The 67,076-nt window shown below is 52.3% G+C and overlaps 2 protein-coding genes across 4 annotated transcripts in view; one reads left to right on the top strand and one right to left on the bottom strand.

The window, feature by feature from the left end:
- EIF2D (eukaryotic translation initiation factor 2D) overlaps nucleotides 1–14,938 on the top strand; it is a 15,825-nt gene extending 887 nt beyond the window's left edge. Inside the window, exons 2-12 of one of the 3 annotated variants that reach the window (XM_034667163.1) lie at nucleotides 2,715–2,822; nucleotides 4,445–4,704; nucleotides 5,223–5,340; nucleotides 7,006–7,051; nucleotides 7,486–7,589; nucleotides 7,710–7,859; nucleotides 8,236–8,325; nucleotides 9,035–9,130; nucleotides 10,151–10,271; nucleotides 13,057–13,231; nucleotides 14,736–14,938. In XM_034667163.1, the coding sequence (XP_034523054.1) occupies nucleotides 2,715–2,822; nucleotides 4,445–4,704; nucleotides 5,223–5,340; nucleotides 7,006–7,051; nucleotides 7,486–7,589; nucleotides 7,710–7,859; nucleotides 8,236–8,325; nucleotides 9,035–9,130; nucleotides 10,151–10,271; nucleotides 13,057–13,231; nucleotides 14,736–14,806 (1,339 nt within the window). In that variant the 3' untranslated portion in view covers nucleotides 14,807–14,938. The other 2 variants (XM_034667162.1, XM_034667164.1) reach the window with 2 other exon arrangements.
- A 2,396-nt stretch (nucleotides 14,939–17,334) lies between these two features.
- RASSF5 (Ras association domain family member 5) lies at nucleotides 17,335–45,973 on the bottom strand. Its single transcript, XM_034667165.1, has 5 exons — nucleotides 45,641–45,973; nucleotides 23,529–23,639; nucleotides 22,070–22,367; nucleotides 21,471–21,586; nucleotides 17,335–19,807 (listed from the first exon to the last, which is right to left on the bottom strand). Exons 1-5 carry the CDS (start codon nucleotides 45,758–45,760, stop codon nucleotides 19,655–19,657), a joined length of 798 nt encoding a protein of 265 aa, XP_034523056.1. The 5' UTR covers nucleotides 45,761–45,973; the 3' UTR covers nucleotides 17,335–19,654.
- Between the last annotated feature and the right edge of the window lie 21,103 nt (nucleotides 45,974–67,076).

Raw genomic sequence — 67,076 nt, 5'->3', positions numbered from 1 at the left:
TAAAAGAAAAAAACAGATTCTTCTTCCAGAAGCAGAGAGTGGGCCATGGGGGAATGGCAGTGAGCCTGTAGGGGTGGCTGCGTATCTCAGCCAAGCATATTTGCTGCTGCTGCTGCTGCTGCTGCTCTTTTTTCTTTTCTTTTCTTTTCTTTTCTTTTCTTTTCTTTTCTTTTCTTTCTTTCTTTCTTTCTCTTTCTTTTTTAATAATTTTACATTTACAGAAGAGTTGAAAAGTTAGTATAGAGTTTTTACCAGCTTCCTGTAATGATAATATTTTATATAACCATAGTACAGTTATCAAAACTAGGGAATCAACATTGGTACAATCCTATTAATACAATTATAGACTTTATTCATATTCCCCCAGTTTTTCCACGAAATGTGGACAGTTTTTTTCCACTCAAGGATCCAGTCTAGGATAGCACATTGTATTTAGTGGTTGTGTTTCTTAGTCTCTTGTGTGTGACATTTTCTTTGTCTTTCCTTGTTTTTCATGGTGTTAACACTTTTTTCTCCATCATCCACGTCATCATCCTTTTTTTTTTTTAAGGATTTTATTTATTTGAGAGAGACAGAGAGAGAGCACAAGTGGGACGAAGGGCAGAGGGAGAAGCAGACTTCCTGCTGAGCAGAGAGCATGATGCGGGGCTCGATCCCAGGAATCCGGGATCATGACCTGAGCTGAAGGCAGATGCTTAACTGACTGAGCCACCCAGGCGCCCTTCATCATCCTTTTTTTTAAATTATTTTAATAGCTTTATTCAAATGTGGTTTACATCCTGCAAAAGTCACCTATTTCAAATTAGCTCATTGAGTTGTAGTGTATTTACAGAGCTGTTCAACCGTCACTGCACGGCTTCTTTTTTAAAATAAATTAGGAAGTAATCATATAAACGGTTCTGAAAAATCAAAGCCCCCTCACCCTACAGCCCTTTCCTCCTAGAAGTAACCGTTATCATCTGATACATTTTTCCTTGCCAGCCTCCTTGAATCCTTGTGTATGTGTGTGTATGAAAATGTACGATTTGGGTATGTATGTTTAAAAATACAAATAAACAGAATTATACTTTATCTATATTGGTTTTTCACTTAAGATCAAGGGGACATTTTCCATGTCAGCAAGTTCAATTATGCTGAGTCTTCTTACCTGCTACGTGGTGATGGAAGAGGTCCTCTCCTAATGGACCTTGTGGTTGCCCATACTTTGTCTTCAGCACGAACAGTCTCTTACTGATGCCTCTAGGGACACCTGTGCCAGTATCTCTCCAGAGTGGATACTAAGAAGCAGAATTCTTAGGCTAAAGATAGGTGTATATTTCTGCTGCCCTACAAGAAAGCGGTATCCATTTTCACTCCCACCTACGGGGGATATGGAGCCTGTTTTCCTGCACACCACCAACACTGGATACGATGGGTTGTTTTCATTTGTGTCATCCTTTTTTTTTTTTAAGCTATTCTTTTCTTTTTTTTTTAAAGATTTTATTTGACAGGGAGATACACAGCGAGAGAGGAAACACAAGCAGGGGGAATGGGAGAGGAAGAAGCAGGCTTCCCACTGAGCAGGGAGCCTGATGCGGGGCTCGATCCCAGGAGCCTGGGATCATGACCTAAGCCAAAGGCAGATGCTTAACGGCTGAGCCACCCAGGCGCCCCTCATTTATGTCATCCTGACCAAGAAATGATGTCTCATTATTTTGCTTGTTGCTGCTTAGAGAGAGAGAGAGACTGTAGGCACAGGAGAGGTCAGTGTTCAAAGATCTTACTGTTGCTACTCATGTTCTCCTGTTTTCCTTGAACCTTTTGGAACCAAGCATCTAGAAATGTTTCCTTCCTTGTCGAACTGTGGCACAACTTGCCATTGAAAAGGTTGGTGGTATCACTGTGTTCCCAGTATTCTATCCAGAACAGGAGAAAACTACAGAAATGTATATTTCCCCTGCTCAGTTTGGCTTTTAGACTGTATTGGGGATGAAGCTTGAGAGTGGTTTGTGGCCGAGAATAAGGGTACAAGGAGGTGACCCTGCCAGACTTATATGTCCCCCCACTGTTATCCAGTGGGTCATCCGTCCTTACGGGCAGTGTGTGGGCAATGCTTGAGTAACACTGGACTGGAGGAAGTTTCTCATTTGGGCTTTGGAAGTTTTCGTAGTTACTGTAAACGTGATTGTTTCCAATCTTCTGGATGCACCCAGTTCTTAGATTGATCGTTACACAGAGCAAGGCCTGTTAATAAAGAGCCGAGTCAGAAGGAACCTCTCGAGTTAGTGCCACTGTTTATCTCTTCTCTGTGGCATTCCTCAGCCTCATTTATGGCCTACGAATGGCCTTCCTTTTGAACCTCTGTATAGGATGGCTAGGCCTTTAAGGTAGGGGAGGTAATTTTATATTTTTGAAATTAAACAAAGGGAACTTCAAATATCCTTGCTAGTCTTGCCTGGGTTTGATTCATAATAGGAATAAAACCAAACAGTGGTAACATCAGCAGAGTTGTTACTTATACAGAAGGGGAATGTTTGGTCAAGGGATTTTTGAAAGTCCTATTTATAGGTAATCTGAGGAAAACTGAGGTTGGACTGAGTTTCGTTTTGTGGTACAGGCGGTTGCTTCAAATTTGCAAACGTGGTGCTTTTAACACGTGAGTGGAAAGGTGCCCCTGACGTGTGCCCTCCCGGAAGGCTTTCTGTGACCCACGTCTCCGGCTTCCTCCTCCTCAGAGCCCCTGTCGCCATCGGAGTTGCCGCCATGTCCACAGCTGAGATGCTGACTTCGGGCCTGAAGGGAAGGGGCTTCTCCGTGCTGCACACCTACCGGGACCACTTGTGGTGGGTCCTCTGTCTCTTCTGTTTTACACAGAGCTGGGTGGGCAGAGAGGGCACGGGGCCTGGATTCCCAAATGAGAGTTTGGGTCCCTGCCATGTCCGTAGGCAAGTTGCCAATTCCAGACATTCATTTCTTCACTAGATGTGGAGGGAGAAATGGATGGATGGATTGGTTGGTTGGTTGAAATTTTTTTTTGTTTGGGGAAGAAATTACAGAGAACTTTGATTATTTTCTAGGTGAACTGTAGCATCCTAGGCCTAGAGAGGACCTGAGGGTCTGTCCACTCTGCCTCTCTGCACTGTGATATTCTTTATTTTTATAGCTCCGGTCGATGCGGCCTTATCTGCCACCCACATTTAGGCATCTTCTGCCCCGTGGCGAGTGCTTGGAAATTCTGACTTCTGAATCCAAATCCAAGCAGAGTAGGTCCTCCAGCACCACGGTCATAACCTGATCACTTTTCTGTTGTTCAGGTTTCACATTTCAGATCTCCTCTCCATTAAGCAAGTCACGTTTTGTCACTGTAACAACCGCTTTCTAAAACCGTATACTAGTTTATTCTCTGGCTATTTTCCTGTCATTTTACCAAAACAGTAAATAGGGCTTTTCTTGAAAGCAGTATAGCTGGTCTTTTGGCCAAGTGTTGTGGCCTCTTGGCATAGATTCATCCTAACATTTCTAGCCCAGCCTCGGAGTCCCTCACGTTATCAGGACTGGCCAGACTCCACTGTGCTGGAGGCGCAGCCGCAGTCAGTGTCGCAGCAGACATTGGACGACTACTTACCGAAGTTCTCCAGACACCTTGCTTTCTGTCCGTCTGCACAGTGGCTGTCAAGGTCATGTTGCCTAAATTGTGCTACCAGTGGTTGCTTCCGTTCCCCCTGCCCCCACCTTTTAAAAATATTTCTGCACTTATCTCATCAGAATCACCTAAACACATAGTGTAGCCTCACTGTTCACGATACTGCTAAGACTTGCTGCAGCTCTTAGTGAAAACTCGGTTTGATTTCCATCATCTCGCGCCGTGTGCCCCGTATGCGGCTGTGCTTTTTTTTCCCCTGGCTTCCTAAGGCTTAGTGGCATGAAAGCACGTCGTCACTGCTCTGCAGCTTAGACTGCCCCCTGATAGAACACAGAAGCGACTGACTTGCGTCCCCAAGCAGCCCAGATGTTTGTACTTTGTCACGTACTCTGAGCCTCGGGCTTGGCCTTCCCCAAACTGGTCCTACAGATGTGTTTGCCATCTTACTTTTGTTATTTAATTCAAAATGGTTTTATTTTTAATTCATGTGAAGGGGATCCTTTTGGGGGCTTCTCTTTAGCTGCTTTTTCTTTCATCTTTCTTTGTCCCCAGATGTGGCTGAGTGATACTATTATTCTTTTAGGATGGGGTAGGGAGGAGGCAAGAATTACTCTCCCCATTTCGGAGATGAGGAAGCCGAGGCATAGAATTTTTCTGGGCCCAGAATTGGAAATGGGGTTTAGATAAGAGCCCGGGCTCTCTGCCCTCTCCTGGACACCCCTGCCTGTGGCTCTCACTCTTGCCGGACTCCCAGCTGACCCTGACCAGGATTGGAGGATGTTGTGGCAGCTGCCTGGTGTTTCTGACATGCGATTTTTCCAGGCAATCTGGAGACAAGTCTTCTCCACCTTCCATGGCTCCACTGGCCCTGGATCCCCTCGATCTCAGTGAAGAGAAGGGGTCTGTCGAGGCGGCCCCTGCCCTGCAGGGAGACTTGAGGCACCTGACCCTGGCAGGAGAGAACCAGGAGAATGGGGAGGTCCAGCAGCAGATGTGTGGAGAAAAGTCCCTGCCGGAAGCCTCCGAAGACCCCAGTGTCAGGGGCCTGAACCCAGACCCCACAGACAGCAGGACCCTTCAAGGTATAGCTCTGGGAGTAGAAGGACCCATCTCCTCTCGATTTAGGAAACATGCTCTACTCTGCTTCTGACTAGAGTGGTGCCGAAGCTCGAGGACAATGGGAAAGTCCTTATTTTTGGTGAGGGTGGCACAACAGCCCTTTGACATCTCACCAGGGAGTTTTTGCCACACACGTCCTATGTCCCTGGATGCCAGTCTGTCCTGGCATTTGGACTGCTTCCAGCGACAGAGGCCTCTGTGGTTTCTTCTGGCTCTGACTGCTCTGTCGGAGAAGAATTTGCTCCTGGCCGGGTTGGCCTTGGTGGCTGGGTGGGCCTAGGTGGCTGGACCTCTTCTCTGGGGTCAGCCCCCTCTAAAGGCTCAGTGCTCAAGAGAGTCTGGGAGCTTTGGGACCCAGGAATGGGTTCCTTCCAGGGCGAAGGGGGTGAGGCAGGGGTGGAGCTGGGCGGGGAGCTTACTTGTGCTGCACCTGGCATTCTGTATCCTTCAGAAAAATATGCTTCTTGTCTTTTCCTTGCAGAACAAATGGATGAACTTTTACAGCAATGCTTCTTGCACGCTTTAAAGTGCCAAGTCAAAAAAGCTGACCTCCCTTTACTCACCAGCACGTTCCTTGGCAGCCACATGTTCTCCTGCTGGTACGGAAGACAGGGTGTGGGCCACGGGCTTTCTCTGGTACCTTGGTGGTGTGTCAGGACAGGTGTGTGATGGAGGAATTGGTTGAGGGACATGCTGCGGAAAGAGTGGAGTGGAGGGTTGATCTGGCAAATGAATCAGGTCCTGAGTTTTAAAAACGTAAATTTTAGCCAGCAAAAGGTTGTTGAAGAAATGAAGGTTAAAATTCCCAAGATTCTCTGAGCACTGCCTCTGCTGTGGTGATTCTGGGCTGGCTCATGAATCGGGCAGCACAGCCTGTCCAGGGAGCGTCCGTGGCAGCCTCTTTGTCAGAGCCTTCTTCTGGAACGTTCAACCCCCTCACACTTTCGCTGCAAAGTAGGTGGGCCACATTATATTGTATCAGGAGGAAGAGGCAGTGTGAACCCCCTACGCCAAGCACAGGCCACCAGGAGAGACAGTATTACATGCAGATAGAACCTGGGCTTTGGAAACAGCCATCTGGACGCAAATGCCAGTTCCCCAGGGTTTTGGAGCAAGGTGAATTTGAACTTGTTACTGGGCTTCTCTGAACCCGAACTTCCAGCACTTGTAGGATTATTGTCAAGATTCACTAGCCTCACGTTTAATAAGCACCCAGGAAAAATTCTGTCAGAAGATTTGCTCCTTGATTTGTACGCCGCAACTCAACTTTTCTCTTTTTGAGAATTTTGTTCTGTTTTTTCAAAAGTGGTTTTGATGTAATTCTCTTCCTGTTTATCTGTGGGCGCCTTTAAGGCATCTTGTACAGTCTGGGGTCTGGAGCATGTGGCAGGATGCTTGGTAATTTGTCCCGACCTTGGTGGGTTATAAGTAACTGGGAAAGAGATCCTAGAATCTTCTCTAGGATAGAGGTTCTTAGCCTTGGGCAGATTCTTGAAGGACTGTCTATGAATCCCACTGCTATTGCTTGTCACAATTTGAGAGAAGACAAAAGTTCTGAGAAGAGGGACGATTCCGGCTTTCACAGGAACCTAACCCCAAAACCTAACAGCTGTAGGGCAGGCGTTCACGAACTCTCCCTCTGCAGAGCAGACAGTACATCTCATAGGCTTTGCAGACCATGCAGTCTCTATCGCAGCTCCTCAGCCCTACCATGTCAGCAGACGGTGGATGAACGGCTGTGACCAGATATGGCCTAGGGGATGTAGTTTGCCAGTCCTGCCCTCGGCCCAGCTGCCTCAGTGAGCGTGGTGTTGGAAAGGTTCACCTTGAGGTGAAACTTTGGAGGCCACAGAAGGTGGTCCAGTTTGAGAGGACTCTAAAGCTATATCCGGTACAGTAGCCACTAGCCACATGTGGCTATTTAAATTTAATTAAAATTAAATAAAATTTAGAATTTAGTTCCTCAGTCACAAGAGCTGTGTGTCAAGTACTTAATAGCCACATGTGGCTAATGGCTACCATATTGGATGACAGATAGAGAACATTCCATATTTACAGAAAGGGCTGTTGGACAGCGATGCTCGAGAGTGTCCCAAAGTCAGTATCCCTCTCTGATGCCAGCACTGGGTAGAGGGTTCTGGAATAGCAGCTTCTCTCTGAACATGGAGGAGGAAGGCTGAGGAAAAATGCCCTCCTCTCAGAGGCAGGCAGGTCCCACCACTACTGCTTTGTTAGCTGAACTTGCTTTTTCCATCTGCCACCAGCCCTGCAGGACAACACCTGGACATAAAGAAATCAAGCTACAAAAAGGTAAGCAGGTACTTTCTCTGCGTATGCACACAGAGAGAGTTGTGTAGGGGCACACGTGCCATGAGCTGGATGGACGCTGGGGAAGCCCCATCTGTAGGGCTAGAATTAAGCTTTTTGATTCCAAGTATGAGGGGTAGGGGGAGGGGGACGAAAACGCTCCCGGGACGAGGCAGTTGGGCAAGCACCCACTCTCTTCTCTCCCTTCCACTCCTTTATATCTGACCAGAGTTCTGAAAGATTTCCCCAGTTAGCCTGTCGCAGCTTCTCACTCCCTGAGCCGCAGGGTGGGGGGTCTCTCAGGTCCTGGTTTGATGAGGGCAGGGACTGTCACGCGTCCGTCCCCAGGACCGGCCCTGCTCGGTGTGTGGCACATCAGGTGCTCAGGATGGGCGTGGAATCGGTGGAGTCCCTACCCCTGGCCCTCTCTCCCTTAGCTCTCTAAGTTCCTGCAGCAAATGCAGCAGGAGCAGATTATACAGGTGGAGGAGCTGAGCAGAGGGGTGGAGAGCATTGTGGCTGTGGACTGGAAGCACCCGAGGTGAGTCAAGGGGCCTGCCTACCACAGCCCAGCCAGTCCCGGGGCGCCTGGGCCCCAGACCGGGAACTGCCCAGATGCTAGTATCAAATGTGTTTTTTCTTTCCTTCTGCTGGGTTTTAGGATCACATCTTTCGTCATACCCGAGCCCTCCCCGACCTCCCAGACTATCCAGGAGGGTAGCAGGGAACAGCCCTATCACCCTCCAGATATAAAACCCCTCTACTGTGTCCCAGCCAGCATGACTCTGCTCTTCCAGGAGTCTGGCCACAAGTGAGTTTTTGGAGAGCAGCCCTCCTCTGCCTGCTTGGTGTTCCGGCCTGTAGTTCCTCTCAAGCTGGGTAGCGCTCCTCTGTGACTGGCAGAGCCTGCTGCGCCCCTGTGCTCCCTTTCTCCTACACCCATCTTCAAGCTTCTTTCCCCTGGAAAGTGTCTCTGACTAAATGAACGAGCGTAGGTGTCTCCCTTTTCTCCCTGTAATTATTCTTCATGAGGTCCCGCTCACCTCAGTCAGGAAAGGGAAGAACATAGAACTCAAAAAGCCAAGGAAAGCAGCGTACCAAGCAGAGAGTGAGTCTTGGTATCTGCAGTTTGTCTCCTGGCACAGCATGAACTAACCCCCTCCCCCGCCCCGTCACTTCCCACCTAGGAAGGGGAGCGCTCTTGAGGGCGGTGAGGTCCGGACAATCATCGTCAGCTATGCCAAGAAGAATGACTTGGTCAATGTGGACAACAGAAAGTGAGTATCTGGGGAGCCCTGCTGAAAATCAGTGCCCGACAGCACAGACTTGGACACACCCGTGGAGGACATGTGGGACAGAGAGGCACATAGATCACAGCCTTTTAGAAAGAATCAAGACCAGTGGTTTCTAAACCACGGGCTGTGGACACCCAGACTTGTCCAGGGTGCTCAGATCCATATGTGGCATCAACACTGGCTGTAGCCTGAGTGCGTGGTAGCTCATAGACGTCCACGAGTGGTTTTCAAGTGCAGATGCCCTTGTGAAGAATAAAGCAGAGCTCAGAAAAATTTTACTGACGTCATTGTGGCTTTTTGGTATCCTCTATTTTCTCAGGACATTGGTTCAAAAGGTAAACTCTTAAATGAAGAGCATTCTGTTTTTCTTTTTTACTTTCAAAAGACATCCCCAGGATCAAAAAGTTGGGAACTGCAGTCTAATCATGGTTCGTTAGCAGAACTGGGCCAAGAATCCTGGTCTGTGGATTTATCCCACTCTCCCCTCCACCACCGGCTGCTCTCTTGTCCTTAGGAAAACATACTGTTCCTCGCATCCACAGGGTACATCACTTCATGCACTCCGGTCCCTGAATTGGTTCTCATGGTCCTAAATGACTACAAAGGACATAGAAGAGATGACTCCTGAGCTGGCCCTTGGGTCAAAAGGGGTGGGGCTGGAATTCCTTCATTGCCTCTTCTTTCCCTTTAGTCTCGTGAAATTGGATCCCATCCTGTGTGACTGCATCTTAGAGAAAAATGAACAGCATACAGTCACGACGCTTCCATGGGACAGTCTCCTGAGCAGGTAACGGGGATGGGCAGTCCCTCTCCAACGTTTCTGTCCCCTCCCCATAATGTCTGTCTTTCGAACTTTAGAATCATCACCGTCTCAGTCTTTGACTTTCTCTCCATAATTGAACTGATATTAGTCCACATAAACACAGTCTTGGTAATTTTGTTGTGGACAATCCTTGGAATGATTTGAGCCAACACGATATAGGAGAACTTGAAAGGGTGAAGGTAAAAGAACAATTAATTAAAAGTAAGAACTTCAAAAAGATGAGAAGCAAAAGGAGGCTGGGAGGAATTGTCTTAAAGTCATCAAAGGAAAGACCCTATGCTCTTTCTTTTCCACAGAACAAAACTGAAAATAATTTACATGAGGAGTTTGCAACTACAACCCACGGGCCAGATCTGGCCTGCTGCCTGTTGTCAATACGCCACGCGCATTTGCTCATTGTCTGTGGTCCGCTTTCATGCGGCAGTGGCAGAGTTGGGTGGTTGCATAGCGCTGTGGCCCTCAAAGCCTGGAGTATTACTGTCTGGCCTTTGTAGAAAGTGTGTACAATCCCAGTATATGTGATACCAAGAGAAAACCTGGTTAGATGAAAGGTAGACATTCTTTGTGGTAAAGGCTTTCTCTAGAAGATGAATCGGAACATGTCACCCATGTGGAGCAGCACTTTCCCAGGCTGGGTGCATGTGCATCAGAGTCTTGAGACAGGAGGTAAGTTCCACAAGGCAGCCTGGACCAGGCCACTGGACGGTTTCCAGGGGCTCGAGTCACTGATGATTCCCTTCCCTGTATCCATGGGCCTTGACTTTGGCCATACTTCGGGGATGGATAAAAATCATACTTGCCTAATTGGAGCTTCTGATTTAATCGGTGTTGGGTGCAGCCCCCTAGGTGATGTCAGCGATTCTAAGTGCAGCCTGGGGCGCTGGCTACGGACTGGCTCACACCCAGCTGCCTGCCAGCAGTGGGGAATGAGGAGACGATTTCTGTGGGCTTTATCAGTCTGTAGCTCACAAACTCCTGTTTCAGATGTTTGGAAAGAATGCAGCCTGCCTATCAAGTGACCTTTCCAGGACAAGAGCCCATTGTGAAGAAAGGCAAAATCTGCCCAATTGACATCACCCTAGCACAGAGAGCATCTAATAAAAAGGTAATTTTAAAAAGACACAATGTTGGGGGGCACCTGGGTGCCTCAGTTAGTTAAGTGTCTGCCTTTGGCTCCGGTCATGGTCCTGGGGTCCTGGGATGGAGCCCCGCACTGGGTTCCATGCTTAGCAGGGACTCTGCCTCTTCCTCTCCCTAAGCCCCTCCCCCTACTCTGCTCGTGCTCGCTCTCTCTCAAATAAATAAATAAAATCTTAAAAAAAAAAAAAAAGCCACAATGTTGGAAGTGTGGTTTAATATCCCCACTAAGTTCTAGTCTCTCTAGTGTAATTGAAAGTATGTATTTATGTATTTATTTTTAAAGATTTTATGTATTAATTAGAGAGAGAGCAAGAGAGAGAGCAGAAGCAGAGGGAGCTGCAGAGGGAGAAGAAGCAGACTCCCAGCTGAGCGTGAAGACCGACACAGGGCTCCATCCCAGGAGCCTGGGATCATGACCTGAGCCAAAGGCAGACGCTTAGCCAACTGAGCCACCCAGGTGTCCCGTGATTGGAGGTTTTTAGATTTTGGCCTCAAACACCACAAAGACTGTTTATGAAAGAGCCGTGTTTGTATGAGTGGGCTGGGCCCTATATAAGACAGGCAAAGCTGGCCCTCTCACTCCCTACCCTCTAGGATTTTGTGCTAGGGCACTTGCTAGAGCCTAGTTCCAAAGGTAAACAAGATTTTAGTTTTATTTTTTTCTTAAATCTGTTACAGGCTTTCAGCCCTTACTCATTCTATTACCTCTTGGACCTTGCCCAGGGCAAAACAGCTTATAGAGAATTGCTGAAGGAAGTGAGTGTGTGTAGCCTGGCAACAGGGTCATAGGGAACGAATTCTATCTGGCCTCAGTGTGTGAAAAGCTCTCCTTAAGAAAAAGAGTGCACTTAATGCTGAGATGCCTTGAGAAGACAAAAATAGGATTTTTGGACGGAAATCCCAAGAAGACAGACTTGGGTTCAAGATAAAGAACTTTCTAGTGTATGGGTTATGCAAATGGGCTTTGTCCTTAGAGATATGGGTTCAAATGTGACCTTTGCCTTGCCACTTGTCCTTGAGAAAGTGAATGTTTTCTGCCTGAATTTTCTTAATGTGAGAAATGGGGATAATACCCACCGTATAAGGCACCGTGAAGGCCAAATGAAAGAAATACATGGGTGAAGCACTTAGAATAGTACTTTGCATTTAAGCAGTCAGTAAATGAGAACCAGTAATAAGAACCTCAATAATAACTAGCAATAGCCACTATATCTTGAGTGTGTAATTGTGCCAGACTCCGTACTAAGCATTTCTATATATACAGGTTTCCTCTGCTAGCCGGAAGTGGAGCATTCCTATGAAACCTTTTGTAAGCTGAAATGGTGTAAAGCAAAGAACAAATTACCATGAATTTATATGGAAAAAAATGTGAGCGTTCCCAGACCCCAAAAATAACTCTCTTAGGCTTTTCTGATACCTCAGGACACATCTTGCTAACGGATGCATAGAATAAATGGAGAAAAACGACAGACGCTCACAGACACAGTTCACAACTCTGGCGGCTGGACGCTGAGGTGCTCAGTGTCGTTCCGGGGAAGGAGCTAAGTGAGCCCCCTTCTTGCTGCTGTTCTGGGGTGTGCGCTGCCTCTGTGAGGGCTCCCTGCAAGACTGGTGCTGAGCACTGTGTTCATTTTTCACCTTTTTTTATAAAAGTGAAAACCCTCTGGATTTCTTTCAGTTAGCAAAAAGTCCTAACGTAGGTCTTTTTGTAAGAGCGAAGTGGCATTCTGTGAACTTTGAAAAAGCAGGGGACAATTGTATTAGCTTATTGAAACACTATTAATGTTAATGGTAACAATTAAAATTGTCCAAAATTAAAACTGGTGCTTTCCAAAATAGGCAGTTACTGTCTGGAGGTCTACAAGCAAAGACCGGGTGACCACTTGTTGGGGGAAGATATAGTCAAGGGTACATGCATCAGGTGGGGGGCTGGAATAGATGTGACCTCTAATATCTTATCGATTCTGAGGTTCTCTGGGGCTGGAGTCCCTTGACAAGCCTGGGTTATTTGGAACCTATGACTTTATTAAAAGCAGCTCTTCCTAACCCACTCCTGATGGTAACAGACTCTACCATCTCTAGTCATGAATGCAAGAGAACTTGTTTCTAAAAGGGAAGAATTGTGACTTTTTTTTAAGTGTCAGTGGTTTTTTTTTTAAATCTTAAAATCACACATATGTCATTTGTGAAGTTGATAAATAATAGAAAAATACATGTGTTCCTGATGAGATGCTTGATATTTAGGAATTATTGTCCATTTATTTTTGGGTATGATGATGGTTTTGTCTTTATGTTTAAAGGAACCCTTACGTTTTAGAGATACGTACTAGAGCATTTGTAGATAAAATGCTCCAGTGTTTAGGAGGATTTGCTCTCAAGCAATATGGACAGGGTGTAGGTGACTTAAGGTTGGTCATGAGTCGCTAATTGTTGAAGCTGATGATGGGAACATAGGAGCACAGTATTCAGTTCTGCTTTTATTTATGTTTTTAATTCTCCATAACAAAAAGTCTTTTTAAAAAGTATATGTTCCATGTTGGATAGAGAGTATTCCACTAAGTATATAACATGTATATTGGATGGGACAGAAAGAATCAGTAAGTATAAAAATAGATGATATGATGAAAAGGGACCGTGGTTGTAGGGATGGTGGACACGGGGGCGGGGGTGAAGAGGCTGGGGAGGCTCTGGCAGGCCCTGTGGGGGGAGGGCGTGTGTGTCCCCGTGCCATCAGTCTTCTGTCACCCCAGGTGACTGTGGTCCGGAACTTGGAGACCTATGGTTTGGACCCGTGCTCGGTGGCTGCCATCCTCCAGCAGCGGTGCCAGGCCAGCACGACTGTCACTCCTGCCCCGGGGTCCAAGGACAGCCTGCAGGTCCAGATCCAGGGAAACCAGGTCCATCACCTCAGCCAGCTGTTGCTTGGTGAGTGTCCCTCTGAAGAAGCAGAGGCGCGGGTGTGACTTGGCCAAAATCTTCCCACCCATCCAAGCCCCTCTGGTCATCATAGCCATAGTATATGCGTGTGGCCAGATCGTGTGTCGTGGCCAGTGAGAGACCGAGCTGATAACTGAGCCGGGTGCTTTGGCCCCCAGGTTCAGTGCTCTCTCCACCGTCCTGTCGGCGTCATTTTCTTCCTGGTTTTCCCTTCGATAAGGCATCTGTTGTGCATCCCAGCCGTGCTGGGTACTTCGCCGGGCGTTTTGCAGGCACCGTCTCTCCTCCTCACAGCCACGCAGCAGAACTGTTTGTGTTTTGCAGCTGAGGAAGCCAAGGCTCAGAGAGGCTCAGTCCCTTGCCCTCAGATACTCAGCTGTTCCATGCTGCAGCTGGGCTCCCGACTTGGCTTTGTCAGACCCCAGAGCCTGAGTTCTTTCTCCCAACTCTGGGTCACCCAGCCTCCGGCTTGTCCTCGATTCACACCACCTCTGCCTGAGTCAGCTTCCCATCACTCTCCTTCTACACACCCCTTATGCCGGTCGGTGCCTTCAGAATAAGCCCTACGCTCAATAAATAAGACCCTCCCGGTCCAACTCCCGTTCCCTTCGGGCTCTCTCCGGCAGCTCTCACACCCCCACCTCAGACCTCGGCCACGCTGCGGTCCTTGCTGCTCCCCACACATGCTCGGTGCTTGCATCCCTGTGCCCTCGCCCAGTATGCCCTCCCACAGCCCACATCTGCCCGACCGGAAGGCCTTATGGGTCCAGCCCAGGGGTCATGGGAAGCCTGTCTCAGAGCATGTCCCATTTTTTCTGTCCTTCAATTAGCATTTAGAAAATTGCCAATGTAGCACTTTCTCCTTGTGTTTATTTTTCTGTTTTTTCAAATGTCTGAACCCCCTGCTAGACTGAGCAACTTCAGTCAGAAGCCTTGCCTTCTTCATCCCTTTTGCATGCTCAGGGCCTGGCACATGGTAAATGCTCAATGAGCAAATGTATTTTAGGGCCTAAGGCAGCACCCTGTAGTACACTTCCAGAGTTGACCCCTTTAAGTGAAGAACCCAATAGGAGGTGCTGAGAAGAAATAAAAGGAAAATAGACAAGCACGTGACTGCACGCAGACGCACACCTTCTCTCTCCTGAGAAAATTACGGATGCCTCAAGTATACCTAGAAAGTGGCTCTCGGTGTGAAAATTGCTCACATACACACGACAGCCATGAGGTGTAAGGATAAATGGCCCATCCCGGACAACTGCCCAGAGGAGCTGGGTCCGAGCTGGGTGTCGAAGAGCAGGTCACGTGGTGCAGGTGACTAAAGAGAAGTTGACCCCGGGAACGTGTGCCCAGTGGAGCGAGGGGACGGATGGCAGCCGTGCAGTTTGGGGCCCACAGGGGTCAGGACCAAGGGGGGACGTTGAGACACAAAGCGTAGGGGGTGGCGGGGGCAGGCTCACGCCCCCCTGAGGAGGTTCTGTTGTTTGGATTGTAGAAGACTATCAGCTTCCTCGAAAATACATCCAAGGCCTAGAAAAGGCCCCCAAACCCAGCAGGAAGAAGTAACAGACTCCTGTTTCGTGTGGTCGATCCGGTGGAAATCCAGGCTCTGGGCTGGTCATTTATACGAGCATTTTCAGCTTTTGCAAATGAAAAAATATAATTCTTTACCAAAATAAATTTTTATTCTAATCTAAATCTGATTTCCCTCTCGTTTCTTCCACTTAGCTAGAGGGTTGTACACATTCTCAAGTCGTACGTCAGTTTATAGCGACAGGAGAGGCGGTCATGGGGTGCCTTTTCTATTCATGTCATTTCAGTGCTTTTAGTGCCGTTCCTGCTTTCAGGGCCGGTGGTTCATCCAAAGCTCAGGCAGGGAGGGCCTCCCTGTTTTGAAAGCCCCTCTAGCAAGTAGTCCACAGCCTCTCGCTCATCTGTTCCTACCACCTAATTAACCTCCTCGCCCCAAAAGAGTCCCCTCACATCTCTAAGGGGTTAGTCACACAGAAGCAGCACTCAGCTGTTCTCTGCCATCAAGCCAGGCCAAAGAAGAAGGGCTTGGCCGTAAATGGCAGCAACATTCCAGCTGGACAGAAATAAGAGATCATGAAAGCATCTGGGTTTCCCGGACACAACGCTTCTTCCCCAGGACTTATGCACGCTGTCGCCAGCAGTGGCAAATTGTGATGTGGGTTCGAGACGGTGGCTTTGTTACAGGAAAGAGTCTTACCCAACAAATGTGTTGGGGGCTCATGGAAGAGGCCTTCAGTTGGTCTTCAGAGTCTGTGAACTCCTGAAATGGCACACAGGACTTTGTATGCTCATTTTCCCAAGAGGTTCCCATGCTTTTGTCACATGGCCAGTGGGATCCTTTGCTGCCAAAAAGGTTGAGAACCACTGCTCTGGTCCCTGCTTAGTTCCTGGGAGTCACTTGTGTGACCAAAGCGCTGCTTGTACAAAAGGAAGGCGTGAGAACTGAGCTGAATTCTTCTAGAAGTCTTTGGTTTTACCATCAAAAAACAATTGTTTGATTTACTTTTTTTTTTCTTCTTTCTCATCCCTTTTTTTTTAAATCAAGATAAGAAAGACTTGGAAATATCCACAATAGTCACAAATTACCCATCTGGGGCCAGAAAGGAAGACAGGGCTGGGTATGAAGGTGTGTGCATGACACTTCCTACCCGTCATTATTAGACCCAGAATAATAGTCCCTGTCACTTGTGACTCACTGTAAGTAAACTCCTTAATTTTACTAATCCTCTCTCTGCCAGCATGACCTATGGAACTGAGGAAGGGATTTTTGGAAATTGACCGCAAACAAAATTCTACGACAACAGAACCTTTGGACAGACAGTTTGATCTGAGGAAGTATGGTGTGTATAGTAGTAATGGAATATGGCCCCTGTATGAACACAGATAACATATAGTACTTTGTAAGGTTGCTTCACAAACATGATTTATCTTGCACAATCTTGGTGGGATTGGAGGCTCAGAAAGGTTGTGTCTTGCCTCGTTGATCTCTGTTAAAGACACAAAGCCAGTAAACGGCGAGGGTAGGTCTAAAATGCACATCCACTCCTGACTGTGGTTTAACTCAGAGTTCTGCTATGCCCGTGCTGTCAGGACCTGTGCTTTGAATGCTTTTTCCAGTAATGATGACCCATTTGTGCTGACTCACCTTCCCTCTCCTCCTCCAGAATACCATAGGCACGTGTAAGAAGGTGGGGGGGAGGGGGTGGTTAGGTTGTTGAATGGATTTGTTCTTTTCTCTCTGTGCTAAACCCAACAGTCTCTTTCAAGGTCAAACTTGTAACTTTGAACTTAATCCCATGATGTTACCAAATGAGTTGCAGTGAAAAGCAGAAACTGGTTCATATCCAGGTTTTGGTGAAGTTACTGAAAGACCTACTTCTTGGAGGTCTAGGCGAACAGATGTTACAGACATGCCCCATTCTCGGGTAATTTTAGGAATGTCTATTGGATGGAGTGTTCTCTCTGCCAGGGAGGTAGGGAGTGAGCTGGCTGCACTCTGGCCAGTCTCTGCAGCCTGAGGGCCCACGTTCAGTGCATTATGAACCTCCCTACCGGAAGGTGGGCAGCATTTCTTTGTAATAACCTTACGTGGTTATTTCCGTGAAGACAGAGCCGTTCCTCTGATGGAATTTAGAAAACGCTAACGTGAAAGGACTGTTTTACTCGCCTCATTTAGCCTTCCTCCTCTAGGTGAAATGACCTTAAAATCTCAGAGATGCATCCTGTCTTATTTTTAAATAATTCCAGAAATAGAAGAATCATCGTCCACCTCCGTAGTCTGTCCTGATGCTTAATCATCCTTAGCTCCAGAAAGCCCCTCCTCTTTTCTCACTCAGGATCTCCTTCTAGCACATCCCTTCTCCTCTCCTGCTCTCCTCCGGCCCCTGCGCCTGGACAGATTTCTCAAGATTCTTTGAACAGCAGCCTTCATTCCATCATTCACTGGCAGAAGAAAATCTGACTCTGCCCAGAAGTGCATGCTCTTCTCCGTTCCCACCCTCTCCCCCGGCTCCCAATTGCCAGGAGATGGTGAAGGGCAAAGAAGATGTTTCTAGTCTGGGTCATTTTTGCAACAAGCTTTTATTACTTTTTTTTAAAACCCATATAAGAAAGACATTTAGAAAGAAAATATCCTCAAAACAAACATGTACACACGGGGCAACACAAGGATAGAAGGCACTACCAGCAGTCATACCCACCTCAGGGGGAAGGGATACTTTATACAGACTGTTCGCCGAGGCTTGGACCTCGGCGTGGGTCCTGGGTCTAACTGTGCTTTAGATAAAGTCAGAATTTTCCCATAATTTTCTTATTTCATAAACACCCCTATCTCTTTATATATAGCTATATGCCTTTATGTATATATGTACATGACTTTCTTTTCCTTCTCAAAAATAAAATAGCCACCCCCATCAGAGGGAGGTTCTCAGCAGCATTCACAGCGGCTGCAGCAGGAGCCGTGCCTTCCATTAATGTTAAAGACATGCAGCATGGAGGAAAAGGACTCTGTACCCACTCCCTTTAACACACGGCGGGAGAGAGATCTCTGTGTCCGCTCCTTTTAATACACGGCGGGAGAGAGATCTTTGTACCCGCTCCCTTTAATACACAGCAGGGAGAGAGATTTTTCTAAGGGAGGGAAGCAATAAGGCTGAGCATGAAATGGCACAAAACCAGGGTTCCTGGGGGCCTAAAGAATCTTTTTGAGCTGCTAGCTTGTCTTGCTTTTGTAGCTCTGAAGACTACACAGTTTGTATGGGATCAGGGGCAGTGTGGACACAGCAAGAGTGGGGGAGGGGACTTCTGAGGCTACACAAAGAAGCTGAGGCTCAGCCCACCCCAAGAAGGACCTGGGAAGGCAGAGGACGACGAAGAAGTGACCTCTGAGACTGGACTGGAAAGCCGGCCCTGCTTTGAACGTGAAAAGTCCTTCTCCCTCTGCATTGGAGTGTCTTGGCAGCCCTGGCCACTTACTTCAGATGCTTGGCTAGTTTATTTTTCAGTTTGCACCTGAACAAGGAGCCAGTACAGATGTAGGCTGGGGATCTGATTCTCCCCCACTCCCGGTCCATGTGCTTTGACATCACTTATTGGGAGTCAAAGCACGGGACCTTCGATGAGAAGGTTTACGACTCTCGCCCCATTCTCGGAGGGAGGGCTCCCCCGGCGTCACCTCCCACACCACCACAGTCCCCTTCCTGGCAGGAGTAAGCCAGCAGCAAAGCGTCAAGCAAGTGCGCCCTGCTCCTGTCTCTCTGAAAACAAAAAGGCACTGAGGTCAGCGGAGGCCAGCCCACAGGCTCGTGGAGCACAGCGCCATGGGCTGGCCCTGGCTGCGGAACACAAAGGACTCCAAGTTGGCTGAGTTGGGGGGTTCCCCGTCTGTAACCAAGGCGGCTTCTCTGGCAGCACCTGGAGACCCCAGTGTCCCAGTGGAAGGAGAGAGGCAGTGCGGAAGGCCAAGCGGGAAAGCAGGGCAGCCAGGCCCTCCCCTGCTCTCTAGCTGGGGGAAGTCGAGGACAAGTTGGACACCTTCCCCTGCAACGCTTTTTGGCTTTCTCTCACTGCCTGATTTCTGTACTCAGCAAGAGACCTTAAAAATGGTAAATGGCTGGTTTCCCTTTGTTGGAAACACCTGAGGATGATGGCAATATGAAACTTTGAAGTGGTAACTTAAAAACAAACACTTGTTGACAAAGATGTGACAAGGCATCTCCCACGTGCTTTGGGTTTCCATGTGTGCGGACTCTTGAGCGATGAGGGCCGAGGCCGGCTGCAGCTGCTCTGGAAATCTCTGTGCCAGCCTCAGCTTTGGTGCTCCCCACCTGAGCATATGGGGCCAGTGGCTTTAGGGCCTTCCCTTGAGCATGAGCAATGGGCACCACGGGACACTGGGGGACAGTCCTCTTACAAGCATTATCCTCCTTTCGGGGGCTTAGCCCAGACCTGCTCAAAGAATATGCTACAATTTCTGACTCATAAATAAAGGTTTATGGGTGGCAAATAAGAGAGAAATCAAAGAAGAATAGAAGCCAGAGAAAGAACATAGAGCTCTAAAACCTTTCTTCCCTTTGCCGGCTGGTGCGAACGGTTCCAGTCTGGTGATGAGAGAGGCAGCTGGTTGGCTTACGAAGGGCTCACGGATTGCCCACGTCCACAGCTCTTCTCTCCCCCCGTCCTGCTGCTGCTCGGCGGCACGTGGGGCCCAGCCCATGAGCACGCGTGTCCCTCAGAGGTTTCGAGCCACATCTGGAATGGCCGGGGGAGAGAGGGCACAGATGCACCCGCCACAGGTGTTCTGAGAGAAAGTGTCTGTTGCAAAATAATAATTAATAATAAAAATAAATCCGCGGGCACCAGGAGAAAAGGAAGCAGGACTGGTTAGCCAGGTTTGCCCTGGGACTCTCTTAAGGCCTCCTCCAGTTTCTGCCTAAACTTGTCATACTTCTTCTGCACTTGCTGGATTTTATCCTGCTCCTCCTTTTCCAGGATCGTCAGGAAGTTCTGGAGCTCCGGGATTGAGAAGGCATCCCACTGTGAGGCGCGAGCGAGACGGGGAGAGACGGAATAGGAGACAGGTCAGAAGCCGCACGACCTGAGGCCCCCCGCCAACCCCCCACTGCCTCCAGCCGCACACAGACAGCTCACACAGCGTTTGCTATCGAATAGAGCGCTGCCACGGAGGAAGCTTGGGTTTCCCGTGTCATACCAGCAACCCAATTTCAAATCCTAACATCTCATGACCCCGAGTACCGGTCCACGAGCGCTGTTTTATTTGGCTCATCAACCATCTTACATTTTCTCTGTGGCGGCTGAGGTCTGAACAGTGATGCCAGGGCCGCCCAGGGCCCCTGCTGGCCTGTCTGGCTGCCTGCTTTGGGGGTGCTGAGCGACAGGCTCTCAGTGTGCAGACCCTCAAGAGGCAGGTGGAGGAGAGCTGGGCTTGGCCTCCGGAGATGGGGTTTCAGCCCAACTCCACCACATGACCTTGGGCACATCTCTGCACCCTTCTGTCCTCTGGGCTCATCTGCCACGGAGTGAGGCTCCTGGCTGCTCTTGGCCGGCAGAGCAAATAAGGAGATCCCAGAACCTGTAAAGCTCTGGAGAACAGGGTTGGCCCAGGCCTGCCCCAGTGGGACCTGGCCTCTCCGGGCAGAAGGCGAGTCTGACAGCTCGCTGGCTGAGCCAGGAGCAGAGCCCCCCACCCCTCACCACCCTACCCTGTGCAGCCAGGGATTTTGACTCCTGAGCTCTTTTGACCACAAAAGAATATTAAGGCTTATCTGGTTTAATTCCCATATTGCATAACTGAGAAGACTGAAGTCCACAGAGGGGTGGCAGCATAACTATAGGTACAGAGCTTGCGGAAGCAGAAGGGGAATTAGGGCCTGGTCTCTAAACTCGCAGGCCCGCGAGCTCTGCGCCAGGCCAGCGGTGCCCAACACTTTCAGCAGAGCACCTTTTTTCAAATAAAATCTCCCGCACTCTAATGTATAAATCAGACAGAAGCAGAGCTGCCTGATTGAGTGGGGAGAAGGGACAGGGCCCTAACCTGCCTGGCTTCCCCAGATCTCTACGGTGACCCCTGAGACTGCTCCCTCAAAGCCTAGGCCGCCACTGACCGCAGTGTGACAAGCGACTGCCCTCGGGCGCTCCTCCGTGACTGCCAAGCATCCTAGGCCACGGAGCGCACCAGCCTGATTGCTCCCAACTCCGTGCCACCAGACTGGACTCTGATGAACTCGCTTCCAGGAAGGAGGCCGTTTTTTAAGAACCAGGAAGAGACAAATGGCTCAAAAATCTCCATATCCAGGTGGAGGCCAGAGATGGAGCTGGCCGGGCCCCGGGCCAGCCTGGAGCAGGAGCGACCTAGGCCCAGACACAGGTGCTTCTCAGTGCCCCCTCCACCCTGCGTTTTCAGAAGAAAAGCACACGAAATCCTTTCTTTCCACAGGCCTTGCCAGACACAGGCCCTGACTTGCTTCCCCAGGATGCTTACAATCCTGGCTTTAGACGCTGAACCTCCGCAGCCCAGCACTTCCCCGGGGCTCAACTTTCCCAGGCCATTTTCCCAGCAGCCTCCGCTGCTGCCGCCTGGCACCCATCTCTGCTGGCAGAGAGGACAATGGCCACATGTGCCCGGCCAGGCTGCCCTGAGGGCTGGGTTCGCGCACCGAGCAAAGGGACCCAGACCTACTTCCACCTCTCCTGTTTCGTTCTCCTTGAGCACGAAGCTGAGGACGTCATTGTCGGGCCCGGCGAGCAAGCGCAGGTAGAGAGGGCAATCAGCAACTGAGAGTTTCTGGAAGAGCACTGCAAACCAAGAGAGGGAGCTGGAGGCGCATCTCAAAAAAGAGGGGCAGGGACCCAGCGTGGGTGGGACAGACCGGGAAATGCAGACATGGGGCGGTCATAACCGGGAGTAACCCTCCTTTCCACCTAATGAAATGAACCTGACATGAATAGGGAATGATGATGACCTTTTATCTTCGGTGTCTGCCCAGAGTTTGAAGCACGTTTCCATTCACATCACCTCCCCCAAAAGATCAGTGGGCGGTTTCTCTCCCATCCCACAGATTGGGAAGTGGGAGCCCAGGGTGTGGATTTCCTGCAGTCACATGTAAAGTGAGGGGCACGTGGAGCAGGCATGAACTTCCCGCCCAGCTCTCTGCCCAGAGTGTGGCCCTTCCACACGGCCGGACGGCGGCGCCCCGGGGAAGCCCAGTCCTCCCAGCCAAGTCTGGCAGGGGCCTAGCAGGAGAGGCGGTTTCTGATGGGGAGCTTGCCCTCGCACACCTTGCCCGTCCTTGTGTATCCGCTTAAAAAGTGCAAACTTCTGGGGATTGTCCACGACCATGAACTTCTTGAGCAGACCCTGGATGACCTCGCTGACCGTGGTGGTGCTGCTGATGTGCAGCTGCTTGATGGCATCAAGCGGCAGGTAGAAGGACGTCCGCTTGTCCGTGGTGGCCGCCAGGTTCACTTCCTTGATGGCGTCATAGATGGACTGGGGCCGGATCCCAGCGGGCACCGTCACCGGCCGCCGCAGTTTCAGATGCACTTTGATGAAACCCGTGTAGGTGCCATCTTCACTCTGCGGAGTAGGGGGTGTCAGGTGGATCAGCTCAGGTCTATCTTTCATGACCCCACCTGCCACTCCGAGCCACTGCCCCGGGTCAGGTCGCAGGGGTGGTTTGCAGAGGCCTTTCCTAATAGCAGTGCCATCCCAGTCAGCACCCCCACACACACACCTGTCTCCCCGAGTTCCTTCCTTTCTCTGTGGCCCTGGGGGTGCTGGAGAGCAGAGACGATGTCCCCCCGCCCGCCCTGCATTGGGCCAGGGGAAGGCTTGCAGTATCCAGCAGCCCGAGAGGACAGGAGGAGCTGCTCTGGCATTCCCTCCCAGGGCCCAGGCTCCCTGCCCCAGTCCCCTGCTTCGGCGAGTCCCTGCCCCTAGGATGCGGGGTCTGGTGTGGCCTCTCTAGTTTGTCCCTCCAAACCAGGGAGGAGCAGGGAGGCTCTGTAATGAGGTCCTCGAAAAACCAGCCCACTGCGTCTCCTCCTGCATCTCTCTCCCAAACCGGGCAGCCTGCAAGACCTAGGTCCAGGACCACGGGAGACTGGATTTTCTAGCGCCCCGTCTGGCTGAAGCCCCAGAGAGACAGGTGCTAGCAGCCACCAGCAGGGGGCAGGGTTCCTCTACCTTCTCCCCTTCCCACTGCAGGTGGTCTTTGCGAGCCTGGCAGAGTTGGTGCCTCCCCTCTCCGAGCTCTGCAGTCTCAGGAAGCTTCCCCAGACGCAGGCGGTGAAAGTGCCACAAGCAAGAAGGAGAGGACAGGAGATGCGAACTCCCCTTGTGAGGCCTTCCTGGGGCCCGAGCAATACCAGTTATGGAGGCCTTTGTACGTTACTTAATTTACACAACAGCTCCGACAAATGGGCACGAATATCTCTATTTTACACCGAAGCTCAGGGAAGTTAAGAAGGTTTCCCAAAGCAAAAAAGGGGAAGAGCCAGCTATCAGGATCTTAGTCTAAAGCCCATTCTGCTTCCCCGCAGCACGCGGGGTCCCTGACAGCCTCCACGCCCCGAGGCCTCCGGAGGACTGAAGAAGGGGGAGGGGCCTCCGAGGGGCCGCCCCAGAATCCGGAGGGAGAGCGGAGGAACCCCAGTGGAAGGGGCGGGGGGCGGGGCCGGGGCCGGGGCCGGCCGGGGGCCGAGGGCCGGGAGCGGGGAGCGGGAGGGGCGCACGCACCAGCTTCATGCCCAGGCAGTTCTTCTCCCGGGTGTTGTAACTGTCAATCTTCTGCTTGATCTCCTGCAGTGTGGGCGGCCGCTGCGTCTCCTCGGCGGGTTTACAGACATTCTGGAACAGACGCAGAAGTGAGACTGGGTACGCAGTAGTTCTCAGGATGAGAAGGGAGAGGACCGCACCCTCCCAAAGACCTTCCTGACCGAGAATAAGGGAGCGCCGGTCCCGCGCGGTGAAAACTAAGCTCAGGGGCGCAGGCTGAGAACAGAGATCAAATCCCAGTGGTGCCACTGGGTAGCCGGCCAGCTCCGGGGAAGTCACTTGAATCTAAGTCTCCTCACCTGTGAAATGGGAGCAAGGCCTACCCCTCGGGCTTGCGGCGAGACTAATGCGAACGCGCCCAGCACACGGGCGCTGGCGAGGAAGGCGGTGCATCCGCGAACAGCACCGGCTTACTGAGGGTACTAGGGATAAGACTGCACTTAGAGGGGGCGGAGGAGGCAGAGAAACGCAAGGCAGCGTCTCCCCGAGGAAGTAACAAGAGCGGGGGGAGACAGGAAGGTACACAGAGACCCAGCCTACGCTGATGGGAACGACAGCAGTTCACCCAGACCCAGGGACCAGGGGCACATGAGCACCAGCCCAGGCCCCACACCACGGGCCCCAGTACTTTGCTCATAAATAAGTTCAGCTGCTCCTTGAACAACACGGGTTTCAACTGCGTGGATCCACTTAGACAGGAACTCTTTTTTGATAAATATAGTCCAGTGCTATAAATGTATTTTCTCTTTCTTATGATTTCCTTTTTTTTAAATTGATTTTATTTATTTGTTTGTTTATCTGAGAGAGAGAGAGAGAGAGAGAGCGCTGGACCACAAGTGGGGGGAGGGGCAGGGGGAGAGAATCTTCCATCAGACTCTCAGCTGAGCATAAAGCCAGACTCAGGGCTCAATCCCATCACCAGGAGATCCTGACCTAAGCCAAAATCAAGAGTCTGACGCTCAACCGACTGAGCCACCCAGGCGCCCCTCTTTATGATTTTCTTAATAACATTTTCTTTTCTCTAGCTCACTTTAGTGTAAGAACATAGTGTATAATACATAGAATGTGTGAAATTGTGCTAATCGACTATTCATGTTATTGGTAAGGCTTCTAGGCCACAGTAGACGATTAGCGGTTAGCCATATATATTTGTCAAATGAGTGGATGAACCATTAGGGGACAGGGGGCTGTCCTTCTACAATAATTGAGAGAATCAGCCTCCTCTCCTGGGGCGTGGGGACAACCAACATCTAGTTAGCAGCTCCTCTGGCAGAGAACTTGGCATGCACCGTCTCTTTTAATCCTCACAAACCAAAACTCTGTGAGATGGACATTACCTACATTTTCAGGTGAGATGACCAGGGCTCAGGGGAACTCAGTAACTTGCCTAAAGCCCTGAGTCAGTAGGTGCAGACCTACAAGGAAATTCCGGGCTGTTCACTGTGTTCTTCCCAGGGGTTCCCCTGTGCCCACCCCCCGCACCCAGGGAAGGGTAGGGAAGAACAAGGCTAAGGAAGGGGATGGAGGTGATCGGTCTTCACACTGCGGGATGAATTCTGGGGTCTAAGCGATTCTGTCCTTCCATCAATTCCCTGCATTTCTCTCTGCTTCACCACCACCCACCTTCCCAATATCGTCTTCAGGCCGCCCGTGTGTGGCCCGGAGTACAGGAGCCACGGTTTGGGAAAACAAATGAGTTGATAAAAACCCACCCAGAATTCACCTGATTTTAGAAATCAAGCAGACTCAGGGCAGGTCAGGATTCTCCTTTGGCAAATGAGGAAACTGAGGCCCAGAAAGGCAGGGCGCCCATGTTCTCCCGGCTGCCTCCCAGCCACAACCCCGCGCCCTCCTGCAGGGGTGTGGTTTGGCTGGCGGATTTCACAGCCGCCCTGTCACGGCAACGGCACCCAGTGGAACACAAGACGCCCCCTCACCGGAGCCTGTCCCGGCGGTCCTCCCTCCAGCAAGCCAGCCTCGGATATAGGGCACGCTCAGCAGGATGCCTGCGTTTCCTCTTCCCACTTCCAACCCCACAGAGCTGATAACATGTCAGGCTCTGTGGCTGCCACGGGGAGCTGGTGTGGCCTCCCGCTGCCCACCCCCACCCCTCTGCATGGAGATGAGCCGACACCCCTTTACCATCACAGCATCTTCCCTTGGCCTGTCTGCTCCCCCCTGCCTCAGGGATCCTGACGGTACCAGCACTGTGCTCTGTCCTTTCACATACCCCCTGTCACATACCACCTACGTCACTCCCATTTCACAGAGGACAAAGCTGAGGCCTAGAGGGGTTAAGGAACACATTTGTGGTCCCACTGCTAGTAAGCATGTGAGTGGGGCTTGGAACACAGTCCATCCAACTCTCAGTTCACGACATGGCCACACTAGGACGGCGCTTCTGCTGTTGCCGTAATGATCACCGAAATTCCAGGCCATTCCATGAAGGCTGGGGTGTGCAGCTGCCAGACTAAGGCCCATTAATTATGGGACCTGTGAAACATTTGTCCAAGGTGTATCCAATCAGTGGGCCAGGCCCCAGAGGACTCAGGACCCTGGGGCACCATGTCACCTGCAAAGGTGTCAAGGAGGGCCTTCTAATCTCCCAAGTGGGATGCCGCTGCCAGGAGCCACCCTTTTCCAACATGGCCACTCGGGCCCTGGAACTGGACCTTGATTCCATCCAAGAGCCGCCAAGGGGAAGCACACCCCAGGGCATCTCCTGGTTGCCTGAGCTAAGCCACAACTGATGGGAACCTCAGAGAGTGTCTTCCTTCACTGGCAATTTCTCAATCCGGGGATCCTCGAAAGGAGCTCCTCATTCCTCGTGCATTCCCACAGTTAGCTGCTGGAGACACACACCTTCCCGGAAACCCACCCAACACCCCCCAACACAACTGGACTGTCCCTATGGGACCCAGTGGGCTTGGCCACGGCTCCACCCTGGGAGCTGCCAGTCAGAAAGACCAGTTATCTGGTTCCTATCCTGGGCTCCGTTCTATCCATCTCTGAAGCACACAGGCTGTCCTCTCCTCAGGAGCTGACAGCTTTCTCAGATTCTACAAAAAAAGAGTTAAATGATGGAAAGGAGACTCTAGAAGCTCCTGGAAGTTCTCCTCTCATAGTTTCCAAGTGAGCAACAGCCATTTCCGTATAAGAAGGCAGCTGGGTCACAGCTTTCAAAAGTCAGTTATTCCAGGCCTGGGTTTGTACATAACAAGAGTCACAGCTGCTGTAACTAAAGGTTTCTTCTTCTTCCTGTTCCCCTTCCCTTCAGCAGATAACCCATCTATTCCCCTGCCTTGCCCACCACAAACCTGGGGAAGTGACGCAAGCATCTGAGGCCACCCCTTCCAGGACTGACGCAGAAGAAGGCCACCCTGGTTTCGCCACCCCATCTGGGAGAGCCAGGAGCCCTGCGTGGCCAACACGTGGAGTCCCCAGCCTGGAATGTCAGCCCCCAGGGCTGGTATGGCCACTGCCCCCACCACATCTGGCCAACAAGATCTGACCCATGGATTGAATGAGTCACCTGCCAAAGTAGGCCAGCCAATCAGCCAGCCAGCCACAGTCACGAGAGCCCACTAATCTTTTCCCCTCCCAGGGATGGTACAGAATCTAGGCCGGTGGTTCTTAAACTCGGCTACGCACGGAATCATGCAGGGGATCTCTAGAAACACTGCTTGGGCTCCATCTTGGAAATTCTGATTTATGGTGTGGGGTACAGCCTAGGCATAGGGATTTTTTAAATCTCCCGGTAATTCTAATGGGCAGCAATGTTTGAGGAGAACTGGTATAGACCCCTTGTGCAAGCAGTTTCAGATGCCAAGGGTCCCCATTCAGCAGCACAATCAACGCTCTGGCACCCATAGATATTCACTGCCTCAAAGGTTTACCTACAAGGCAAGTCTCTGCTGTGTGAACAAGATCGATAATACAGTAATCTTCAGAGGGTAAGGCAAAGACCTCAATTCTTAGCCACCTGTCAGATTTTCGTGTCCTCAAAGTGAAAGATTTGTTTCTGCCCATGGGTACAAAACTAGAAACCAGGCAGATAGAGTTTGGTCTCCCGGGGGTGGCCCAAGATGCAGACAGAACTGGGGAGCTCCCTCCGTCAGGATTTCGCAGATGCCGGCACTGGCCGTGGAGCTGTCTCGCTGGGCGCTCGTGCGTCTCGGTGCATCTGGCACGGAGTGCACCTGCTCTGATTAAGCCCCTGGCGTTGGTGGCAGATGGCGGAGCTGTTCCCAGTGCGGCTGGCACATCCAGGGCACTGGTGAAAAACAGGTTTTGTGCTCCCATATCCTGAGCCATGGAAAGGGCTCTGCTGCCTCTCAGCGCTCAAGGGTGTTAGGGTACAGCTGCGTGAAGAGCCTGAGTGCTAGGAGCCCGAGCAGATGCTCGCCTGACAGTGAGCCCCAAACTTTTCCATTAAAAAAATACTTGAGGTGCCTGGGTGGCTGAGTTGTTTAAGCATCCAATTATTGATGTCGGCTCAGGTCTTGATCTCAGGGTCGTGGAATCGAGCCCCAAGTTGAGCCCCTGTGTCCAGCTCTGTGCTCAGCACAGAGATTCTCTCTCTCCCCCTGCCTCTTCCCCCTCCACACTCATATGTGCGTGTACGCTCTCTCAGTCTCTCTCTCTTAATTAATTAATTAATTTAAAAACTATACATCCTTAATGACAAAATTAAGAGGACCATCCCCTGTGCTCTGGGGCCTACCTCAGAGCAGATTCACCCCAAGTTGAATTTTACTTTAAGAAGAAACCCAAACATTGGTAAATTCTGTGTTCTAACCAATGACACGTCTTAATTTTGGTCGCTGGGGAAGAAGAGACTCTGAATGAGTCCTGTGGTTTCTAGTACCCCCGGGTGGACACAGGGCAGCCCGCGAAAGCCCCAGCAATGAAGGGGGCCCCAGGGTGAGGAGTAGGCTGAAGAGAATCAGACACACTCTGTCTGATACATCAGATACCTTCGTGCCCATTTTCTTTCGACGTGAATCACACAAACCTCACTTCTGCTAAAAATGTTCACTCTCCCTCTTCTTAAACTTCTCAGCCTCTTCTTTTCCTTCATGATGCTTTCATCGTATTGCTCCCGTCTGCCCACCTGAGGTCCTTCACTCTGGCCAGGCCTCTCTGGCCACTCCTGCCCTGCATGATGGTGATGATGTCTGTAGCAGCTCATGTCATCCTCACCACAAATCCACACGAAGGCCCATTTCACAGATGGGGAAACTGAGCTTCAGCAAGGTTAAAACTAACCCACATTTAAAACCAGCACTATACTGTCTGGCACTTAAATATGCATTTACTTATATTAACCTCCACGTAGACTATCTGTCTTGAGTCGTCCTCCCAACTAGAGTGAATTTTCTTAATGACTTACACCATACTTCTATTTCTTCTCATGCCCGGTGGCACCAAGCGTGAAGCAGACAACAGATATCTGCTCAAGAACCTTCAAAGGCTCCCCATTGCCTATAAGGCGGCGGGTGGAGGGGTGGGGGGAGAGCTTACTTCTTCCTAGGAATTGTAGTGCAGTGAGCCTTGGATTTCAGTATAGACTGAGTTCTGTGCCTGTCTTACCCGTCCCAGAGCCTAGCTGCAGCTTGGAGCAAACAGAGGTTCAGGAAATGCTTGCGGGATGACCATGAGCATGTGTTTGGGTTCTGGTCCCCACTACTAACTAAGCGATCCTGAGGAACTCCAATAACTTCTTGAAGCCTCTGTTTCTGTCCTCCGTTTCCTCTATCAATTTAAAATACAAATCCTTCATTGCCTAATAGGATTCATGCAAAGGTAAGACCCGATGAGATCACGGGTGCAAAACCATTGTGGAAATTATCAAACCCACCCAAAGGCACCTACAGTTACTACCCTCCCGGCCTGCAAAGTCTTACGCCTACAAGCGAACGCCACGTCTCACTTTCCTTGAGCACTGCCTGCATCAGGACCGGCCCCATGCCCTAGAGTGTGTCATTCCTCTGCCGACACGAGTGGCAGGCAAACGTTTTCCGTCAAGGGCCAGGGAGTACGTATGTGAGGCCCCGTGCTGCCCTATGCAACTCGGCCGCTGCAGCACAGTGCGGCCGCGGGCTGAGCGTGGCCGCGCTTCAGTAACTTTGTTGACGCACCTGGCGCGTGAGCCGGACTTTGCCCACCTCTGCCCAACACCCTCGGCGGTTTCTCCTGCTCAGAATACGGAGCCCCCATGTCCCCTACGGCCGTGTTCTCGGCATCACGAATGACATTTCCCTGGCCCTGGGCAATCCTCTGGTTCTCTGCTCTCCTAATACAGGAGGTCCCTGCGGGTTTAACTCCCAGAGGGAGAAAGGTCTGGACGGGTGTGCGCTGGGCGCTGCCTTCCCCCTGACTGGCCCCCTGCGGAGAGCCACGTATTCCCTGCTTTCCCTCCCCCACCCCCAGCCGACCGGCCTGTTGCACTTTGCTCACGTCACGGGCACGTTGGCCAAGTAGGTAAAGGCTTCATGGCTTCGTGGGAGCTGGGCTTGCTCTCCTCCCGGCTCCCGTGAGGAGGCAACAAGCCCGGGGACACGGACTCCCAAACCCCAGCCCTGGGGCTCCCAACACCTCAGATTCCTGTCGCGGCCAAGCTGCCACTTACGCCGGGGGCCTCTGCAACCGCGGGACAGCACAGCTGCTTCTGCAAGGACGGCGGAGGTGCCCTCGCGGCCTGTGTGGCTGCGTTTGGACCTAACTGCACGCTGCCTTTTATTGTTTAATTATTGTTTCACGTGTGTCAGTCCCGGCTTCCCAATGACATGTTCCCCGGGGGGGAGACAGACATGATGGCTGATGACTGTGCTTCTTTGGTAGCCCCTGCGAGGCCCTGTGGAGCTCTCGGTGACCTCCAAGGAGGTGGCCGGGATAGGGCGGGGTAGCCTGGGTGGCGCCCGCCCCGAGCCCCACCATGGAGGGCAGTCAGGCCCAGGAGCACCTCCCACTGACACGCACCCCAAGGGGCTGAGGCTAAGGCACCGGCTGCACAGGCTGCCGGCTTTGGCTGGCCGCCAGCCTTGCTTGGCTCTTCGCAGTTTCCTGGTCAGAACGAAGCTAGGACCATCATGACCTGTGACCTCCGGCAAGTCACTTCCCCTCTGAGGGCCTCAGTTTCCTCCTCGGTGAAATCATGAAGTGAGACGCCTTTGCAGCTCTTCGAGTTTACCTCGAGGAGAGGGTGGTTTCTTTCATCACTGCTTCCTCTTCTGTTTCAGAGAATTGGGGGTGGGGTGGGGGTGGGGTCCCTCGGAGGCTGGCTGGGCTTGTCCGAATTGCAGGGGTAAGAGCCGGCCTGAGACAGTATCAGGACGTTTCTAACGTCTACGGTGTGACTCGTCTCAGTGCTGGCCGCTTGCTTTCTCTACTGGTCCTCAAGGCTCAAGGAGGTCTACACCCTCCTAACTCACACCACTCAAGAAAACAAAACAAAAACTACCCCGGAAGCCAGGCTCCAGGAGGCTTTGCCACATTTCCTCTTTCTCAGCTCTTAGCAAATCTGTCAGCCGCCATTCTTTTGCCCCCTGAGTGGAAAGCACCCCCGAGGTCTGTGTCAGTAGGGAGAGCCTGAGGCTCCACTGCAGGAGAAGGGCCGTCTGCAGACACCTACCGTGATACCCCCTCCCCTGGAGCAGCGCGGCCCCAAACACCTGCTGTTCCTCTTGTGCCTGTCCTCAATAGGAACCTCTGAAGGAAAGGGACAGGCACCCCTCTGTCTGGGCTGCGTTCGGAACGCCCTGCTCAACACCCAGACCATGTTCAAGACTCACTGGTCCCTTTGTGATGGCCTCAACCGATGGGAAAGAGGAAGCCCCATGGGGCCTCACCACAGAGCTCCCTCCCAGGTCCCGAAGGGCCTGTGTTCTGCAGTGGTTGCCCCAGCCACACCCTGGACAGGGAAGGGGTTGATTCCCCCAGATCCCTCTCTGACGCTGTCCAACGTTCCAGAAATAAAAGGTTGGAAACTCCTAAAGTGTGTTTTCCAGTAGGTTATTCCCAGCAGAGGAAGGAAGGAAGGGGCTTCAGCACGGAGTCATCCGTACGGGCATAACCGTGCGGGATTCGCGCTGCTCTGGGGGGAAGGGGGGTGGGAGGCACAGGAGCAGAGAATAAAAAGGGGGTGGGATTTGAGAAACTGGAAAGAGACTGAAGACAAAAACCTAGAGCAGATGGTCAATGTAGACAGGCAGTCAACAGTAACTGATTGAGTTGCCCACGGGGTGAGGGCTGTGAAAGTCACCTTGGGACACGAAACAGGAGGGCCGTGGTCCCGTCCCTGGGAGTGCACAGGTCACCTGCAGAGGGAAGGCAGAGATGTGTGCCCTGTGGAGAAGCACCAGGCAGCACGGCACAGTCCGGACAGAGCCTCGGCACGGTCTGGGCAGCCAAGTCAGCTCTGTGTGTAGGGATGTGATGAAGGCCGCGCCGGCGGGTTCCCCAGGTGGCCAGCATGGCCTGGAGCCTGTGCACAGTGTCTCTCCCTCTCGCAGGCCACCATCTCAGTCTACAGTCAGGGGCAGGTCAGCGGGGGTGAGTCAGGAGCAGAGAACACCAGCCACCTGCAGAAGGCCGGGAGAGCTCCGTGGCCTTGGAACTGTGGGGACCCAGGTTCCAGCCCTACATAGCCTCATGGTCAAGATAAAAATTGCCAACAGGCCAGGGCCTCACAAGTCACAATCTCATTTAGTCCCTGAAATGATTCAGTGAGGATGTTATGTCATTACCCAGCATCCCTGCTTCTCACCCCTGGACATCACTGCCCTATACAGCTTCGTGCCCTGAGTCTGTGCATGTGGGCAAGTTGGTCTGGGACTCAGATTTGTCTGTGAAGCTCAGGCAGCAAGGCCTTCTTTACACATTTGTCGCAGAGATGAAAAGAGATCGTACATCTGGAAATGCTTAGCACACTGCACGTACACAGCAGGCGCTCAATAAGCAGTAGCTAGTGCACGTATGCAGCAGGCACTCAATAAGCAGCAGCTAGTGCACCATCACCATGCCACCATCCACATCAGTAGTCAGCTCTCTGGCGGCGCAGAGGAAGGGCTGGTTGGTGGGGCTGACTCAACATGGGAGTCCTCCTGCCTCTCCTTGAGCTCTGACAAGATGATCTCTGCCAAGATCTCGCCAAGATCTCTGGCCCTACAGCCAGAACCACGTTATGACTCTATGCGCCCTAAGCACTTTTGTCTTCCGGGCCCCAGGCCCCTCTTCCTCGATTAAAAAAATAAAAGACGGGAAATGTTATTTTATGATAGCATTGATATAAAGAAAAATATATTAATATCATGTAAGAAAGCACATTCTTCAACCAAGAAGTTCATTTTTTCCCTCCTGACTTTAAAAGAAATTAAAACATTTTTGTGGGCCCCTAAGGAATTGTGGGCCCCTCTGACACCACACGCCACTGTGCCTCGTGGGCAAGTCAGCAGTGTTTTCAACTCCTGAGTCCCATGTAGGGTGACCAGGGACTGACAGTTTTCTTAGGATGCAGGACTTTCAGTGCTAGAATCAGGACGGTCCTGGGCTAACCAGCGTATTTGGTCACCCTAGTCCCAGGGACGCCCTTGCAGGCCTAGATGACTCCCTCCCTCTCTTTCCCCTGTGACTGGGGGCCCCAGCAACACTGCTTGCTCTTCAGCCCCCCTGTAAAGCTGCACATGCACTCTGCCCTGGGGGCTTCCTGTCACTCCCCCTGGGCCCCCTTTCCCCACAGCCTGGCTGTGGCCTGGACACCGTGGGCCTGGCTTTCTCAGCCGATCAGCACACGTCACACACATGATCAGCTCCCCAAGGAGAGGGACTGCCCTGATCACTGACGCAGCTCCCAGAACAGCGCCTGGCAGACATGAGGGGCTCATTAAACATTTACCTAATGAGTTGAATAAAACACAAAGAAGTAGTTAAGACATATGTACGTGCAAACACTTGTACACAAGCACACAAGACCCCAAAACAAATATAGGGAGATTAAGAGGCTCTAGAATTGTACAAGGCTCTTACAGTGTTCCTGGTCCATGACACCGATCGACTTCTGAGAAACTGGACATCAGAGCAGACTCCTGTCCTGTTTCTGAGAGCAGATGATGCAAACCGCTTCCTTCTCTGCTCTCCCCTGCCCTGGGCCTCCTGGAAGCCCCCGCTCAGCTCAGAGGTGTCAAGTGTGAATCCAGGCAGAACAGGGTGACACCCACCCATTCTATTGCAACAGCCACAGGGCTTTCCCATTGGGGCATTTTCTTGTGCTCTGGAGATTTCTAGGGCATGCCAAGGTCTTTCTCCAGGCCAGTTCTCCTCACTGGATTTCCAACCAAGTCCCTGTCCCCTCACCCAGCCTCACCTGGGTCAGGCCCCTTTCCGTCTCCCTAACCCCTTACTTTGACTCCAAAACCAGGGATTATACCTTTCCCATCTCTGTGTCCCCAGAGCACCTAGAACAGAGCACTGTGGAGTGAGTCAGGGATGACGGCGGGCAGGGTGACGGAGTGGGTCCCAAGACCCCGTCCCAGGCTCCAGTCTCTCTGAAGGCTGGATGCTGCTCTTTCAGAACCAATTTGAAGAGGATTCCACTGTAAATCATATGTCTGACAAAGGACCACTATCCAGAATATATAAAGAACACCAGCAACCCAACAACAACAACAGCAAAAAGACCCAGTTTTAAAAATGGACAAAAGACTGGAATAGACATTTCTCCAAAGATAAACACATGGCCAATAAGCACACAGAAAGAGGCTCAACATCACTCATCATTAGGGAAATGCAAATCAAAACCACAGTGAGATACCCCTCATACTTTATTAGGATGGCCAGCACCAAAAACAAAAAATAGCAGGCGTTAGCAAGATCGTGGAGAAAACTGGAACCCTGGGCATTGCTGGTGGGAATGTGAAATGGTGAAGCCACCTGTCCACGGACTGGCAAGACCTCGAAAGACTAAATAGAAAGAATCACCAGATTATCCAGCGAGGCTACATCTGGGTTGATGTCTACAAGAAGTAAGAATGAAGACTCAAACAGGCATTTGCACACTCCTGCTGACAGCAGCATTCTTCCCAATAACCGATGGATGGATAGATAAACAAAGTGTGGTGTAGACAGGTGATGGAATATTATTCACCCATAAAAAAGAAGGAAATTGTGGCACATGTTACATGGATGATCACACTAACCGAAATAAGCCAGGCACAAAAGGACAGATACTGTATGATTCTAATTGTAGGAGGTTCCTCGAGGCGTCAAATTCCCAGGGGCAGGAAGTAGGTTGGGCTGGCTGTGGGGAGAGGGCGATGGGGAGCTGCTGGCTAACGGGGACAGAGCTTCAGGCGGGGAAGATGGAAACATGCTGGAGATAGGGGTGCGACTGGCTGCACAACACTGTCAATGTATTTAAACCACGGCACTCTACACTTCAAAATGGTTACAACGGTAAAGTTTATGTGATGTATGTTTCATCACAATTAAAAAAAAAAAAAGAGGATTCCAAGGGCAAGGGCACCTGGATGCCTCATAGACCGTTAGTTTCATCTGGTTCCCATGAAGTTGGGAGTGTGCCTTACTTTCTGTCTTCCAAGCAAGTGAGCAGTCAATCCCACTTGCAAGCAAGGTGACCCCCTCATCCTGAAGGGGCGGGCGCCTTTCCTGGGCCCTGGCCACTCTCCTGCACACTCTAAGAAAGGCTCGAGGCTAGGACACTAGCTCTATGGCGAGGTGAGGGTCTTAGAGCTCCCCAGGGGACTTTCCAGAGAGGGGCTCAGGCACACAGAAGCCTGGGCTCAGAGATCTAGAAGGGGCCTTGAGATGGACTGGCCCAGGCACCCCCATTCTGGAGCAACCGGAGTTGTGAGGTGACTCCAGGCATGGGGACTCCCCAACCTGCCTCAGATGCTCTCCCTCCAGCGCGTCATGGCTGGCCACAGTCAAGGAGCTATGACTGGCTTTCCAACTTCATATACCGCTAGGGAAATGGATGCGTCCGCAAAAGAAAGATCTGGGGAAACACTTCTTTCTTTCTGTGTCTTCTTTCTTCTGTGGGCCCCAGAGCCATGGCCTACTCTCAAAGTCATCAAGCTGGGAGCTGGGAACAGGCTTGCCTTCAGGGCCATCCATCCCCACCCCCAGACTGCATCCTCCCTCTCACGCACTGGACCTCCCTGCACGAGAACACTCTGAGAAAGGCTGACAATCCATGTGCTCCAAGAGCACAGAGTCAAAGCCAGCAGCATCACGAGGCCATTGGCGGGGAGGCTTTCAAAACGCAGCTCGTGTGTGTGCTCTAATTATAGGGCCTCTCCTGGGCTGCCGGGGTCGTGGGTGCCCTGGCTGCGACAGCCTCCTCTCCCGCCACGAGCCGGCTTCAGCTCGGCAGGAGCTCCCTGCAGCGCAGGGCACTCAGCAACGGGCGATTCAGATGATTCAGCCATGGAGAGTGGCACGGGGGAGCCAGTACCTGGGGCCCAGCACAGCCATGCTGCCCACCCTTGCTGGGACTTGTGCCAGCAGCCAGGACACCGGCCTGCGCTGCCCCGCGGGAAGGAGAGCAGTCCCTCTTGGCTCCCTCTGCCTGCAGACCCCACCTGTACCCTCGGCTCCACAAGCCGGGTGATGCCCGGTGCTGGGGCCTCTTCACTAGCCCACACATGTCCTCTTGTCACAGTGCTGCCTGCCCGGCGAACCCCACCCCACCCCACTGCCTGGGGACCAACTGGTGACACTGAAATGTGTCTTGGTCAGTCATTATGTAACTCTGAGTCTTCTCGTGTGTGTCCTCTCGCTGTGTCACAAAAGCTCCAGGGCGGGGACATTTGGTTTCCTCCCGCTCCTCAATGGCCTGGCAAAGTGTGCCATCCCCAGAGACGCCCAGATGGATGCTGCCGACATGGGGTTGCATCGGTGGGCTACCTTTGGGCCTCATGGCAGGGGCTTCAGCTAGGAAAATTCTGGAAAGAGCTTTCGGAGAAGCAGTATAGCTTTGGGGCTAGGAGTTCTGGCATCAGACTTGGGCCCAAATCCTGGATCTGCCCCTTCCTACTGCCTGACCCCCTTCCAAGTCTCAGTTTCCCCACCGTTAGATGGAAAGCACAAATGAGTCTGCACCTGTAAAGCTCTTAGAACAATGCCTGCCATACGTCAAGGCCCAATAATTCACTGCCGTCATTATTCATTCTAACCATTTCCAGCAGACCCCTAGCTCCGGCCCTTTCTCTGTTTCGTGAACACAGCTTTATGCTTCCACGTACCCCAATCGTGAACCCCACCTCTCCACATCAAAATTCATCACCCATTTGCATTTCTCAAAATGGCCTTTATTATCCCAGAAGGAGAAAGTGAGGCCTGGAGCAGTGAGCCTGCTTCCTGAGGTACACATAGTGAAGGCTCATGGCGTGGGTTCCCGGGCCCAGTAACGGACTTGCTCAAGGGCCTGAGTCCCCTGAGCAGCACGCCCCCATGCCACACCACCCGGGCCAACAGAAGATGCTCAGACTGCTGGGACCACCAAACCGGGTCTTCACTTGCTCAGAATTAAACTGGGAAATGAAGACAAACAAGAAGTGTGTTGGTTCCTCCCCCTCGACCCTCCCCTCTCCGTGGTGGAAAGGCAGCCAGAAGAAACCTGTCCCAGGAGGCTCTCCTGCCTCCTCACATAGGCCCCTCGTTATGAACCTCCTCTCCCCCCGCCCCCCGCTGCCAGACCCCCCTGGAGGAAGGACCAGGCCAACTCCTGCCAGCAGGTGCCAGGGCCCGGTTGCTTAGTGACCCAGTCCTGCCTGCCCTCACCCTCCAGGGCGAACAGCTGAGCAATCACAGATGGGATGGAGGGAGCCGCTCTATGTTTGGAAAGTTGTCCTTGCATTTTCTGCTCACTCAGCGAGATTTTTCTTTTCAGAGTTACTGGAAAAATCCATTGATTCCGCACCCAGAATCTTAGCAAGCTTCCTTTTAGAACAGTCCGGAGATCAGCTTTCACATACCGCGTGGGCCCTGAGGAGCTTGGCCTGTGCCCTCTGGGGACCCCCTGCTGCCTCCTAGGGCTCTCTTTTTAGAAGGAACCCCAAGCCCACTCCTCCTTTATCACACATGCATCACGCACCTACCATGTACCGAGGACACAATGATGACCAAGATGTGGCCCTGCATCCAGAAAATGACAGCCCACCAAAATGAGGGATAAGAAAGATAGGCTGGCGTTTGGGGCGCACAGTGAAGTGAGTGCAAGCGGAAATGGTCTCCAGACACCCCAGATCCACCAGCTTCCAGCTGTCCTCATGAAGACACACTTTCCCTGCCGTGTGTGAATGTGGAGATTAGCCATGCCTACTGCCTCTCCACGTGTTCCTGCCAACAGAGGACCTGCCTCTCACTCCCTGAGGCAAGGCCAGAGCTCTGAACACCCTGCCCCTGCCTGCCACCCACATCACGGTGGGGGGGGGCCATCCAACACCACTGTTTACACCAGGGGACAGCCAGGCTATGAGAAGGATGATGAGGGGCTCACAGCCTGAAGGCTGATGCCATGGTGATGGAGTCTGGTGCCCTGGATTTCCCCAGACCAGAGCAGGAAAAAGTGACCTGGATTTCAGCACCAGGGAACGGGCTGAATGAGAACCCCTGCTTCCCAGGGCCGCTCACCAGAGTTTGAGACGGGAGGCTGGAGCTCCTTAGGAGCTTTTCAAACTTCACTCTCACCCAAGGTGCCATGTGTGTAGTGGAAAGAACATGGGTTTTGGAGTTGGACAAATGTGGGGTGGGGGCCTCGCCCTTGGCTAACCCTCTTTCGCATATGACCTCATTGAACGTGCCAATCTTTTGGCTTGATGGCAACAGCGATTCTGCCTGTGGGGTCTGCCAGAAGCACTCGGTGCTGGGCTGCTGCCTCCCGATGTTTGCGGCGCCCCATGCCCCACGGAGCAGGGATCCAACCAGTTGGACTCCCACGGCATTGCACCCCGGACAAGGAAGGACTGAAAACCGGGTTGCAGGAGGGTGGAGATAATGAATACAGCTTCCCCTCCCCTGCCTGGGATGGATCACATGCTGGCCCACTTGGAAATAGGGAAACGGCTGCAATGACTCCTACAGTCTCCTCCAGCTCCAGGAGACTACACCTTTCCGAGGTTGAGTTAACGTCTTGCGCCCCTGCCGGTGTGGGCGGCAGCCCCGTCATTATCAGTCTGCTGCCAGCCTGCCCCCAGCACCCCCATACGCTATTCAGACCCAAACCCCTTGATTCTGGGAGCCAGTGCCTCCAGCTTCCTGTCTCAGGAGCTGCAGCCATGTCCTAACAAAAGCCATGTGGCTGCAGGACAGATGCAGCGTCTTCACCAGCATGGGGCGGCCTCTGCTGGGGCGGCCCAAATCCAAATACTTCAGGGATGGGCAGGGAAGCAAGGAGGATCTGTTGCCTAACGCGGCTGGGGGCCGTAAGGTCTGTAAGCGCAGAGACAGAGTTTTATCTATCTGTCCTCCTCACAGCCCATGCTCAGTGCTATGAGAAAGTTAAGAACACATGGTCTGCTTGAGGCCAGGTACTGTAGGGTTTGGGATGGTAGATAAAGAACAGGAACCAAGGGTGGGCTTCGCTCTGGAAGCAGAGGGGAGGCTCTGAGAGCTTTGTGATACCAGCATGATAGGCCCCTGGCAGTCATAAGCAAGGTGCACAAAAGGGGAAGAAACAGGATGGAAGCCAGTTGGGTGACTTCCTAGAGTATATAGGTGAGAGGTGGTGAACACCCAACAGAGGGCAGGGCGGGGGTGGGGGGGCAGAAAGGAGAACCTGGCATCTGCAGCACTGGAGACACACCCACAGTGACAGGCTGGGGGAAGGGAGGAGGAGGAAAGCCCTGAGGCTTCAAAGGTAGGGGACTAGGGGGGTGGGTAGTACAGTGAGAAATCAGTTATGGGCAGAACTATGAGTTGGTTCTGGACATATTAAATTTTAGCCATCTAAGGGGCATGCGAAACCTCTAATAGGTTACAGAAAATTCTGTTCTAGAGCCAGGAAGAGAGGTACGATGGGGACCGTAGGCTGCGAAGTGTTAAGCTAAGCTAAGCGGGGTGGGGGTGGGAGAAGAGAAGAGACGGGATGTCAGGACAGCCCTGTGGATAGAAGTCACAGGCCCTGTGATTCAAGGTTTTCTGCTACTACAGCTCCCTTCTTCCTCTTGGCCCTAGAAATTCAGTGCTCCTGATTCTTGGCAAATTTATCTGGTCCCCTTGTCCCCAGGGAATATGCCAGGCCAGGCCTGGGTCCCCATGCTCTTTATGGGTAGACTGAGGCATCTAGAAGAGGAAACTGAGGCCCTGGAGGAGGACGGGTCTGTGTCCGCCATACAGAAGGATCCCAAAGCCAGAAAGTGCACAGGTGTGGATTACCTGGAGAGATGGAAGCGGAAGAGAGAAGGGAACCCAGGCTCCTAGGCACCCAGGCTGAGCCCAGTGGGGCCACCCTTTCCAGCTTATGGGCTGGGAGCTGGATCCAGAGTCTGAGCTGACACTGTGAGCTAAGAGCTGGAATTCAGGCTTTGCTTCTAGTGCAGGATCTTTCTTCCTTTCTCCTTAAACTGCTTGGGTGGCTGGATATTGTATGTGCCCTAAACTAACTGGAATCGATCCATAGGGAAAAGCCAGCTAAATCAGGATAAATGGTCTAACGTGGCGAAGCAGGAAGGGGTGGTCCGGACGGGAGGCATCTGGGACACAGAGGTGAGGACGTCTTGAGTAAGTCCCAAATAGTCCTAGAGGAGGGGACGCGTTCCAGCCAGGCAGGTCCTCTTCCTGACCCCTCCCTGTGGAAGTCCTGACAGTTTAGAGCCCTGTAGGCAATACCTAAACTCCCCACCGGCTCCACGAAAAGGTGGTGAGAAGGATCTGCTCCCATGCGGAGGAGGGACCCTCAGGGAAGAAAACAGACAGGATTATAGGAGATTTGAGGGTCCTACCGCCAAAGGGTCAGGACCCAGTAAGTCTGAGGTGGGGTCCCTGAGTCTCCATTTTCAAAGTGATCCAGAGAGTGAGTGCTTCTGAGGGAGGGGGCTGGACCCCTTGCAAGGTCCCTGGAGGGTTCACATGCTACAGAGGCACCGAGAAGTGCTGAGCAGGAGAGCATCTGTGCTGAAGGGGCTGCCAGTGTAGCGGGGGAAGACAGGACCTCATCCCAGGAACAGCATATCCTTGGTGACAGACGAAGGAGAGGCACAGAGTCACGGCCCGTCGCCAAGAAAGTATGAGCAGAGCTTCCAAAGGTGGAAGTTAGGCGGCGAGGAGGGGAGGCAGGCTGTGTGGCAGAGCCAGCTAAACGCTCTCACCGCAACCTGCTTCCTCCGCCACCTGGGTTCGCAGCTGTACTTCATCTCCCAACCTCCCCTGTGGTTAGGTGTGGCCACGTGACCCAGTTCTGGCCAATGGCGTGTGGGTGTAAAAAACACCATTTCCGGGCCTGGCCCACAAAAATCTCCCATGTGTTAACTGGAGCCCCCACCTGCCGATGTAACTTGATTGAAAGGGGAAAATAACTGGCTCTTATGTTCCATGAGTGAAAAACGGGGGCTGTTATAAGGTGTAGTCCACCCTGATGACACAGGATGCAAGAGAGAAGACATGGCAACTAAACCCAACCAGCACTTGGACAGAAGTCTGCTTTGGAAACCAGTGCTTGGTGCCGCACTGTTGCACCTGAAGGGGATGCGAGCTGCAGTCTTCCAGGCTTACTGCACACAGGAAAGCCAACACCAGCGAGGGCCAGGGAAGGCAATGGGCGGTGAACTCCACAGGAGGGGGATACAGCCTACAGCTTGAAAGGAAGGCTCTCCTGGGGTTGGGCCGGCATGAAACATCATTTGAGGTTATTCTTGGTCTGTGCAGGCCCCTGAGATGGCACCTAAAAATGTTAAATAGTCCAACATGTCTGAAGAGTCTTATATTATTTCTATTGTTCAAATTTGGAACCGATTTCTTTTTAGTATTCTTTTCTCTCATGCGGAGAAGGGCAGGGGCAGGGACCGAGCGTGAGGCCTAGGTGTGCCTGCTGCTGGGGGAGAGACAGGTATTTCCCTGACGGGTCCCAGGGCCATCAGGGTTGGCTGATGTCCCTTGCGTGCCACAGAGGCCCCGTCCAGGAAGCAGCTGACGGCCAGACAAGTGCAGGAACAGAAACAGAGTGGCTTCTACTCTGACCCCTGAGAGCCCCTTCCTCTTTGCATCTGCCTTGAATTTTTCAAGAATCAATGGTGTCAGCACAGACCAGAGAAAGCCCAAGATAGGAGCTGGAGGGGGGATGGGAGCGTGTTCCACGTGGGCTGAAGGATATTTAAGCACGGGTAGAGTCAACCTTCTGTTCTCCGTATCCACAGAGAAAGCATACGAGAAGGAATATCCAGCAAGCGGTGTTTGGGGATAGACACCAAAAAGAACTTTTAAACAATTAAAGTTGTAAGATTTTGGAACTGATGACAGGAACTCCCTGCTAGCTAAATGTAGAGTCTATGTCCCCTCGACTAGTGTGCCTTATGGAATGGGGCCTGAAGTTGTTGAGAGGACAAGGACCAGAGTTGGTCTGGGGTCACACACTGAGTGAAGAGGACCGAGAAGAGCACGTGACAAGAAGTCCAAGAAGGGTGTTAGTCCTGGCTCTGCCTGACCACACATGTGGTCTGCTGAAGCCTTCCCACCTCTCTGGGCCTCAGTTTCTCCATCTGTAAAGTGAGGAACTAGACCAGACGGATCCCTTTCAGCTCTGACGTTCTGCAAGAAGCAGGCACCATGTGTTCTCAGGGGACCCACCCCGAAGCTCTGGGTGGCTCCACAGTCCTGGGCTCCTGGAGCCTGTCACACACCCAAGGAGAGCTCAGACGCCACATCCCAAACTGCTGCCACTGTGGGCATTGGGGAAACCGATGGGGCGGAAGTTGGCCCCACCCTGGTCAGACCCCAGACAGGAATAAAGAAGCATTTGGCAGGGATGGCCAGAGGGCCTGGCTTCAGGGTCACCAGCCCTGCAAATCGCCACATGCTGCCTTTCTTCGGACTCACGCAGGAGGGTCAGAAGGCAAGGGGTGTACGTTCTAACCTGGCTCCACCCTAAACTTGCTGCGTGACCTTGGACAGCCCCCTGCCCCGCTGGGCTGCAGTATCTTGGACTGGGGTGGCGGGGCACACCTTGCTGAGAGCAGCCCCGGCGACTCCACTGGGGCCTGACTCCCACGCCGCCAGGAGCCCTATCTGGACACGGGAACCCCACAGAAACGTGATCTAAGTGTGCTCGGGCAAGGGGGGAAGGCACCTGCCAGCACGGCCTCGGCCTCCTGAAGCCGCCTGGTGTCCCTGCCGCCTCAGATGAGGCACAGCACCCCCACAGCTGCCACTTTCGGCAAGGGCCCAGGGCGCGGTCCCCCTTCTCTGCTGCCATCCCCCCACCTTCTGGAGCCTCCTTTCTGTGAATGGGGAGGCCTGTCTCACCTCCCAACCTCCCACTCAAGGGGCTGGAGAGGGGGACTCCTTGGAGGCGGGGCCAGTGACAGCTCCCAGGTGGTGGCACTGGGAAGAGCAGCTGGGTCCCCACCCGGCACAGGCTGGCAGATACAGGTTGTTCTGACAAGGCTATTTATAGCCGCAGTCTTGACGTTGCTGGGATGGGGGCCCTGGTCTCTCAGCGACCAGGGAAACACACAAACGCCTTTCCTTGGAGACAGGAAAGAGGAATTCCCTTAGGAGCTCAGAAGTGATCTGTCTTCAGGTAGGCAAAAAGCATCATTGTTAGGGGTCAGAATGGGATGGTGATAGGGCAGCCAGTCTCTCTGGAACCCTCTTCCAGAAGTGGCTGTAAGGGAGAAGACGGAGCTGAAAATGTGATTAAAGGCGGAAGGGCACTTCGAAGGACGAAAGACAGAAACTTTGGATGAAGCTTCCCCAGCTCCCAAGTTGGTCACACTGCCCTTCACCCCCAGGCCTTGCTCCCCGGACAGGGCAGTGCTGAAAGCAAGTCTGGGCTAAGGAGCCCTGCCCTTCGGCCCAGATCTTCTCACCCAGGGGCTCAGCAGAGGCTCAGAGGGCCCATGCCCACCATCCTTTCCCTTCAGGAGCATTCATCCTTATCACCCCATGCAAGGTCCAGCAAATGAGTTTCTTAAAAGGGATTTCTGCCCCCCGACGGCTTCTGTGCTGGGGCAAAATGAGGTAGGGAGACAGGCAGAGGCCTCATGTTAGGGAAAGGATTCAAGAACTAGACAAAGTAAAGAAAGAGCTGATGTGGGCGCTGAACCAGTGGAGTATTTTCAGGAGTGATGCTAAGAAGGAGCGTTGGGAAGCAGGGAGGAGGACAGAAGGCTGTCTGGGCCAAGGAACAAGTCACCCACCATCCCCAACCCCACCCCAGCACATTTTCTTACAAGATATTTCTATCTCTCCCAAGAAATACCAGCACAGCTACCTTTTCATTTGCCAAGCAAAAGAAACCCCAGCCTTGCAGTGCCCTTTCGTCCACGCCATCCTGCCAAAAGCCCACCTTTTGGGACCAAGGGCTCACAGCCTGCCTGGCAGTAAGCACAGCAGCTAAACTCCGTTTTCAAAACAGGAACCACTTCCTCCCCAGGCAGCAGCAAAACCCTACAGAGCAATGGTTTCACCTCAGCTGCATATCAGAATCACCCAGGGAGCTTTTCAGAATCCCGATGCCCAGGCTATATACCCCAAGCCAATTAAGTTAGACTCTCTACTTGTGGGCAGGTACCCACATTTCCTAAAGCTCCCCAGCTAATTCCAATATGCAGCTAAGGTTGCGAACCACCCTTCTAAAGACCCCAGACAGCTGGAGTGCCTGTGGGGTGGGGCTTGGGGGGCCATCCATACAATGAGGCAAGAACCCCAAGAGAGAGCAGGACACCTTCCCTCAGCAGCCATGCTGTTCTGCACGAGCCCTATCTACAGCCCTACCTACTCCTACCCCCTGCCGCCCAGAACCGGCCCTGCTCCGCGGCCTCATGAGGGGGTGCCCCACATGGCAGGTGTGTGTTCCAGGGGCCTGTTTTCGTTGGTTCCTTCAAACACTAATATCAAAACCTTTCCTTTGGTACTTAGGCATCCTTTCACAATTGAAAGGTCCGGTACATTTGTGTGATGTCAGAACCCAGGAAATGCAGGGCCTACGGGCAAAATGAATTATTCACAAAGGAGGCCCCAGAGTCAGGCCTGGGGAAGTTTTTGGTTAACCTGCCCATGTAGGACTGCTTAATTAATGACAAGCCTGCACACACCTGAGAAACTTCACAGCTCACTTCTGTCTACAAACAGTCCCTGTTAGGCAACCTCTCCAAGGACCTGGCTTGGAACCCTCTATCTAAATAATATAACAAATAAACAAACAGAGCTCTGCCACCACTCCCACCAAGGAGGTGGCAGATACGTGACCTGTAGCAACTGGGAGGGTGTGGCCAGGGGACTCAGCCGTGCAGGGTGTCCAGAGTTGTGGTAGGAAACACATACAACCCCCTTTAGGTTACCCCAACCAAGTCTGTAAGTTAGAATGGTAGCAGGACAGGGACTTAGGAGAGAAGGTTTAGTTTGCTTCTAAAAACACCCTGCACTTCTGCAAAGTCACTTAAACTGTGTTTTAAGATGGTTTCTGGCCACTCACAATATGGAAGTTTCAACCTTTGCATGTTTATCCTACTGGGTGCCATCCGCTTTCCACCCAGAGCTTCAAAGCCCAGGTTTGGGGCGGAGGGGGAGTGACACAGAGCAGTTGCCCTGTCACCCTCCCAGGTACAGGTGAGCATGTCACCAGACCCTGAGCCAAGCGCTGTCCCCAAGTCATAGAGAGCCATTTTGAAAAGGTCCGGGGCCAGGAAATACTGAAAAGAGCATTAAAAAGAGAAGAGTGTTTGCTGGTGGTCCTGGAAGGGCTCCAGATCCAACCCTTGGTCCTCTCAGCCGACCAGTTCGAGAGTGTCCCCAAGGCAACTGGCCACCTGCTCAGGTAACACATGGCCTTGCCCGTTAACCGGGGTGACCCCCCCCCCCCGCCGTGAAAGGCTCTTGCATTGGATCATGATGTTTACCTTCAGAGGATGTTTGCTCTGCACATTTCTGAAGAAGGTGGTCTTGGCAGTGAAGAAGCAATCCTCCAGTTCCTCCTCCAGGCTGCAGTACCCACTACTCATGCTGCTGTCCACCGTCATCTAGCCCGGGGCCCCGCGAGGCAGCGGGCGCGCGTGTGTGACCGGCCGGGCTCCCGCGGCGGCCGGGGGAAGGGAGAGGTGGGGGGTGGGGGGGNTCGCGCGCCGCGCTCTCCGGCTCACTCGGCATCTGCGGTTTCGTCCCCTCCGCTCCGCGCGCGGAACGCCATCTCGACACCTCCCCCGCCTGCCCGCGCCTTTCCTGCCCCTCGCCCTGCGCGCAGAGGAGTCGGAAGCCACTTCCTCTCGCAAGGTTCCCCAAAGCCCGGCTCGGCTGTCGCGGCGCCCTTCCCCCTCGCCCGCGCCTCCCCGCCTCCGGGGGTAGGGGGGCTGGATCCCAGGGACAGGTGGACCTGGGGCACTAGAGGTCGGGTTAGGGATGCGGGGAAGGAACAGACCAGGACGCACGCGAGGGCGAAAATTCCCTATGGCCTTTCCTCATCCCTCTGGAAACAGCTCCTTCTCATCACCCGTGGTGGCTCATATTCACGGAGTAGAATTGTGCTCTAAGGTCGTCGGGCGTCTCTCCTCCCTTCCCCCCATCCACCTTCTCATCCACTCTCACCTCCCCCATTCACGAGGACCCCGGTCAATCAGAGTGGTTGGAGAAGGAACCAGAGAAGAAGAAAATCAATATCTGGTCTTCCTGGAGAAGCAGCAATATTTTAACTTGGAAATGCCAAAAGAAACTGCAGGGGCCCCACAAGCAGATGCAAATCATATGCAAAGTTATGGCAACCTGGAGCGCAAGCCTCGCCTTCCACCCACATAGGCGCAGAACGTGGCCCTCAGGAAGGCTCGGGATACCAAAGGCGCCTGCACACCCCACCCAGGTTATTTGTACGTTTTCCTGACAGTCTGGCCAGGAGGGGGTCTTTGCCAGTTCTTGTCATTCCCATCAAAGACGGTTCATGTCCATGTCCCCATCAGACTGGATGAAGGAACATCTTCCTTGACTAGGATCTAGCCCTCCAAGCAATTAGGGTGACACTCCTGTAACTTTTCAGACCATGTTTGTGCAGCAATAGCAGTTAGAGGTACCCCTGTTTGCATAACTCCCGTGCCCAGTCATTTAACTTGCCCAGTGGCCTTGAGGTAGAGATTATTATTCCCATTTTATGGATGAGGAAACTGAAGCTCAGAGACATACAAGGAGGATGTGTGTGCTGGGCCTCAGACCCAGGCCTGTACAACTCCAGGGCCCATGCTCTGAGCCACTGGGATCTACAGTCTCTCTGCAGAAGTGGGACTGTTCTAGTGTGCATTCTGTCATCTTTCACTACAGTGGGGCCTGGAGTCCCAGGAAAGGAAAACAAAGCCTTCAGAGCCTGGCAATGCCAGGGGCACCATGCTCACGGAGTCTGAGGGTCTCTGGCCCCCCGAGTGCCCCAGAGAGTAGCCGAGAAGGGTTATCAGGACTCTATCCAGGTAGGTTTGCGAGGCTTTCTCTGCAGGTCTGAAACATTCCAGTCCCCGGGAAGCACAAGCTGGCCAGAGGGCTAGACTCAACCCCCAGATACCAAGCTGCCAACTCCATTTTAAGCTCTCGTTATTTTTATGAGGAACCCCATCCCTTCCCTACCTTAGCCAAATCTGTCAGTGCTCAGGAAGGTTTCAAACTGCAGCCCAATTTGGCTCCACCCTCCCACACAGTCTTTTTCCCAAAAGCCTGTGAGCGCCTGGCAGGTACGCACATGAGGCAGTTGAGAGCTGCTGCCCTAGCGGGCTGGCCGTCCGGGACTCGGGAGAGCGGTCCACACAGCAGGGAGACAGGAAGTGCAAGTGAGCAGCTGGGGATGAGTGAGCTACCCTGGGAAGTCTGGGGGTAAGAGCTCACATTTTATAGGGTTGAAGAACCTCTGGCCTTGTCTGGAACACTCTTTTCTTGAAATGAGTATTTTAGAGGCTGATTCTTTTTTGGGGGAGGGGGGGTGTCCCCAGAGACAGCAGTTCAGGCAAAGGAATCTGGTATTAGCCCGCCAGTACCTCCCAGTCCAATGCTGGAATGATGAACGCAGCAGAGAGGGGCCATCGGTAGCCTATTGCTTTGTCCAGCCAGCACAGAAACACACTCTTCTTTATAAAAGGAACCTCCTGGCTCCGTGGGAATCCAATACTTAAAAAACCACAGGCCCCAGATTCTTTGTGGCCATACTGTGTCCTTGGAGTCACGCAGGGACCTCTCTCTGCAAAGCCGCCGCAATGCTACATATTCAAAATGCTCAATCTTCAGAGACAGCAGGTAACAACCTCTTTGAACCCCAAGCCAAAGTATCCCAGGAGTCAGCATGTATCTCTCCTTCTGAGCAACACGCCAGCTGCCAGACCTGGTTAGGAAAAGTTCCAAGTGACACTGTGTTCTTTTAGGGTACTGCTCCACGCCATTCCAAATATGAAAAACTGGTGTCTGAATAGGGCTTCTGAAAGCCTTTTTACCATTCACTCCTTAGGCGGCTCTAGAACCTTGAAAGCGGGTTGTTATACCCATTTTACAGATAGGAAAGTGAGTGAAGTAACACATTCCATCCCAGCTCATGCTTTCCACGCTTCTTCCCTCCTAGTTAGTGTCTTTCCCCACCCCGCTCCCCCTGCCAATGACTCCAGGCCTGCAAGGGAGCCACGAGTAAGAAGTCAGCAACACAGAGACTGTGTCCGTGAGGACCTTGGGACTAGAAGAAATGTGCAAAGATCAAATACAATACAATAAGTTGGCCAGCCTCCAGGAGGAAGTCCAGACTGAGGCTCCAGGGGCCCTAAGAGAGGAAGACTGAATTCCATTCAGTGTCTGATGACCTCGTCAGCACCTCTTCCCTATGAATAATCACCAGCACTGAGAACCTGGGAGAGGGGGCGAAGGGGCAGAGGACGCAGGAGCCTCAGCGATAGCCTTTGAGCCTCTGGCGGTGGGCACACAAAGAATAGGGGCTGAGCCCAGGAAGAGGTGTCCGGACCTCAGGCTGCAGCCTCCAGAGCCTTAAATGCAAGGCATCGTGCCGGGGCTCAGAAAGCCCCACTGAAATGGTGAAATGGGTGATTTTCTTGGCTCAAAATTTCAGATGATGAAAGACACTATTTTCAGCTTTCTTCCTTTCTCAGATGTGATCCTGACATGTGCCCAGATGCCCTCGTTTGATCCACCGCGTGGTTCTGTGTGTTCCAGAAAAGCTGTATCACAAGGCTGGGAGTAAGGAGCTGCTGTTCTAGCCCAGCTCCGACTCCAGCTTGATATGGCATCTGGAGCAGCTTTGCACCCCAAGATTCCTCAGCTGTCCAGTGAAGGTGGCAGGGTGGGGGTCAGACGTGGGGCCTTGTGGCCTACCAACGTACTCAGAGGCTGAAAACCAGGGTGAGGGGCCACGCGCCCGCTGAAACAGGGTTTGAAATCATTCTTAGCCGGTACGTGCAGGCCCTGTACCGCGAACTCTGTGTGCACCGTTTCATTTAATCCCCACAACGAACTGACGAGGAAGCTACAGTTATTATCTCTGTTTTGCAGAGAGGAAAAGGAGGTTCAGGCACGTTAAGCAATTTGCGCATAGTCCTACATGCGAGTTAATGGTGGTGCCCAATCAACCCTGATGGTCTGACTCCAGAACCAAGTTCTGGAACATTCTGTAGTAGTACAGGTTATTTACCCCTGTGATTGCTCTCATAATACCTTCCTGCCTGAAATCAAAGGCCGTCACAAACCAGGTAGGAACTACTTTCCCAGTCTGCCTATGCCCCTGTGTTCCCTTTAGCCTGTTGGGATTTTCCAGGATCCACCATCGACTGTCTTCTTGTCCTGCCCCCCTCCCCCTCCCCATTAGCCTAGTCTGACGTCTGCCAATAGTAACAACTGTACCTCCCGGACTCATGCCTCAGAATTCTCTCCCTCCCAGGTAGCTCCAGATGGGTACCTGCCCCAGCGCACCGAGTACTCAGCACTCCCCTTTGAAGCCTCGCTGGCAACAAGTCCAGAATTGAGCTCATTATGCCCTGCCTCCCCCTCCACCTTCTGCTTCACGGTTAGTAGTTCCTAGCTCAAAGAATACCACGAAGGTAGATTGCTGCAAAGCCTTGTAGTAGTTTCCTTTGTTTCCATCTCAGCCTTCTCCAAACTCCCCGCCCCCTTGTTGCCAAAGTCACTCTTCTATACTAAGATCAGGGATGTTCTATCATAAAACCTTCTATTCAAATTTCAACTAACAGCTATTGAATAACTATTACTGTGTTGTATTATATTATTACTACGTGTCCAGCTCTCATTGCTTATTCTTTCAGCCCTTCATTTAAGAGATATTTACCGGGCAGCTTCTACATGGCAAGTACTAGACTACAAGTTCAAATTCAGGCCTGAATAAGACGTAAGTCTCTGCCTCTCACCACGCACATTCTAGTAGAACAGCATGAAATAAGAAGTTATGTAAGAGTTGCCAAGCTCGGGGCGCCTGGGTGGCTCAGTCGTTAAGCGTCTGCCTTCGGCCCAGGGTGTAATCCCACCGTTCTGGGATCGAGCCCCGCATCAGACTCCTCCGCTAGGAGCCTGCTTCTTCCTCTCCCACTCCCCCTGCTTGTGTTCCCTCTCTCACTGGCTCTCTCTCTCTCCGTCAAGTAAATAAATAAAATCTTTAAAAAAAAAAAAAGTTGCCAAGCTCTTAGACTTTCCCAATCTCACTGGATCGGCACAACCCTGCAAGGAGGTTTTTTGCAGATGAGTAAACTGAGGCTCAGAATGGTACATTTAACCAAGGTCACAGAGCAAGTACGTGGTAGGATCTGATTTCAAACCCAGACACCCCCCCCATGTCTGACAGCTTTCCATCACAATTGTTGTCCTTCGTCCAACAACTCCCCCGTGCCTGCAGTGATGTTCCAAACTCCGGAGCAGGTCCTCAAGGCCCTTCAAGGCCCTTCCCAACCCGTGACGGCCAGCAGTTCATTCATACCCACTTCCAGCCACAAGGCAATCTCCCTCCTTCAGCTGCACAGAATTTGATTCATGTTCCCAGCAGCTGCCCTGCCCTCTTGTGGTTTGTTTTGCTGTTTTCTCCGCCTGTCAAAACCCTCAAGTCCTCCCCTCTTCCTGACATGTATTCACCAGACCACCCCCACCTTCCCCATGCTTTTCAGAGGCGACCTTTCCCAGATGTCCTTTCGGGGGAGTTGAACCTTAAGAATTCCATTCTCCATCCCGAGACCAGCATTTTACAGCATTAAACCAGCTGTGCGGAGCCAAGGTCTCAATTTCTCCCCAGACGACTTCCTGTCATAAAAGGTAAGCGGCTACACACCACGTAGGTTAGACTCACAGGAGATTCACTTTCTCGCTGGTTCTAGCCCACACAGCACTTCTGTTGCTTGGCTGCTAGGCTAACAGCGCTTCCACTTACGAGCACTGAATGCAGTGAAATTAGCCCAGACCAAGAGGCACGTGTCCTGAAGAGCTCCTGCCAGGTCTGACTCAAGCACGGGGAGTCTACCTTCTAACTGTCCTCCTCTAATCAGACTAGAGAATCACAACAGATGTTTCTGACCAACATCCCCATCCCTCATCTGCCCCTCTCCAGGCAAGACCAGTTAGCCAGGGCGGTGTGAGGGTGAGACATGAACTATTCTCACGCTATGACACATAGAAAGAGACCTCACTGCGTCCTCAGAGGCTCAGGACTGACCTGGCCCAGCCAGAGGCCATCTCAGGCAGCCACTGTTTCTTGAGTAGAAGCAGGGGGTGGGGCTGGGGGGAACACCGGGGAAGGTCTCCAGTACTTGAGGATTTCTAGAGAAATAAGTACTAGAGCTCTATCCCTCCTCAGAGCCAGGATCCAGGTGCCTCCTGGTTGGGAAGCCTTTCTGCTCTGCCTGATCAGAAACAAGGTTCATGGGTTGGCGTGAGCTGGTCAGATAGGCCTTGGGGCAGCTCCTGTGAGAGGTGGCTGTCTAGCGGAGATGAATCACTGACGGCTTTGGCCAGCACTTCTGGCTTCTAGAGTGTGGAAGGAAGTCTGTGGAAGGTGGAGCGCCTGTCTCAAATGTAGCCAGAGTGGAGCAAGACAGCTGGGGACTGGCTCCTGCCTTTGGCACATGTGGGTGTGCTGGCAACAAATGAAATCAAATGGAATCATGAAATATATTCAATTAATCCAAAACAAGCCAGAGGGGGGGAAAAGGAACAAAGAACAGAAAGCCCAGACAGAAAAAAATAGAAAGATGATAGACTTAAAATCTAATTGTATCAATAATCACATTAAATGCAAATGATCTAAATAACCCAATTAAAGGGCAGAGATTATCCAATTGGATTTTAAAATAAACTAGATCCAACTATTTGCTGTCTACAGAAAATGACTTTTAAATATAAAGACACAAATAGCCTAAAAGTAAAAGGGTGGGTTGATAAATATGCTCATGGTAATATAAGAAAGCTGGAGTGGCTTGTATTACTATCAGACAAGAGTAGATTGCAGAGCAAAGAACATTACCACGGATAAAGAAGGCTACTTCTTCATGAGAAGAGGTCAATTAATCAAGAGAACATAATAATCCTAAATGTTTATGTACTGAATAATGGAGCCTCAAGATTCAGCAAGATAGAACCATAAGGAGAAATGGGCTAATTTGCAATTACAGTTGGACATTGCAATACTTTCCCCTCAGTAACTGATAAAACAAGTAGAACACACGGTGTGCCTTAACAAATGTTAACCCCTGTTATCAGGCACAATCCAATGTGATAAACCTTTGCCGAGCATTTCTGAGCAGATGCAGGACCCAGAATCCACGGAGAAGGCTGCAGGTGTCCACAACAGGATGTGCTCGGGAGGCGCTCAGGGACAGACTCCGCCCCCCAGGCTCCCCCAGCTTGCTTCTGGCTCCCCCGTGTGGTAGTTCTGGGTTCAGCACCGGGACTTTGGGCCCGCGGTTGGGGCAGGAGCGGCCAGGATTCTGGAAAGGCAGAGTCCTGGGTAGAGACAGTGGCGGGCCTGCGGGAGGGAGCACGGGGCCAGGAGCCAGGAAACTCAGCTCTCCACGCCAGCTGAATCACCACCGCACAGCGGCTGCAGGGGCTGACGGAGGTGATTCCAGCCGGGGCCCTGCTAAGGAGTGACAGCAGAGGGTGGGGGGATGTGGCAGAAAGGCCCCAAGCCAGCACCCTGTGTGGCTGATCCACCCTGGAGCTTGGGAAGCCATCTGTCTGTCCCTTTGGTGGATGGGGACAGGGTCTTGGTCTTTCCGTCTGTAGAGGGAGCAATAAATAATTGGAAGTCTTGGAGCAAAAAAGTGCCCACCGACCACAGAGTCATAGAGCCCTGGTTTTACGCCCAGGACAGTAGCCCATCTTTCTGGCAATTTGGAGATTTGGCAGAGCCAGACCATGAAGGATTTCTGTGCTAGTCCAGATTTGGATTGATTTCGAGGGCCATGGGAAGCCACCACGGGTTTTCATCACAGGGAGGACAGGATAAACTCTCCAGTAGGGCCCTGGGAGGCGCAGAGACAGCCCCGGCATGCTACCTGGTGATACGTAGGCCTCGGTCTGCACTCGCTCTCACACACGTCTTCCCTGTGGAGCCTCATGACCACGCAGCACACCACCCACTTCTCAGAGGAGGAACCCACGGCCCAGAGAACCAGGAGGCTTGCCCCGGGTCACGCATCAAGTACGCTGTCCACACAGTCCGGATCAGAACCTAGCTCTTCTACCACCGAGAAGCTCTTTGCTTTCTTTAAGAAAATATTTATTGCTTTAAAAAAAAAATTCTACCCTGGAAACAGATGAGAGCATCAGTTATTCAAACAGCACTGATGCAAACAGCAAAAGCTGGAAGTTGTCTAACTCTACCCACCCCCAAGGTAAATCTTTTCTGTGGTTTGCCGGGTGGCGTCCAAGCCATCGCTTCGCACTAACACACACATACGTACATGTGCAAAATACAGATAGGCTTGTCCTGTCGGTACTGTGGGGTGACTTGTTTTCACTGCGCACTATTCCCCACAGTACACACAGATCCGGCTCTCCTTCGATGAGTGCCTTAACATTGGCTCCAACGGCTGGACTTCTCTTCCCAGCTAGCCGGGCTCTCTCCACTGCTCACAGCATCCCGTAGGCAGCGGCTGGACCCAGGGCCCTGGTCGTCCAAGCACCGACCTAAGACACTAGCCTCCGTTCGCAGCATTTCCCACTGACGGCACCTGAAAGGATTTTAGAGCTGTGCCTGGCCCAATAGACATGTGTGGAAGGAATCTGAGGCAGTCCTCAGAAACACATTGTTCTTTTCATTTTAGAGATTAAGTATTAATTGAATATGCGTCAGGGAAAAAAAATCCTCTATATATCAAACCAGTGATTCGAGGGTTTTCAAATTCTTCTTTAACACATGTTTTATTGAAGTTTAAGAAAATAAACCTATTTAAAGAGAAATGTTAAGTAAATAGTAGCACAGGTGGAACGTGGGTATGGCCAGGCTCCCAAGTGTGGAAAGTACCTGAGTGAGGTTTGGGAACCGCCGAGGGAGGGGCCGGGCTGTTTGGCCAGGAGTGGGGGATGCTGGCATCCAGGTGAAGGGGCAGGGGGAGGGGGAAGGAACCTGCAACCGGCAGATGGCAGCCGGCTCAACCCCTGGCTGTAAGTGATTGGAGTGGAAGGAAGAGTGCTTGTGTTTTTTGCTCGTCCTCTGCACATCTGATGTACCGAGACTAGAGGCAGAGCTGCCAGGACCCCCCCCCCCCACCGCTGCCCTGGGTTCTGAGAATCAACAGTTGGGGCCAGGAACTCCCACTCCTGGGGGCCGCTTCCCAAAAGGCAATGAAAAGTGTGGACAAACTGGCAAACTCTCAGGCCACTGTGAGGGCACTGGGGAGGCCCTGAGGGCTTTTTTTTCCACCAGCGAAGCAACTTGAAGACCCCCTGAAGTACAAGGTCACTGGGATATAAGTGCCTCATAAAGGAGCCATAGCCATGTCAGCAGCTTTTCGTGGTATTCGGCCAGTGCCAATGATGTTCTCTAGGAATCAGGCTTCGGATGAAGAAGGGGTCTGGGGTGCACATGGAGATTTGCTAGGTCAATAATGGTGCCCAAGGAAAAAGTCGCATGTCACAGACCTTAGAGATCCCCAAGGAGAGACTCGAGAAGCACCAGTTTTGCGGTGGAGACAGCACAGGCAGCGGCCTTCCTCAGTTTCCCCGCTTTGGAAACTCACAGGGCCTTGTGAGTTTGCAGCCAGGGGCTCAGAGCCCATCTCTGCCCCTGCCCCACGCTCCCGCCCCCTCTCCCTCCCTCCGGGCCTCCCTCGGCCATGGCAGAGAGAAGGCAGCCAGAAGCTTGGGATTGCTCCTTTTCAAAGGTGGAGGCCAAAAACTTGTCTAAGGGGTGGTCTCAACCACGTTTGGAAAAATGTATGAATGCACGGGCAGAAAATACAAAAATATTAACAAACAGTGGTCTCCTCCGGATGGAGGAATATCTGGGATTTTTCTTTTCCTTAAAGAGTGGAGAGCAGAAAGGACATCAAGCCGAGACTGCCCAGCTGCTATATGCCCCCCACACTAGCTGAGCTCAGAAGGGGCCACAGCAAATCCCCCCAGGAAGATGGCACTGGCGCATGAAGCTAGCTCAGCCCAGTGTCAAGGTGAAAGAAAGCTCCATCCTGGTATTTAACTGAAAATCAAGTCAAGGCGGAAATCAGCACAAACAAGCTTTTGAGAAAAGGGGAGTGAGCCTGGAGCAGGGCCCAGGTTTTATTGATAGAAGGCTAGGTCCTGCCCTAGCTGTGCTGAAGCATGCAGTCAGGGCTGTCCAAGGCAAACATAACAGCCTGACCCAGCCGGCCGGGCGCAAAGCCCGCTCCAGGCCGTTCGCGGCTGGGGGCCATTCGGCACCCACGGGGGACTGTGGGATCCTTCCATGTGGTTCTATATGGCTCCTTGTATGGTTCAGTGGTGCATCTACTCTAGACACAGCCTTGATTCAGCTTGCCAGAGGGTTCTGAGGTTGAGACCTCTTCCCAACAGAGGAAAAGGGGCCACTCTGCTTCCAAATACTCCCACTTGGAAGCCCGTTTGCTGTTGACATCCCAAGCGGAGGCGAGGTATAGAGCAAACTCCAGGGCCTGCCCTGGGGCCTTCCGCCCACCCCACCTGGGGCCTGGCTAACCGGCTCCAGGCAAGGGTCTCTCAACCTCCAAGCTGTTGATGTTTTGGGCCAGATAATTCTTTGTTGAGGGCCTGTCCCATGTCATGGAGGGCGTTCAGCAATATCCCTGGCCTCCCCCACCGGATGCCAGAGGCATCACCCCAGTTGTGACAATGAAAAATGTCTCCAGAAATTGATTTTTAGGAAATTCTGCTGTACGGTGTACTATGTAACCTCCCTCCTCTGTCTTGTAAGGAAAACCTTCAGCAAAATTCTGCATCATTCACCAGGGTTTGGGAGGTCAGATTTGTCTCCCTTTCCTCCTCACCCCTCGTGGCGCGAGGTCCTGCCAAGAGGCCCAACTACCTTCAGGCTACACTATAGAAAGTTACTATTCCAAAATGTGTGGAGGGTGCACAGAATTTTTAAGATATAGATCTTAGAATAGATTCAATCTCTTTCTTATAAAAACATACATCATATTTGCTTTCTAGCAATGCTTCCTAGTGGGAGAGAAAGGGGTGGGGGGAACCGCAAGAAGGCTGATGACACCCAAAGGCACATCAGGTGACTACTGTGGACGGCTAGTCTCGGGCGTTGGAGCAGACTTGGGATTTCCCAGGGCCACTGGCATTCTCTTCAGGAAATAACCATTCAGCACCTATATTGTCTGTCACAGCACCCTGAGCTTTGCTTATTTGTTTAAAAATCTCATTCCCCTGCTCTGCGGCAAGCACAGGGAGGCCAGGGGCCATGTCTGTTTCCCTCATCACTAAGTCTTTGGCATTCCTGGGCCTGGCACATGGTCAACCTTCAAAACATAGTTGCTAAATGAATAAATGAATGATATCTGGGGACACACCTTACTTCCTTGACCAGCAACCATGGACTCATACATTAAGGATCAGATCAAATGTCACCTCCTCTGGGAAGCCTTGCCAGATTTCTCCCAACAGAAACAAGTGCCTCCTGTATTCAAAACACTTGATTCATACTTTTACTACAAATGCATCACGGTATATACTATTTGGTTGTATTCTGCCTCCCCTGCCAGAATGTAAGCTCTCTGTGGAGGAGAACTGGGATGTATCATTTGTGGTCCCCACTCTCACCAGTGCTCGGCACCCAGGGGATACTCAATAAATGCTTGTTCAATGCCAGAATCAAAAAACGTTCTCCTGCCTCCATTCCAAATCCTACACATCAAAGTTTGGACACATCCTGGTTCAAGTGCCTGGGCAAAACCCAGAACCAAAAGCTGCTCTGGGCATCAATTCCCTGGTTCTTTAACACAAGGAAAGAATATCTATGGGCCTTCTGAAGTTGAATCTAGATGGGCTGCCTGATTGGCAGTCGGGATGATATGCTTGAGGAGTCGGCCCAACATCCCGACTGCCCCAGGGCTATCAGTCTTCAAAGGACCTTCGGGAGTCTTCTCCCCTTCCTGCCCTCAACTACACCCACACTTCTGGCTGGGAACCCCAGGCCGAAGCAGATCCTGTGCTTGGAGAGACCTAATGAGGACTTCTGACTATCTGCCCGCTTCTCTGTGTTGCTGTTTCCATTCCATTTTCCCATTCCCTTGAAAAGGGGTGTGTCTGGCCAGAAGGGGACCCCAGCATCCACCGTGTGTGGAATATTCATGCCACCTCCCACTGACCAGAGCTCCTGGGCAAAGAAAGTGGAGCTGAGGATACCAGCAGAAGCTGTTCCCATGCTGGTCCTTGAGCTTTGCTGCCTACCTGGCTGAAGATCGGGGGGAGGGTGCTTTCTGGAGACGGTCCGTCCTGGGATGGGCCTTCCTGCCGACCGCAGTCCAGCTGGATCAGGTTACGGCACTCCGGGTGACAGGTGAATTTACAGTCTGCAGTGAAAGAACCATGCGGGGGCGGGTTAGGATTCAGGCAGGATCCTGTCCACTTCCACCCAGAGAAACAGCCCCGGAGACTGTGTTTAGCTCCAGGAAGGAAGAACGTGCAGGAGAGAAGTGGAGGGTGGGAGAACAGCTCGGTGCCACCAGGGATGGTGAGAGTGAACTTGTGTTTTACACGTTGGCAGACTGTTTTCACCTCCATTATCTTGTGTGACCTTGCAATCATTATCGTTGCCACTTCACAGGCAGGGAATTGGGGTCTAGGGACCTTAGGGACTTTCTCAAGGTCAGATCATCTGACTTTAGGCTGGTGCTCTTTCTACTAATTTACATTAATCACCGGGGGTGACGGATCCCTGGAGAAAGACCGCTTTTCTGGGCCTCATTGTGCCCATCTGTAAAATACAGGTAATAGCTTCCCTGCCCGGTGCGCAGGGAGGTTTATGGTTCCAGGGGAGAACAGGTCTTAACAAATAAAAGTGCCTCCAGGGACAGAGGCATTATCATCCACAGGAAGGGCTGTTACCTGTCTCTGACCCTGCCTCAGCTAGAAATGTGGAGGTGGCTTCTCTAAGCTGCTGGAAGGGCCTATGGACAACATCCCACAGCAGGTGCCCTGTGGGAAAGCATCATTTCATAGACAATGTTCATTTCCATGGAGGCAGGACTTAATCGCCAGGGCTGAAGAGAGCCTTGGCACTACTCTGGAGGCGGGGAGACCGAGACTCAGAGGGGTAAAGCGAGTTGCCCAATGACACACAGCTCCATGGCAGAGGCTTTCACGGGAGGCAGCGAAGCTCGGCCAGGCAAGGGAGGGAACGTACTACGGACGGCGGGAGTGAAGCGAAGGCTGGCAGCAAAAGAAATCCGTGCCAGGCCATCAGCAGGCGAAATGCTCAGATTTGTCCAGGTTTGAGGTGGGGTTCCCTCAGAGAGCTTCCTGGCCAGCTGGGGTCACCCATCCTGAAGGTGCCACAGCTGAGCTGGAAGACCCACCGGGTAGGGTGCGGACTGCCTCCTGAGAGGACCGGCTTCCTGGGCAACCAGGTGTGTCCGGACGGGCTGGTGTGGGCAGGGTTGGTGGCAGGGGACGACAGCCCGCACTTGTTTGGATGACCTGGAGACAAGGGGGCCACTTTTGGCTGATAAGAGCTCAGGGTCCTGACGCTCTTTTCCTTCCTTGTAATAAGCTCCAAAAACCAAACACATTTGGACTCTTCTTTTGAAAGCTGCTGTAACACATTCCATTCCATCCCAGGGGTGGGTCTCCTCTTCTCCCACTCTTTTGGGGAGTTTTGGAGGGAGACCTCCACTCTCTTCAGCTGCCCTCTTCCTTTATACCCCCAAAGGTGAACACCGGGGCCACATTCCTCACACAGGTTTTCCCACGAATGTCTGCCCGGAAGCACTCTCACAAACATGGGGACACACAGAGATTCCAGAACCCCACAACCATCTGACTCAATGGCCTGATGCTCTCTGCCACCTTTCTAGGATGGCATTTAGGAGCTCTCCGTCTTATCACCCTCATGCCCAAAGGCCACCAATGTGTCCTCCTTCAGACCCCCATCCTTGTTTAGCCTTCCTGGCTCTCCTCTATAGAAGCCTTCCCTCACCTGGGGACTGAATGGTGAAGCCATTGTCTGAGGTCTGCACCCCACACCTCCAAGTGCCCACATGCATTTCTGCCCCCACCCCCCCACCACCAGTAGGAGATCTCTGCCCGGCACAAGGACAGCCTCACGTCTAGTGGGACGAACGGTACAGGGGGATATGCGGGCCAAGCCCAGAAGTGCCAGGGCTTTGATAAGGCAGTACGGGGGCCAGAACCCACACAGAGGAGCATTGTTCCAGGACTTCAGTCCTCGGACATACCTCTGTACAGCCTCTGGCAGAGTGCTGAGCGATGAAGAATGCCCCAGGGATGCCAAGTGGAAACAAGGAAGAGAAGGAAGGACTAGAAGCTCTAACTTTACAGCAAGCAAGAGCTGCCTCCAACTCACAAATGGAAAAGCGTCTCGAGACAGGAGGAGGTCTTCCAGTCTCTTCTTTGAACTCCTGGTCCCATTGACACAGGCTCTGTATGTCCCTCTGTGCATCCAATTCTCTCATGTTCTGTCTGTCTCTCTGCTCTGTCTCTCTGATACACACAAACACAGACACACCCCCTGAAAACAGCACCAAAACCTCAGAAACATTTTTTTTTTACAGTCCCGATGCTGAGCTGGACAGAACTAGGGAACAGAAGACTCCAGGAAGAGTATTTGGGGATTTTATTAAAAGCACATTTGAGATCCAATGACTTTGCTCCATCAGACCGTATAATCACAGACTGTAGTAAAACCACCGAAGTGCATCTTGGTACTTCCAGGCCCCTGGAAATGCTAAGCCCAGGGCTTTTCGACCGGCAGACATGAATCAGAGCCCCCATGCCCTTCTCCGAACACAGAAGCAAGCCCCTCCAGCCACAGCCAGTAGCCTGCAGGCCTGATGTGCTCCTTGTGGAGAGATCCATGGAGATTCCAAAGGCAGGGTCGCATTCCCCTGGGACCCGGTGGGTGACCCCTGCAGGCCATCTTTCCCTCAAGACAGCTCATCATGGGGTGCTGCCAAGCCAACTCCTCGGTGCCCATCGCCCTCCACAGCCTTCAGCTGGTGCTCGATCTGGACACGCAAAGGGAGGGGGCCCCTGGGGGGCAAAGGGCCACATAGGTCCCCTGGAATGGCTCAGCCTTCCCTGAACAGCCAGCACCACCATCTTCGGCAACAACTCCAATGTCTTGCATACAGACCTCCCCATGCCTCAGGGTGAGGAGGAGTAAGACAGGACCTCTGGGGAAGTCAGGCTACCTGGGCAGACAGGACACACGTGTGAAAAGATAACGGGTAAGACAGCACAGAGCAGGGCCTGACTGTCCAACAGTTCCAGGAAGCCTGCCTGTTCAGGGGACAGAGACCCCTGCCAGCCACAGCAGTCAGGGAAGTTTTCTTAGTGAAGGAGGCTCTGGGGAGCTTGAAGAACGGACCAGATTCCAGGAGACTCTTATCCCCGGCATCGCGGGGCCAAGAGGGGGCAGGGAGCTCTGACACCACAAAATAGATAGGCTGAGGATCTCCCCAGGCAGAGGGAGCAGAGATCAGGGAGCAACATTCCTAGGTTCTAATCGAAGTATCTTAGGGAGAACTGGCATTTCTTGACCTAGTGTTGTCATCTATAAAATAGAATTATTATCCCTTCCTTCCGGTCCCTTCTAGCTCTAACCTCTGGCCCCTTTCCCGGGGGATATTTTGAGGAAAATAACTGTGCCTCCAGGTCCTGGAAGAGGGGCCTGTGGAAACAGAGGGGCGAACCGTAAGGAGAAATGGTGGAGACAAATCATAAGAGGGGTCCTTCTCCAAGGAGGGACCCCTGAGCCAGAATGGAGAGGGAGTTGTTGGGGCCCACGCTCACCACCCAGACTGCATTCATTTCCCAGTTCTTGTAACAAAGTACCATGAACTAGTGGCTTAAAACAGAGATTTATTTGGGTTTGGAAAGCTGCGAGTCTGATAAGGAAACGTCAGGCCCTTTCACCCCAGAGTTGCATACAAGACCCTGAGATAACGTGGAGCTCTCTACTTAACTCCCTCTGAAGCCAAGGCATGGGGTGAGGGCGGAGGATGGCACCCAGGATAACAGCCGGGTTTGCGGCGAGCCCACAAGCCCCCCTCACAGTCACTCTGGGGTCAGTGAAGAGCGGCTTAGACCTGTATGGCCAAAGCCACTTCTGAGGCCCAGGGGGAAGCATGACAGCCTCTGAATCTAGGAGCCCCGTGACCATTCTCTGGGCACCCCAGGCCTACTTGGAGAAGGTCAACCTCAGAACAAACCTTTCTACCTGCCCCTTTCTGCCTTCAGGGCCCCGGCCTATACTGTGGTGTAGTGGCAAGAGAATGGACTTAGAGGCTGACCCGGCCTTCGGTCACACTCAACCAGCTCCATGAGCTTAGGTAAGTTAGTGAACTTCTCTGGGCATTAACCTCAACTCTACAAGGGGAACGAGCCAGCTCATAGGGCTACCCTGAGGATTCAGTGGGGTTCTTGACGCAGAGCACTGCATAGGGGGCCCTCAGTCAACGTTCCGCCCCCTTGCTCAGCACTGTCCTGCCAGGCAGACGCCTCGCCCCACTCAGCTCCTGGTGGGTGATCCGTAATCTTGCCAACCTGCCTCCAGCCAGTCATTTCAAAGCAACACACAAATGGCTTTTAGTTTTAAAATAATTTTGTTCTGAGACAGTACAAACAAAAACAAAAGAAAAACAAAAGGGCGCTGGAAAAATACAGTGTTAACATAAGTTAACCTAACATAAAAAGCAGAAGTCAGGGTTGTCCTGGTCCCCCAGAGCAAGTCAGTGGGGACAGTCTCCAGTATCAGGGGTCCCTTCTCAGACCTCCTCAGGACATTTCAAGGGTCCCCCATTCTTGCACTGGGAGTCACTCCACACAAGCCTCTGGGCTGGACCAACTGTGACCACTCAGAGACCACCCAGATGGCCTCCAACACCACTGCACCTGTCTGTCCTGCTCCCCCACCTGCAGCCCCTCGCCCCCCACACACACCCCCCGCAGCCTCAAGCCTGCCTGCTGCCCTGGCCAGGAGCGCCCCTCTCCATGTCACCCCAAGATTTCCCCTTAGACCTCAGGCCCTCTTGCAAAGGACCCACAGGCTAATGGACCCTCAGCAACACTGCCTCCCAAGTCTCCAGCCGTGCTCTGGGCCCTGCTCAGTGTTTGAGAGGACCAGACACTATTAAACATTCAGAAAGGGCTTGGTATGAACTAGATAAGTGACCAGAGTAAGGGGGGTGCTCTGCCTTTTGCCAAAGTGGAGAGGCCAGAGTGTGAGTGCTGAACTGATCCCAGGCTAGTGTCCCCTGTGCCTCGGTTTCCTCTCTGTGAAGTGGCAGTGATAGCAGTATCTGCCTCGCAGGGTTGCCATGAGAACTCATGAGGTACTTAGGTGAAAGAATTCAATATATATTAACTACTCTTATTAACTGGCCCAAACCCAAGATCTCACCGGTGGCCACGGCATCAGGCATTCTCATTCCAGAAGCCTGTCTGTGCAAATCCTGTCTGGGCCCACTGACCTTCCTCCAGACCTCCACTGAGTCCTGAGGCAAAAGGTCCCGAGGCATCCTCAGACCTTTGCTGAACCCCTATTCTCCAGCAAGGGAGGCCCCAGGGCTCGGTTCCCTGCATAAGTGAGGTGCCAGGTGGACATGAAGCCAGCCTGGTGAGGGGCCACCCTGCCCTACCTCAGAGAGGCGCCTCTGTCCACCCCTAGACAGCTCCCTTCCCTTCCTTCCTCCCCACACCCCTCCAGTACTTGAACTTCGAAAATCTTGCTCAGGTTTTAAAAAGGAAAATTGTTAACCAAGTTGATACTGTCCAGTACTAAAGAGGAATTGGGTAAATGAGAAGGTTCTTACCTAATCGATGATACTAATTTCCTACAGTAATTCATCCTGAGCGTGAATTTATTTGTATTTAAATAGCTCTTCACTAAAACGTCCATCCCATGGTTGTTTATGACAACACACTACTAGAAATACCCCATATCCACCTACAGGGGCCAGCTATGGTTATGATAGTTTTAAAAATATATACTATTTAGCCATTTTAGATAATGTAGGTTGATATCGGTCGACATGGAAAAATGTCCACAAACATATTGTTGAACAAAAAAGGTTTTGTCCTATGGTCCTAATTATATTAAAATACACACGTGTCTATACACATTGTTCAGAGAGCCACCTGGAAGTAAGATGGCGTGCTTGCTTGGAGGGATGGGATTTCAAGTGTTTTACCTTTCTGCATAGTTGCTAAGTTTTTACAATGAACATATATTCTTTGTTAATGGGAAAAATGCCACAAAAAAGGAACAAAGAAAACTCATGTGCCTGCATCGCAGTACCAGCAGGAGCCTTTATACCTACCTATGTGCACGCCAGATGCTTAAATATGTGATTTCACAAAATCAATACTACGTGGTAGGACACTTTGCTTTCCCTAGTTTTAAAAATAGAGTTTATTTTTTGGAGCCGTTTTAGGTTTGACGCAAAATTGAGCGTAAGTATTCAGAGACCTTCCGTAGACTTCTCACCACCCCCTCGCCAAAATCCACTATGAGCAGCCCCCACCAGAGTGGCACATTTGTTCAACTGCTGTGGGCACATCGTTACCCAGAGCTCTAACTTCCCTTAGGGGTCAGTGTGGTGGCATACCTTCGATGAGTTTGGCAAGTGTGTAATAATATGTATCCATAATTATATTATTGTCCAGAGTAGCTTTATTGCCCTAAAAATCCTCTGTGCTCCACCTGTCCATCCCCCTCACTCCCTCACACCTGCCAACCACTGATCTTTTCACTGTTTCCGTAGCTTTGCCTTTTCCAGAATGTCATCTAGTTGGAACCATACAATACGGAGCCTTCTTGGGTCGGCTTCTTTCACTTAGTAACGTGCATTTAAAGTTCCTCCGTGTCTTCTCATGGCTTGACAGCTCATTTAGTGCTGAAGAACATTCTATCGTGTGGCTGGACCACTAGCTTCTCTGTCCATTTTCCCCCACTGAAGGACATTTTGGTTGCTTCCGGGTTTTGGCAGTTACGAGTAACGCTGCTATAAACGTCGTCCACCTGCGGGTTTTTGTGTGGACACAGGTTTCCAGATCCTTCGGTCTACTCCAAGTTTAGGGATGAGGATACCAAGATTTAGAGGGGTGAAGAGACTCACTGAGAGCCTCCCAGCAAGTCAGCCGCAGAGCTGCATGAAGATTTACCACACCTGGCTGCTTCTCACTAGCCCTGTTTCCTGGGAAACTGCTCCTCGGAGCCGTCCTCTTCACTTGGTCCTGGCACCCCTCTCCTGTGCTACTTGAGGCCAGGGTGGGCTTCATCAGAGCTGGGGCGTAGGGTGGTCCAAGCCCAGAAAACAGTGTGAGTCAAAGGAATTTGAGCTTCGAGTGTGTTTTCCCTCTGCCCCAGTAGGGAATGACCACAGCATCCCTCCCTGAGGTCTCTACCTCGTCTGGGGAAGCGTCCTTCACAGTGTCAGCCCAGCCCAGCCAAGCCACTCAGCCTGAGAGCTCCAGACCCTGCCCATCCTGTCTGCCTGCTCTGGACCGACGCTCCAAACGTGGCCCCTTTGTCTCCGGGATGCCACATCTGGGAGACACTGAACCATGGGCACCAGCTAGCAGGTGAGATCCCAGCGCAGCTTTAGCAGAGAGGCTAGCTTATCAGCCACGGTCAGGCTCCCCAAGCAGGGGGCTCCCGGCCTCTCCCAACTCAAAGAGGCCCAGCCTCTGCCCCTCTGCTGTCCCTGACACCACAACAGAGCCGACAGCCTCTTCACATAGAGCGATGAGCACGGCAGGAAAGCAAGCAGAATGGGCAGCGGGCTCCCAGCACCCACCTTAGATCACGAGGGACCCTGAAGCACGCTGCGTGCCGTGCATGAGGAGGTCTTTGAGAAGAGGCGCGGGGGATGGAGCCCTTCATCAGGAGCTGGAGAATGGACAGAATCTGGCCCCCAGAGGCCCACAGATCCGGGTTTGAACCCAAACTCTGCTTCTAATTGAGCACGAGATGCCCGGACAATTTACCTAACCTCAGTCAAATAGAGAATTGATTTAGCCTCAATGCCTTCATCTGCAAAACGGAAGTAGTCATGTCTTCCTAGCCAGCAGATTTGTTGCCGAAATTAAAGAGAACGTAGACAAAGCATCCAACACCGCCTGGCACACAGTAGGTGCTCAATACATGGGAGCCGTCATCTCTGACACGATGGGATTCCTGAGTGTGGGCGCTCGGCCTCAGCGTGTGTTGCTAGTCAAAAACCTCTCTGCTCTGGGGCCCTCTCCCAATGTGTTACAGTGAGAAGAGCCATGCAACTTTCCAGGGAGTTCCTCCTACCTGCTCCAACCTCCCTCCTGCCCTGCTGTTGATGGGCCCAGAGGAGGAAGACAGGGACCTGAGAGGGGGAGTTGTATTGAGGGTGGGAAGGTAGAGAGACTGCGATTTGTCAAGCTTGGAGCTCTGCAGCAATTGCCAACATCAGCACCGTCTATACACTTCTCTTACTCCTGGCTAAGCTCCTAGTGAGAGTGGTGCAAGGGAGTGGAAACTCCCTGCTCGTGGGGGCAGGCAGCCAGCGCGGGACATCTGCATCTCTGCGTTTCCAGGAAGGCCCTCAAGCCCCAACCCTGTTGAAACCATATACTGTAATTTCTTGTCTCGGAGGACAGGCCACCCCTGAGAGTACCTAGCACCCCCCACCCTAGCGTGGATGGTCTGGAGACATACAACCGCTCCCCACCCCCACTACACAATCCCAATCCATTACACACACACACACACACACACACAGCCCACGAAATATGCCAGAAAGCAAGCCAGGAAGCCAGCAGGAAGGGCCGTAGTGGCAGGGGAGCGACCTGGAAGCCAGGCCCACTTCCTAGGTCAGAGACTGTGGGCAGGTCCCTCCCAGGCAGGGCAGGTGGGCAGCTGGGTGCTCGGAGGCTGCATCTCTGTGGGAAGAGCCGAGCAGAGACGCGCCTGGACATGCTCAGGCCTGGAACAGAAGTGCAGTTCCCATGCAAAACAGACGGCTGGGGCGGCGGGCTTCATGGGAAGCAGGATCCCCCAGGTCTGGCATGATGACGAGAGAGTGCACCAGAGGTGGGGGGATGCTGGGACGCCTCGGTTGAACTGAGGACGCAAGGCCACCCCAAGATCCTGGTCTCCACCCTCTCCCAAAGTGACTGGATAGGTTTGGCGTGTGGCAGGGCTGGGTGGGGTTGACAACGTGAGTTTTGAGTGACACTTTTGTACTGAAGGGAAGGGCAAAGGGTCCTGCCCTGTTACTCAGGGACCAAAGCAGATTCTAAGATTCTTTCTGGGACCTTGGTTGCTAGGCCTCACGTATCAGTTGTTTATGCCTGAGCCTGGCTTCTCCCCGGACTCGTCCCCTGCTGGCCTGGCAGACACTGGGTGCCCAGGCTGGCCTGCAGAGGCACGGTCCTGCCCTGCGTGGGTGGGTGTGCCTCTCGGGCAGGCCCATTAATCATCTATCTCCAACACAACCGCACATCCCGAGGCCAAAAGCACCCTCAAAAGGAAGGCGCTGTGGCCAGGCCAGGCTGGGGGTGTGGGCTGGGGTATGTGGGGAGGGGCAGGTGCGGCAAGGGAGGGCAGGACAGTTCACAAGTTCAGACAGACGATGTAGGAAGTGAGGGAAGCGTCAGACGGCTCCCTCCCTGGGCCTGGTGAGGCAGGGTGGGGGGGGGGCG

This window comes from Ailuropoda melanoleuca, chromosome 8 (genome assembly GCF_002007445.2).
Source record: "Ailuropoda melanoleuca isolate Jingjing chromosome 8, ASM200744v2, whole genome shotgun sequence".
NCBI classification, from domain to species: domain Eukaryota; kingdom Metazoa; phylum Chordata; class Mammalia; order Carnivora; family Ursidae; genus Ailuropoda; species Ailuropoda melanoleuca.
This window is presented reverse-complemented; position numbering and strand designations above follow the sequence as displayed.

Bases quoted from the DNA above. Each gene is read 5' to 3' on its own strand.
- RASSF5 (XM_034667165.1), bottom strand. From the start codon at position 45,760: ATGACGGTGGACAGCAGCATGAGTAGTGGGTACTGCAGCCTGGAGGAG. The intron at 21,587-22,069 runs GTGTGCGAGGGC...CTTGGTTTGCAG, and splicing joins GATACACAAGGACGGGCAAG to TGCTCTTCCAGAAACTCTCA. The intron at 19,808-21,470 runs GTAGGTCTGGGT...CGCGCCTCACAG, and splicing joins ACGAAACAGGAGAGGTGGAA to TGGGATGCCTTCTCAATCCC.